The 60,948-nt window shown below is 41.3% G+C and overlaps 1 protein-coding gene across 3 annotated transcripts; it reads right to left on the bottom strand.

The window, feature by feature from the left end:
* Positions 1-12,834: 12,834 nt before the first annotated feature.
* On the bottom strand, positions 12,835-60,468 carry EPRS1 (glutamyl-prolyl-tRNA synthetase 1). Of its 3 annotated transcripts, XM_064164534.1 has the most exons (35): positions 60,369-60,468; positions 57,748-57,832; positions 52,546-52,645; positions 50,570-50,726; positions 49,467-49,606; positions 48,747-48,841; positions 47,028-47,154; positions 45,900-46,092; positions 44,983-45,154; positions 43,513-43,746; positions 42,062-42,146; positions 41,411-41,470; positions 41,100-41,120; positions 38,912-39,022; positions 37,298-37,434; positions 36,303-36,510; positions 35,753-35,865; positions 34,279-34,396; positions 33,805-34,176; positions 32,531-32,761; positions 31,617-31,865; positions 30,587-30,841; positions 29,884-30,149; positions 28,235-28,286; positions 27,352-27,561; positions 27,150-27,222; positions 26,357-26,436; positions 24,708-24,809; positions 23,335-23,490; positions 23,016-23,213; positions 21,747-21,920; positions 18,293-18,453; positions 17,294-17,372; positions 13,983-14,047; positions 12,835-13,223 (listed from the first exon to the last, which is right to left on the bottom strand). In XM_064164534.1, exons 1-35 carry the CDS (start codon positions 60,412-60,414, stop codon positions 13,073-13,075), a joined length of 5,076 nt encoding a protein of 1,691 aa, XP_064020604.1. In that variant the 5' UTR covers positions 60,415-60,468; the 3' UTR covers positions 12,835-13,072. The 3 variants fall into 3 exon arrangements, with proteins under 3 accessions (XP_064020604.1, XP_064020605.1, XP_064020607.1); XM_064164535.1 differs by lacking the exons at positions 32,531-32,761; positions 41,100-41,120; XM_064164537.1 differs by lacking the exons at positions 31,617-31,865; positions 32,531-32,761; positions 41,100-41,120.
* Positions 60,469-60,948: the final 480 nt, after the last annotated feature.

Genomic DNA, 60,948 nt, shown 5'->3' on the forward strand with positions numbered 1-60,948 from the left:
AACAGATGCATGAATGCTGATCTTGAGGAAATATTTTCATGCTTTTCAGGTTTGAAAAGCACAATCAGCCAGATGTTTGATGTTACAGGTCTTATACACAGGGTTCCCTCCTTCCCACTCATTAAAAAGGCCTCCAAGCCATCAAACTGGCATGGTGTGGTACCCTTTCAGCAATACACTTGAGAGAGAAACCTGTTCAGGCTGGGGAATCTACTTTTCTTCTCTTAAATGCAGGTGAATTAAGTTATCATTAAGTTCTTCACAATGTCAACCTGAAAAATAAAAATCCTCTGTTCTGGATCTCTGATCTCCAGCGCACTTTTGTCTCCTGCAGTATAGATTGTTTGGTCTGCTGAATCAGAGCATGCTACTACAAATACAATTGCTGTTCAACACCTGCAGGTTTCTGCTCACCAGGTGTCCACTGGAAAGGTCTATGGCATTAAAATGTGGGTCAAGCAGCCACTTATCCACTTATTTTGGTCCATAAATGCTCCCACTTCCCCTGGAGACAGCATGTTTGAAAAAAAGAGATGTGAAAATTGAGTTCAGAATACTATAGCAACAGAGGCTTCCTGAGTCACCCAGCCAGGCAGTGCCTCTTTCATTCACACATGTATGCCCCCAGATATCTCCTACTTACAAAAGCCAGGAAAAAGCATATACTTAACAGCAAGCCTCAGAATAAGCAGGCTTGTTCTGCATAAGGTTCAGGAGGAGCAAGAAGGCATGCTTTCCATCTGCATGCCCGCTAGCTTACATTCTACCTCTTATCTGAGAGGCAGGCTGCTGGTGCACAGTGAGATAAGGAGAACAGAGACCCAGCAGTGTTTCCAAGTAAAAAGCTCACACACGCTTGCTAAATTGCACTTACCAGCGTATAAATGCAAGCCCCTTGACTCCTAACACACAACATGCTTTATTGAATGAGTTGTGTAGTGTGCTGAGACCATGAAGGCTCTCATGAGAAGATTAGAGCTGCTTCTCATAGCCCCAGCCTCTTTATGGGTGGCTCAGTATCAGACAGGTTAAGTTGGGTGACGCTTCCAGTTCCTGCTTTGCCCCCCATCACTCTTTACAGATCACAAGACAACAGGACAAAGGTTTTCTCCATGTCAAATCTTTATTCATTTTCTCAAGATAAACAACAGAGAGTTACTATAATCAGACTGATATGGTTCTTCAGAAGCCATGAACAGTTTAAAACTGCATATAAATGAGTAGAGAAGACAATTACCCCAAGCTATACGAACAAGGGGAAGATGATGTCTGTGTGCAATAAAACAGGCTTCTGTATTTTTATGACTGACTGTAAAGGGCATGGCCACTATTAAAGCTGTCTGGTATTTATTGTAAGAGCCTGATTTTTTCCCCCCAGTTCAGCTGCTTATTATTTTGCCATTTTCTTCATTTTTGTGCCAAAACATTCTGCTTATGATACAAGACCTTAAAATCATCAGGAAACTCTGGCTAAAGCTGCTCTGCCATTTCCAACAGCAACAGTAAGAAAAGTGGTTTGTGAATGTTAGCTTCTGGTGAAGGTTTCTTAGGGAAGCTTTAATATTTCCATGCTTTAACAAGTATTCCCTGCATTTTAAATCAGAGCAATAACCAGTCTGTGCTGCCCTCCACTCAGCTACAGGTGGCCCAGCTGGCCTAAGTACCTCTGCATGGCAGTTCTTTTAAAGAGCACAGAAATATTTTGTACCTGTAAGAGCTGCTCTGGGCCAGCATCAAAAGAAAGATCAAGGGCATGTCCTGTTCATACTCTTGCTGACTTTTCATCTTAGTCCTAACACAGTGTAGGGTTACTACTGTTTGAACCAAGTGCAGAGATGGATGTAAAGACCAGAGAGACTTTTATTTAACCTAGTGGGAAGAGATGGATCCTTACAGCAAGCAAAGGGGAATTTGAAAACGAAAGAGAAGCAAAGAAGGATGACAGTAGATAAAGACTTAAGGAGTAAGACAAAGAGCAGCAAGAAATAGAAGAGGGGAAAGAGACAGAAGAGTAAGGGGTGAAGCAAAACAACCCAGTTGATGGATGGGTAGAGGAATGAAATTTGGTCTGCCTGGGTAAGCAAGGATGGCAACTTGGAAAAATACATTTATACCTGCTCAGCAAGAATGTGTGTATTAGGATGAGATCCTGAGGCATGGATTTTGCAATGAGATAAATGTATAGAAGCAGAACAAGAGAAAAGGATGGAGAGCTGGGTTGACACCTTTAAACACCATGCTCTGTATCTACTGGATCTCAGATCTGGCTAGCAGTACTTCTTGTAGGCACAGCTTGCTGTGCCTCTGCTGATAGCACCATCCAGGAACTCCCCAGCTAATTTTTCTGTTCTTGACAACCATGCAACAGAGAATCCAGATGAACCACCAACTATTGCAATCAGTTGTGGCACTAACACATGTAGAAACACATAGAAGATTTGCTTTGGAGGGTTGCTTTTGTTCCCACTGCCCTCAGCATGCACAATACATCACTGGGTGACCGAACCGCTCTCTGTTTTGTGCTTTGTGTTTTTTGAAGTGAGGCAAACAATCACAAGAGAGGGGAGGGCTGCCTAAACCCATCCTCTGCTTGGGGAACAGAGATTTGAAGGCAGCATTTCCACTTTCCCAGGAGGCGCAAAACCTACAGGGCTGCTCTACAAACCTTTACCCTCCAGCGAACCATCACCAATGTCAGGAGATTGCTCAGGTGTCACTGAGGGTATTGCCTACGAGCAGCTGGATTGCACCATCAGGATTCAAAGACCATAAAAATCCTCTTGGATTTCTGCTAGTGGTGCTGACACAAGACAATTTGCCTTGACTTCCATCTCCAGGAATGAGAATCTTTTCCTCATGCACAGGACCACAAGAGAGAAAGATGGAATCTCTCTTTGTGTGTGTCTTTCTACACATACATTAGAAAATATAAAGTCCAGAGGGACTTGGACAGGCTGCAGAGCTGGGCCCAAGGCCAACCTCGTGGCATTCACCAAGGCCAAGTGTAAGGTCCTGCAGCTGGGTCGGCGCAATCCCAAGCACAAATGCAGGCTGAGCGGCAAATGGCTGAGAGCAGCCCTGAGGAAAAGGACCTGGCAATGTGCATGTGCAGCCCAGACAGTAACCATGTCCTCGGCAAGAGAATCATAGCCAGCAGGGCAAGGGAGGGGATTCTGCTCCTTTACTCTGCTCTCCTCAGACCCCATCTGGAGTACTGTGTGCAGTTCTGGAGGCCCCAACACAAGAGGGACGTGGAACTGTAGGAGTGAGCGCAGAAGAGGCCACGAAGATGCTCAGAGGGCTGCAGCAGCTCTGCTATGAAGATAGGCTATGAGAGTTGGGGCTCCTCAGCCTGGAGAAGAGAAGGGTTTGAGGAGACCTTATAGTGGCCTTCCAGTATCTGAAGGGGACCTATACAAAAAGGCCAGAGATGGACTATTTACAAGGTCTTGTAATGCTAGGACGAGGAGTAATGGGTTTAAACTGGCAGAGGAGAGATTTAGACTAGATATTAGGAAGAAGTTCTTAACAGTGAGGGTGGTGAGACACTGGCACAGGTTGCCCAGGGAGGTTGTGGCTGCCCACTCCATGAAGGTGTTTAAGACCAGGTTGGATGAGGCCCTGAGCAACCTGTTCTAGTGGGAGGTGTCCCTGCCTATGGCAGGGGGTTGGAGCTGGATGCTCTTTGAGGTCCCTTCCAACCTAATTCTATGATTCTAATATAACTATACTTTTCAGGGTATAACTATTTGGGGAATAACATCTCTTTTTAAAGCAATATAATAAAATCCCCACTCAGGATGGTTGTAGGGAGAGTTAGAGGAAATAATGTGAAATTTTACCCAAGTGAGAATCATAAAATGAAATCCAGAAGAAAGGAACATTCCTTTTACTTTACAAAAGGGCATTCCCTTGCCTGTAGGCATTACCACAAGCAGAGAAGATTTACCATACCAGAAACAGAGAGGAAAACCAACAGATTTACACACTGTGTTTATGGAATGGTACAAAACAAATCATCCCTGGCCTAAGCGACTGAAATTTAGTTGAAAACAAAGCAGAGTTGCCAGGAATTTGGATGTGAGTCTATCAGGGGGAGAGGCATGTGGATGTTTGCGTGGTCCCAAAGAGCTGTTAGGAGCAGGATTCTGGAAATCTGGGAAGAGCAGCATTTACCTACAACTTGCCATTCACTGCAGTTAATTCCCTAGTTGCCTGACACTCTCTGCCTTTGGGTTTATATGTCAATGAGTTCCTTCTCCTTGACTTCACCCAGCAGCACAATTTTAGATGCAGTCTTCAAAGAAGCCATCAAAGCAGACTTTGGGAGGAGTTGCTGACAGTTCCTAATATAACCCCCCTTTAAATCCTCCTGTTAAATATGCACTGTTAGGTATGTGATTAGTCTAAGGGCAGCCCAAATTTCAAACAGCTGGGCAGCTCAAAAAACAGGCAGTAAAGTAAGCTGTGTATCTGGGCTTAGTGTTACACACCAGGAAAACAAAAGCTTCAGTACCCTCTGGAGACAGCTTGAATAATGAACAGAAATCTTTTCCTCATCAAAGCCTACAGAAAGCACATTCAATACTGAATTGTAAACCAACAAACTTGTACTTCCTAACCCCAAAGCTTTGTCCAGCCTTAAAGTCAGATGTAAGACTTACCTTACTTCACCTAAAGCAGTACAAACCTGCTTTATTTTAGAGAAGTTCTCTCAGTTTCCGCCCCAGGATGTCCAGTTAATGCTTAGCACATGTCTGGTTCCCATCCCAACTGAAATAGTTTTATTTTTAACAACTATGGGTTTTTTTATACACACACATATATATATTTATATACAGAGAGGGAAAAACAACTCACATGCATCTTATGTCAAACGAAGCCAGATAGTGCCTGCAGGAATAAAAACCTACTCCACGTCCCTCCTCCCAAGTGTACTAAGTTTAAATTTGCATGCTGAGAAAAGCTACACTAAAAGGTTAAAGCTCCTTGTGTGCAACAATCTCCAGCAAAAGATTAACCTAACAGAGTATCCCTGCTTCTCCCCTTCACACTCTCCCGAGCACAGGTTAACATCACCAAAGAATACCTCAGCTCTGTATTCACAGCTCTTTTGCCCAACATCTGAACATTCTCAAAACAGTTACCCCCCCAAATCAGGCAAAGCAGAGGCTCTCCTTTTGCCCCAAATCTATTCTTTTGTTTCGTACAAACTGTGAACACTTCTCCAAAGACAACCACCTCCTAGACAAAAATGACAGCAAAATTACTAAGGCATTGTGAGAGGGGATTGTGGATGATTGGTGTTTCAGGATTAGTTACTTCTTAACAAGCATCTCCTCAGGGTGTTAGAACACTTTGTCCCATGTTTAGCCAGCCAGTGGGTTAGGGAGAAAGGTTCTCTTGTAGACCACTGCATGCTTTAGAAAGTCAAAACATGATGCACTACTTGCTTAACATGTTACTTACTGAGAAGCAGATGTGTGACAGCTAGAAACTTATATGGGCTCAGGCATAAAGTCCATTACCCTTGCTAATAAAGGAACGAAGAAGACAACAGCATTCAACTCTCCCATCTAAGAGCAGCAGTAAACAGTCTCTAGAAAAATCATTAGGCAGAAGTGCAGAGGGCTTGGACTGTTGAGCAACTACGTTAGGTTGTTTACCTGTTTCAATGTCTTCTCGGGGTGCATGACAATAACAGCAGTCCAGGAAGATGACATAGTTGAACACATTGAAGAACAGACCGACAATCCCAACAATGAGGACAATCAGTGCTTTCTCAGTCTTCTGAGGATCGATAAATCTCTTGATCGCTTCAATGAAGATGCTAAACATCAGGGCGGCGGCAAAAACAGAGTTGCCAAAAGCTCCTAGCACATCTGCCCTGATGAAGCCAAAAGTGTTAGCTTTGTGCCGCCTGATGCGACTGAGCCTGACCCCAAACAAACCGATGATCATAGAGATGGAGTGAGAAAGAACAGCAAAGGCATCTGAGGCTAAGGCAAGAGAGTTGCCAATGTAGCCTACTGAGATCTCAGCAGCAAAAAGCAGGAGGCTCACCAGAGACATGAAGATGAGCCTGCTGCTCCTGCCCGAGTAGCGACCCATTTCCTAACAGAATCAATTTCTGCAGCTCTCTTCCCCTTACTCGGAGCAGGAGGGAGCTGTGCAAGGAGCAGCTCGCTGCCTGCGGTTCTGCCTGTCACCTGTCAGTGCTGCTCACATGTGGGAGTCACTTTTATAGGAAGCAGTAAAGCAATAAGTCAGTTTAAAGGGCAGCTCAGCAAGATTTGTCATGTGAAGGCAACCTGAAGGCTCCAGTCACTGTGGGAGTTCCACCCTCAGGAAGTTCTTTTTTTGTTGTTGTTGTTCTTTTTTCCTTTCCCCTCACAAAACTGAAGATAAACTAAAGAGAGACTGCTAGAGCACCACCACTGCCATTGCCTTAAAAGACTCAACGAGGAGAGCTTAAGAAGGTGAATCCAAAATTGTATGCAGCTAGAAGGGCAACTCTTTTGCACCAAACGCTCCTCAGACATCCATTTCAGACATTTCTGCTGCCAGTTACTTGTAGTACTGAGAAGACACTGCCACACACCTGTGTAGGAGGACATTTGAAATCCATGTTAGATAGGGATATGATTTTTAAGCACAGAGTAAACATGAACTGCCTGCAAGGTTTGTTGAACATGCTGCCCCAAGAGCAAGTTTCAAAGAGAACTGAATTTATCAGCAACCTTGGATTGTTTGGCCTTGAATTAATCGACTGATTTTAGCAACCTAAGGTTCTTAACTGCTTCTACTTTTATCATGTTTTAACACTGCACTGGAAAAGGCTTCCCAGAGAGGTTGTGGAGTCTCCTTCACCCAAGACTTTCAAAACCTGCCTGGATGTGCTCTTGTGTGGCCTGCTCTAGGTGATCCTGCTTTGACAAGGGAGTTGGACTAGATGATCTTTAGAGGTCTCTTCCAACCCCTAACATTGTGATCTGTGAAATGGAGCTAAGTTAGAAGCCATCATCTAAATCTGCAGCCAGTAAATACAGCTGAGCCTTAAGAATAAACACAAAGCACATCATTTATTTCCCATTCAGAAAACCCTGCCTATCCCTGCCAAAGAAATCCTGGCAAGGAAGACTTGGATATAAAGAAAGCATGACCAGAAGTCAAGGGGGAAATAAGAGCTGCAGAAGCCCCAGCTTGCACTTGGTGCCATTGCTGGAACAAAGAACCTGGAGCAGTAACTTTTATTTCGGTTGGGTTTTTGTCACTCGTTGCAGTACCTGTTGAACTCTTGAGTGTATGCTCACATGGAGAAGGAAACCTGGCTGGTAATAACGCACTAGGCAAGAGAGATGATAAGGGCAGGTGCCTTCCTTGAAAAGTTTATGATCCAGTCTTTGTTTGAGATGCCCATCTGTGTACATAAATGCACACAGCTAGTTACAAGGTAAAACGGAAGGGAATGATATGCAGTACAGCCACACAGAGAGATAAGATAATACTGATAATCTGAGCTGACCAACTGTCCCTGCTGACCTTAGACTTCCCAAGGTGAATGAACCTTAAACACTCAGGTGCCCACCCTCAGTATGCATTTAGTTTCTTTGTTCACAAGGTTTCAAACAGCCAAAATATTTATGTTTAAAGTCCAGTTTGTTAGAAGATTTGCCTGCCAGCAGAGGTAATCCTAAACATTCGGTCATTTGCCTACCTATACATTGCAGCTGCAACTCTTGTGGGCTCCCCTGGAGAAGAGGAGGCTCAGGGGTGATCTTATTACTGTCTACAATTACCTGAAGGGGCATTGTAGCCAGGTGGGGGGTGGCCTCTTCTCCCAGGCAACCAGCAATAGAACAAGGGGACACAGTCTCAAGTTGTGCCAGGGTAGGTCTAGGCTGGATATTAGGAAGAAGTTCTTCACAGAGAGAGTGATTGGCATTGGAATGGGCTGCCCAGGGAGGTGTTGGAGTCACCGTCCCTGGGGGTCTTCCCGAAAAGACTGGATGAGGCACTTAGTGCCATGGTCTAGTTGACTGGTCAGGGCTGGGTGCTAGGTTGGACTGGATGATCTTGGAGGTCTCTTCCAACCTGGTTGATTCTATGATTCTATGATTCCCCCTTTCCTTCCCCCTCCCATCTGCAAACATCACTAACACATTTTAATCAAAATGTTGAAATTGGTTACTTGCTCTTCATCCTCTCTCACCTGTGCTACCATTTCTATTCCAAGCATTCCTATGGTGTTTTCCTCCTTCATTTATTAAAATAACATTCAGCTACTTAATTATTTTATTCTCTGAGCTACGGAGCATGAAAAGTGAGAAGTTTTTTTACCCAAGCTGTTGTCTTCAATGGGAACAGATCAACATCAAACTTCAGAGCTCTCAGAAGTCCTGCCCTACGCAAGGTCTCCATTGCTAAAACAAGAGGTTGAGCTAAATGAAGCAGAGCCAAAATGTTCAAGTGTGCTCTCTTTCGTCAGTAAGGAGCAGCACCAGGTTAAAGCAGTTCCTCTACATCCCACCTTACTGTGCTCTTTAACCTGAATGTATCAGTATACAGCTAAGGCACACAAGGAGGTTTTCAGTTCTATTACAAGCAGAGAGCAGGACCATTTAATCACCTGTAGTGTATGCTAGTACACAATTAAGAGAAGTGTGGTCAGCACATCAGTGGAAGTTCTCCTCTCCCTCTACTCTGCCTTGGTGAGGCCTCATCTTGAAAACTGAAACCATTTCTGGGCTCCCCAGTTCATGAAGGACAAGGAACTACTGGAGAGAGTCCAGTAAAGAGCCACTAAGGTGATTAAGGAACTGGAACATCTACTTTATGAGGAAAGGCTGAGAGAACAGAGACTGTTTATCCCGGAGGAGACTGGAATTCATTAACGCTTATCGCTATCTAAAGGCTGAGTGTGAGGAAAACAAAGTCAGATTCTTCTCAGTGCTGCCTACAGACAGTAGAAGGGACAATGCAAACTATATGGAAACTCCTGTGTTTCAGTTTAACTTACAGAAAAAGTCTTCACTGTGAGGGTGGTAGAGCACTGGAACAGGCTGCACAGAAAGGTTGTGAAGCCTCCGGCTCAGAAGGCATTCAAACCTCACCTGGACATGTTCCCATATGATTTAATCTAGGTTACCCTGCTTTAGTAGGGAGGTTGGACTAGGTGATCTTTAGAACCCCCTTCTAACCCCTACCATTCTGTGGTTCTGATTCATATACTTACTTTCTAACAATCTACTACAGGCCTGAAAGTTTTCATGCCAGTATGAAAGTATGGACACTTCCATAATGCTTTACACATAGCCCAGATTTGGCTTCTGGTGAAAGGATACCTGCCACGGACAGGACAAGTCTCAGACGTTAGCCTCTCTGTGGAAGATCACCACAGGTGAGTCATCAACATTCCAGACACTTCATACTTGAAGATGATGAGGGAGAAACATGCTAGCTGAAAGAGGAAGGGGAGGGGGGGGAAAGGGAGTGGATGTCTGTGAAATCTCTGACACCAAACTCATTTATATAGGTCGAGAGCAACTAATTTCTAAGAATGGTGCTGTCAACATGCTTACTCATTAATCTGATCCAGTCAACTGGTTGGAGATTGGCTGTTTGTTCAAACTGATAAGGCTGCAGCAGCGTTAGAGACTGCGTTTAGCTTTGCCTTCCCTTTGTTCTGGGCTATGAACTGTCTTCCACACCTCATTTTCAAACCGTCAGCGCTGTAGAGTGTTTCAGTTGGAGCTGAAAGGGATCATCTTTTTTATTATCTAGTTTGCTGTTAAAAAAATCCTGGTCCACTCCTCTCTCTTATGCCCAAGAACACTGAGGCAGCTTCTCCCCTTGTCTCAGGAAGAGTGCTGCAGCAGGCAATACCTCTGAAGTAGTCTCAGCTATCCTTCATCTGTGGCTGAGGAAACATCACCCTCTCATTACTACTTATGCTGTTTCTCAAAGTGTAACTCCAGTCAGTGCCAGAGACAGCACATCAGGACAGGAACACCTTACGACCACTCATCTGCTGCATCAACTGAAAGCAAGATGATTGCAGGCACTGACATATCCTTACCCAAATCTTTTACTCACTACTTCACCAGAGAAGTTGCTTATATTCTCTCACTATATTTGGGTAGATGGATGCAAGCCAGATGATATAGGCTGGATGTTAGGAGGAAGATCTTCCCAGAGTGAGTGATTTGCCATTGGAATGGGCTATCCAGGGAGGTGGTGGAGTCACTGTCCCTGAAGGTGTTCAATAAAAGACTGGCTGAGGTACCTAGTGCCATGATCTAGTTGATTGGCTAAGGCTAGGTTGGACTGGATGATCTTGGAGCTCTCTTCCAACCTGGTTGATTCTATGATTTTAAGTTGCAAGCAAACCTTTCAGAACTAATCATCCTTCAAGGTATGAAACTGAAGCAAACCTTCCAGAAGTAATCATCACCTGAGGAATATTAGAGAATTTTCAATTGCTCAAGCATTCTGAGCAAGTTATCTGAAATATTTACTCATCTTCACACTATTCTATTTAAAAACCTGAGGTATCATCCCAAGGTGCCTTATCCTAAACCAGATAGGCCACTGCTTCAAATTGAGTATTAAACATTTTGGCTAGGAAGGCTGACCACAGGAATCTGGACAAAAGCAAACAACCTGCATGCTTTTGAAAAGCAGAAAAATAGTAAAGGGCTGGAAGTACCACTGCAAGTCTCTTGTGTGCTTAAGACTTTTAGCCCATGCTACATAAAAACAGGGTTTTGAAATCAGCCAGGCTGTGTAGTATTGTCCTAGGAAGAGTCTGAGGTCCAGCTTTTTATTTGACAGGTGTGTACTCAACTCTTTTCAGGGAAAGCAGTTTACATAGCCTTCAAACACAGAGGAGGAAAAAGTAACCTTAAGCACATGTTATTCAAAAGTTACTTGGTTCCAGAACTATCTACTTTTAAGTCAATCCTGTACTCAGAGTGGAAGTTTATTCTTACAAGCAATTTAATAACTCTGCACCATCCAGCTTTCTCTGCTAAAGTAACACAGAGTAAGGACAGGAAAGGCAGAAGGGTTTTGTGAAAACATGATACAGGTACAACTACAGCCTAAAATTTTCACCAGTGAAAATCACAGAAAATGAATTAGGTTGGAAGGGACTTTACAGCTCAACTTACCAATCTCCCCACCATGCCTCTCAACTAGACTTGGCTGTTCAAGGCCTCATCCAACTTGGCCTTGAACATGCCCAGGGAAGAGGCATCCACAACCTTCATGGGCATCCAGAGTTCCACCAGAGAAGCAGCTGCTGTGCAGAATCTTTTCTGATGATGATAAACACCAGCTGACCTACATAACTTGGAAAAAAAGGTTAAGAATTACAGAATCAGTCAGGTTGGAAAAGAGCTCCAAAATCATCCAGGCCAACCTAGAACCCAGCCCTGTCCAATCACCTAGACCATGGCACTAAGTGCCTCATCCACTGTTCTTTTCTTGAACACCTCCAGGGACAGTGACTCCACCACCTCCCCGGGCAGCCCATTCCAATGCCAATTACTCTCTTTGTGAAGCACTTACTCCTAACATCCAGCCTGTACCTCCCCTGACACAACTTGAGACTGTGTCCCCTTGTTCTGTTGTTGGTTGTCTGGCAGAAGAGACCAACCCCACATGGCTACAGCCTCCCTTCAGGCAGTTGTAGACAGCAATGAGGTCATCCCTGAGCCTCCTCTCCTCCAGGCTAAACAACCCCAGCTCCCTCAGCCTCTCCTCACAAGGCTGTGTTCCAGGCCTTTCACCAGCTTTGTTGCCCTTCTCTGGACACCTTCCAGCACCTCAACATCTCTCTTGCACTGAAGAACTTATTCCTCAGCTTAGAACCACTTCATTGCCTATGAAAAGCCCCTCCTCCAGCCTTCCTGTACGCCTCCTTCAAGTATTAGAGGGCAGCAATAAGGTTCTTCCCAGAGTCTTTTCTTCTCCAGGCTGAGAATGACTACAGATTGCCATTGCATTACTCATTACAGGATCACTGAAACAGCTATAAATACCAGTTTACAAGATAAGAAAAACAAGGCTTTGCAAGATATCTGCAAGAAACAGCATTCCCCTGCATCTTGCTAACAATGTGGCATTTAACCTAAAGAGGCTTTCAAGCCTGTTTTACCATGAGGTGAAAATACTCCTTGAAACACCTGGCTCCTCTCAAAAAGGGTAGCATTTACCATGCCTGCAAGCTAGCAGCAAGTCTGTACAAAAAACTTCGAAGGCACAATTAAAAGCAGATGTTTTATCTATGAGGCCCTATGAGGAGAGGCTGAGGGAGCTGGGATTGGTTAGTCTGGAGAAGAGGAGGCTCAGGGGTGACCTTATTGCTGTCTACAACTACCTGAAGGGTGGTTGTGGCCAGGGGGAGGTTGCTCTCTTCTCTCAGGTGGCCAGCACCAGAACGAGAGGACACAGCCTCAAGCTACACCAGGGGAAATTTAGGCTGGAGGTGAGGAGAAAGTTCTTCCCTGAGAGAGTCATTGGACACTGGAATGGGCTGCCCGGGGAGGTGGTGGAGTCGCCGTCCCTGGAGCTGTTCAAGGCAAGATTGGATGTGGCACTTGGTGCCATGGTCTAGCCTTGAGCTCTGTGGTAAAGGGTTGGACTTGATGATCTCTGAGGTCTCTTCCAACCTTGTTGGCCCACTGAACTGTGGGGTGTTTATGACATTCCCTCCAACCTTTCAAGTGTTTTCTCAATGTACAAGACAATGCATGCATGAAAATGGATAAAAGAGATGACCAAAGGGCACCCATCCTCCCCACTGAGTGGCACAGAAAAAAACAAAGCATATTACAGCTCACAATACAGGTTTATTAGTAGAGGTGTTTACAGAAAAGTCTGTGAATTACTCCTAGCCTAAGATTGCCAGCTGGGGGACAGGGAGAGGAAGGGACGTTTTGGTTTATGGCTTTGTGTGTTGGATTGTTTAAAAACTCGCAAAACTGATTAAATTTGGGGGCTACTTCAGTCTCATTAAAAAAAGTTGAATTCACAGATCAAGGAAAAAAAAGGAGCTTTCAACAGTGATTTAGTAACTACGACCAAATAAAGTGTAAAACTTGGCAGGGTTTTTGCCACAGACACATCTTGCCCCATGCTGTAGTTCACGGAGAGGCTGGAAAGGTATGCAGAGGCTTTTTGCTCCCATGGAGGGGGCACCAGGTTCAAGATCTTGATCCCTGAAATAAAAGCACATTCATAAATACTTTTGCTTAAAAATAAAGGTGTAATAAAGTATATTATAATAAAATCTCAAAAGCATGCTAAAGAGTCTGAAAGTTTCAGAATTAAGGCAGTAAATATATTCCATTACCCAGGACAGGTCAAATCGCAGAATGGCTTAGGTTAGAAGGGACTACTCCAACCTCTCTGCCTGGGGCAGGGATGCCTCTCAACTAGATTTGATTGCCCAAGGCCTCATCCAACCCAGCCTTGAACGCCTGTAGGGAGAGGGCATCCCCAACCTCTCTGGACAACCTATTCCAGAGTCTCACCACCCCTGTACTGAAGAACTTCTTCCTCAGCTTAAAACCATTCCCTCTTGGTCCTATCACTAGACACCCTTATGAAAATTCCCTCTCTGGTCTTCCTGTCGGCCCCCTTAAAGTACTGGAAGGCAGCTATAAGGTCCCCCTGGAGTCTTTCTCTTTTCCAGGTTGAACAACCCCAGCTCCCTCAGTCTATCCTCATAGCAGAGGTGTTCTAGCCCTTGGGCCATCTTTGTGGCCCTCCTCTGGACTTGCTCCAACAGCTGTATCCTTCTTATGATGAGGACACCAGAACTGGATGCATTATTTTGAGGTGGGGTCTTACAAGAACAGAGCAAAGGGGAAGAGGCAAAGGCGAACACTGTACACTAGTGTTATGCCCAGAAGCATCTTACATCCTTGTTTTATATTCAAAATACTTTCCTGCTCTCCAGTTCAGTTATATTTTACCTGGCAGTGGTCTTCTTGATCCAATCCTCGCAATCAACTTCCCCACAAAAAGGGATTTGTACAATCTGAAAGGGAAGGAGAGAAAAAAAACCAAACCAGTTACACATTAAAAAAAAAACAAATCACCTTTGTTTCTGGAGGATTCCCAAACCTTAAGACCACATAAAGACTTTAAGTGGGAAAAGTTATGATTGTTACTAGCAGATTTCAATGATAGTATCATGGAATGGCTTAGGTTGGAAAGAACCTTAAAGAACATCTATTCTAACCTCCCTGACATGGGCTGGGACACCACTCAGCTAGACTTGGTTGCTCCAGGCCTCATCCAGTCTGCTCACGAACACGTTCAGGGAGATGGCATCCACAACCTCTCTGGGCTCTTTCTCATTAGAATCACAGAAGCAACCAGGTTGGAAGAGACCTCCAAGATCATCCACTCCAACCTAGCACCCAGCCCTATGCAGTCATCTAGACCATGGCACTAAGTGCCTCATCCAGGCTTTGCTTGAAGACCTCCAGGGACTAAGTGCCTCCACCACCTCCCTGGGCAGCCCATTCCAATGCCAATCACTCTCTCTGACAACAACTTCCTCCTAACATCCAGCCTAGACCTCCCCCAACACAACTTGAGACTGTGTCCCCTTGTTCTGTTGCTGCTTGCCTGGCAGAAGAGACCAACCCCACCTGGCTACAACCTCCCTTCAGGTAGTTGTAGACAGCAATGAGGTCACCCCTGAGCCTCCTCTTCTGACTACACACCCCCAGCTCCCTCAGCCTCTCCTTAGAGGGCTGTGTTCCAGGCCTTTCACCAGCTTCGTCACCCTTCTCTGGACACTTTCCAGCACCTCAACATCTCTCTTGAATTGAGGGGCCCAGAACTGGACACAGCACTCAACGTGTGGCCTGACCAGTGGAGAAGAATAACTTCTCTTGTCCTACTGGCCACACTGTTCCTGATCCAGGCCAGGATGCCATTGGCTCTCTTAGCCACCTGGTCACACTGCTGGCTCATCTTTAGCCTACTATCTACCAGTAACCCCAGGTCCCCTTCTTCCTGGCTGCTCTCCATGAGCTCAGTCATCCCTCCACAGTACAGTATGGAAAAACCTGCATGGACCCAGAGGAGCTGGAGGTAAGGAGGAATTTCTTAAGCATGAGAGTGGTGAGAGTCTGGAATGGGTTGCCCAGAAAGGTGGTTGAGTCCCCATCCCTGGAGGTGTTTAAGGCCATGCTGCATGTGGCTCTGGGCAGCCTGATCTAGGGTAAGGTGTCCCTGCCCATGGCAGGGGGGTTGGAACTAGATGATCCTTGTGGCCCCTTCCAACCCTGACTGATTCTACAATTCTAAAACCAGCAATAGGAATGAAGCAGGACTATTCAAGTTACAAATTTCCCTCTTAAAACAGCAGTCAGTGTCATTTGGTGGCAGTAGAGAATACTTAGGCAGCAACACAATTTTGCCTGTACAACACAGAGAGTTAGAGAGGGAAACAGCCATAAACCGGCACACGCAATTCTTTCCATTTCAATTATAGTAAGCACAGATAACCTAAATACCAAATCAGTACCCAACTTGCAATGGAAACATATTTGTTCACATTTCCAAGCTTACCTACATTATAAACTAGATTAGAGTTGTAAACATAATGCAAATAGTTTAATTATCTTGGCCCTCTCTAGAATCTAGCTGTACACAACAGTGAATGTAGGACATTGCAGACCAGGTGTTTTACCCTCTTCATAGGCAGAGGGTATCTTTTGAAACCTCTGCATCAGGAGAAGGAAGGAGTTCTATAGTATTTCATCAAAATTAAAGGATAATAAATTATGTGCATGTACAAAGGATAATTCAATTAGCTTCATGTTGCATTCCTGCTCTCGGAATGAGATAGACTTCATTTCATTTTATCTTTACACACAAGTTTGCTGCATCTCATAAGGCTTTTTAAAGGCTCAAAGGAGGTCTTCCTTGATTGTTTGTCTTGAAGACAGTCAAGCATAGTTTCAGAGACCTTTTTTTCCTTCATATGTGGATGGCATATCTTGAAATCACAACACATGAGAGTAGCAGTTGTACATCTATGCAGAGCACAATTATTAGTTAAGCAAGGACTGAAGACTTTCATCACTTAACAATCTACCAGCAGCATAATCAGATCATTTAGAGACATTTGCATGAAAGAAATTATACTTTGCAGTCAGTAAAGAAAGACTGCACAGAATGCCTAAACCCTCTGTATCCTTAACTTTCTACGCTGCTAAATCAGTCCCTCCTCTGAAGTTCACACTTATTAATTTAAAACTTATTACAAATAGAATTTAAGTGCAAGAAATGTAAGAAAAAAGAGGGTAACTGGAGGTCAGCTGTAAGCTTAAAACCGTAAGTTAACAAAAACTTTATGAATTCCTTGCACTGGTGCACTTTGCATCAGAAACTTTGAGTACAATTAATTGCTACAGAAAAAAAACCCCAATAGATGTCTCTTTATAAAATACATAGCTTTGATGTTTGATGCTGAGGATTCTGCTACATGAAAACATGAATCTACTCAAACAATTTCACAAGCTGAAGTTTGTGACAGAATTTCAGGGTTAAGAACTTCCATCACTGGATCGCTGAAAAAGAAGCAGCAGCTCAGATTCTCTGCCAAAGTCTTAATCTCTCATCTAAACTTCAAATGCTTTACCAGGACTTTAATTTTTTCCTACTTCTCTAGAGCAGTAGACCACAAGTGCCCACATTAAGGGTTATCCTGACTATCAAGCCAAGAAGGTTTCTGACTTGCAGTAATTCCCAATGAACCCAATGCCTTCTACTGGGGTCATAAAGGTAAAATTCTTTGACGTAAATAGCATGTACTTTAAACTCTTACTTGGACCTTATTATGAGACTTGGCAGGTGTTATTCATTGTTTGCATTAGAATAATGGCAGTAAATTTATCTTAATATTTACATTAGTCTCCCTGAAAAGCATTTGATGTTACAATTTTAACACTCCAATGCAAATTTCCCAACTGCAACATTGTTAAGTCACGTCAGGACACCTCTGGCATAGAAATACATTTTTAACGGTGGCAGCTTGAAAGAGTATTTATTAAATGCAATACTTCAGCAAAAAAAGCAAGCAAAAAGTATCCCAGATTTAGGGAAAGCTAATTTATGTTTCTGCAGCTCTACAGGAGAGAAGAAAGTTCCATAAAAAACACAACAGAATTCACATGGAAGTTCTGGAAGATTTAGTCCCTGGGAATTAGTAAGGGCCACAAAGTATGTGAAGGCACTTGGAATAGAATGCAGTCAAGTTCCTTACCTTTCCTAAATCAAGCTCTTTTTGAAAGTCCTCCATAGTATTTGCCACCACCATATGACTTTTTAGGTCCTCAGAAGCTCTAAGAAAAGGAAAACCAAAATGGGTCAGGGCAGATTTATGCATATAACCTTACTGGTGAAACAAACTGAGTTTTCAAAAGGCAGTCAGAACAAAAAGTTACGAGGGGAGCTAGATGCATATTGGAATCTGCCTTCTAGCACTTCTGCCCTGAAAGACATAAAGGTTTAACTGCCACTGAAGTGTTCTCCACGTTGCTGTACATATCACCAAGCTACTTCAAACTACTGTGCACATCAGTTCCAGCTGTAAATAGAAACAGTTAGGTACTACAGGTGTGTATTTTATTTCTGAGATTTTCTTCCTAAATCTGAAGAGCAAAGTGCTTTAAAAACTAGGTAAAAATACTCTGCTTGCAAGCAACTTTCATCACCACAGAATAAAGGAGAACTCATTTGCCCTGGTGTTGGGTCACTCTGTTCTTCCTCAGTGTACGTTCAAAGAGCAATCTGCAGTGACAGACATGCAAGGCATTTTGTTCCAGAAGCATTTGATTGCTTATGAGAAGACAATCCTATGGAAGTCAAGACAATGTAGGGCCTTAAAATACACTTCTGAACTTCAAATACTGATGCTTCTTGGACAGCTTTGTGTCTCTCAAAATTCCCTACCCCAATGGATCTTTCAGGAATGAATCCCAGGCATTGTTATCCCATGTTTATTAATATTTCACATGAATTTACATGGAAGTAGGTTTTCAAACAAGTTCAGAACCTTTAACATCCTTTTTCATGAGCAGAATAGACAAATTCTCTCACTGTATGTGTAGCAGTTTCAGAGACAGAAAAACAAAACACCACAAACAGAAAAATGAGCCTAACCTGTCTTTCTCCATAGATAAACCAATAATGAGAGAAATCCTTCTGAGAGGTAAAGCACATCTGTGATTAGCACAACCATTTACTGTACCTCTCAATTTACCTGTTGTAAAGGTTAGCCTGGATCTCCTCCAAAATCTGCTTCAGTCTATCTTCTGCTTCATGTTCAGAAAAGGTTAGCTTCTGTCCTGTGTCTCTTCTAACAGCTACAAACTGCTGGCTCTTCATGTCTCGTGGTCCCACCTCAACCCTGACTGGAACACCCTTCATCAAAAGGAGTTAAAGGTTAGGATAAGTCATTATCAGAAGAGTCCTTTCATTCTTGCTCCTTTTTTCTTCCCTGCTCCATCCCCAGCCCCTGCACTTTGGTCTTAATATGGAATCACTTCACAGATTTAAGTTTCTTCAAAGAAAATCAGCATGTGTTCCACTGCTTTTACATGTTCCTTTCTTTCCCATCTACACTCTCTTCACTTGTTCATTCTGCCTTGCTGTAAACTTAGTTCAGGAGATTGGAGACTGCATCTGTGCCAACATGCAAGTAACAGCAAGACAGTTAAAGCACAACTGAAACTACACTAAGACAATTAACCCAGGATTGTGCAAATCAGACTTTTAAAGTCTGAATGATTAAGACTTCTATAGTCAGTTTAATGTCCTCCTTTAATTCTGTTTTCACAAAACTCTTTCAACTGTATGAAGAGCAAACAGTGAATGTTGTTAAATATAGCCTTAATATCAACACAATTGCCTAGAATATCTGACCACAAACAGCTGCTTTATTTATGTAAAGCTTTTATGCTTCATAAACCTTGGTGATAACAGCCATGCAATTTCTCATCTCCCATATACCATCAGACAAACAGTTTTGAATGTATTAGTCAGTTAAGACTCCACTGAGTGTAACTTATTTTCCCTACATCCTGCTAACATATGTCTCACACTATAGCACATAATTTTATGAGAAATGAAGTAAGTGCAAATACATTTTGGTGGGAGGCTTTGGGTTTTGTTGTTTGTCTGGGCTTTTTTTCAGTAAAGGGAAATCTAATCAGCAAGCTAAAGCACTAAAAGCAGTGTTCAACAGGTGAACAGGAAAACCAAAGACATTCACACAAGCTTGCTAAATATTTTGGGCTCTGCAGTCTCTGCAAGCTCGTATCAATCAAATGAGTGTATCCTCCCTCCTTTATTTGTGCTAAAAAGATGAATAACATAGTAAAATCTTCCTGAAGTGTGAAATAACTGCTCCTACTGCAAACCTACATAAACAGCTATTCAAAACTATTATTAACAAGTAATCTGAACTGAACATACTGTTTTATGACACATAGAAAAAAACATCACCACAATTAAAACTTGGCAGAACATATCTAGCTTTTCTAATTGCAACACTACTTTGCAGTGGAACAAGGATGACAAAAGCTCATGTAGGATGACCTTCTAAGAATGAGGCTAATGCCAGGCATTATAAAACAAGTACTTGGACATAAGAAATCTGCTAAGCTGAAAAATACATAAGGCAAACTACTTTCTAGCTCGTTCTTGCACTTGTTACTGCAGTACTCTTGTATTCTTTACCCTGTGAAATTCTTTATCACTACTCAATAAAACAAGTGCACTTTGCCTGCAATTAGCCTGAGATGCAGTTCACCTCTTATGTTGGACACATCAGTAGATTTTATGACAAACATCATGTCTGCCTCCTTGATGAGCTTATTTTAAGTCTCCCAACATGAATTAATAATAAGAGATTTACATGTCTTTTCATTAAAAAAAAAAGCATTACATAAAGGGAAGACAATTTGCACAGAATGGGAGCTTTCAACAGCTCAGCTTCTATCATCTTACACTGAAGATTAATATATTGAGCTATTTTAAAATCCAGAACAAAAATATGTTCCCATAACATCCCTCAATGCATTGCTCAATTTCTGATAACCATTGTTTTGTTCTGCTCACTATTTTTGTTTTAATCTTGTAGTTGATGAAGCAGAAATGTTCCTCTCAACTATGGTATGAGTGGAACATGGTAATTTTGAAACAACAAAAAAGGGCTCATTTCTTTGTTTACACTGTACAGATTTACAGAATCACAGAATCAACTAGGTTGGAAGAGACCTCCAAGATCATCCATGCCAACCTAGCACCCAGCCCTAGCCAATCAAGCAGACCATGGCACAAAGTGCCTCATCCAGGCTTTGCTTGAACACCTCCAGGGATGGCGACTCCACCACCTCCCTGGGCAGCCCATTCCAATGCCAATCACTCTCTCTGACAACAACTTCCTCCTAACATCCAGCCTAGACCTCCCCCAACACAACTTGAGACTGTGTCCCCTTGTTCTATTGCTGGTTGTCTGGGAGAAGAGACCAACCCCCACCTGGCTACTACCTCCCTTCAGGTAGTTGTAGACAGCAATGAGGTCATCCCTGAGACTCCTCTTCTCCAGGCTGCACACCCCCAGCTGCCTAAGCCTCACCTCGTAAGGTTTGTGTTCCAGGCCCCTCACCAGCTTTGGTGCCCTTCTCTGGACACCTTCCAGCACCTCAACGTCTCTCTTGAATTGAGGGGCCCAGAACTGGACACAGCACTCAAGGTGTGGCCTGAGCAGTGCTGAGTACAGGGGCAGAATAACCTCCCTTGTCCTGCTGGCCGCACTGCTCCTGATACAGGCCAGGATGCCATTGGCTCTCTTGGCCACCTGGGCACATTGCTGGCTCATCTTCAGCTACTATCTACCAGTATCCCCAGGTCCCTTTCTTCCTGGCTGCTCTCAGCCACTCTGTCTGCAGCCTGTAGCACTGCTGGGGGTTGTTGTGGCCCCAACTTACCTTCTGTTCCACAATGTGCAGAAAAGGCACTGTTGTGAGCCTGGAGACCGTGAAGCATTAGTACAAATAATTTTAAAACATGCAAGTTGCTTGCACTACTAATTTAATTTTCTAGGCATACAAAGTGTAGACTCAGAAGTTCAAAAACAGTAGTGACACAAACCCTAGAAAACAGAGCAGCTCTCAGAACACATCTTTAATTCACAGACTGCACTGAGTTGGAAGAGATTCTCAAAGGACATCTTGTCTAACCCCTCTGCAGTCAAGCAGAAACACCTCCAGCTAGACCAGGCTGCCCAAGTCTGATCCTGAATGTGTCCAGAGATGCGCCCTGAGCAACCTGTTCCATTATTTCACCACTCCCATTGTGAAGAACTTCCTAATGTCCAACCTAAATCTATCCTGCTCCAGTTTAAAACCCTTGCCCCCCATCCTATTGCTGCAAGCCCTTCTAAACAGTCCTTCCCCAGCCTTTCTGTAGGGCCCCTTCAGATGCTGAAATGTAGCTACAAGGTCTCCACAGACCCTTCTCCTCTCCAGGCTGAACATATTCAATTCTTTCAGCCTAATAAAACTGTTCACTGATTAGAGAATCAGTCATAGAATCATCTAGTTTCAGGCAGAAATTCTTTTAGAGAAATACAGAATACAAGGCACACATTAAAGTACCATGACCCCTCTCCCTCCCACAAGATTTAAAACACCTCTTGGAAGTAAATGTACCTTAAGTTCCCAGTGGTTGAACTTCCAACCAGGTGAATAGTTGTCTCTTAAATCGGCTCGTACACGGATACTGACACCAAGCAGCCTGTTCCGATATTCGTTACACTTCTTCAACAAACCCTCTTTGTCTTCTTCAGAAAGAGAAGTTGTGATACCACAGGGAATAATTACAACCTGCAATACCACATAACACACACTTTAGGCTGTAAAATACCAGTTAACCCCTAGTGAAAAACAACATTACGGCCTTATATCCCAGTGATTTCGTTCATGTTTGTCAAAAGGAAAGGATACATTTCTCTTTTCATAGATTCATAGACTGGTTTAAAGATGATGGGGCAGGGACACAGTATCACCAAGGTTGGAAGAGACCTCACAGATCATCAAGTCCAACCCTTTACCACAGAGCTCAAGGCCAGACCATGGCACCAAGTGCCACGTCCAGTCCTGCCTTGAACAGCTCCAGGGACGGCGACTCCACCACCTCCCCGGGCAGCCCATTCCAGTGTCCAATGACTCTCTCAGGGAAGAACTTTCTCCTCACCTCAAGCCTAAATTTCCCCTGGTGTAGCTTGAGGCTGTGTCCTCTTGTTCTGGTGCTGGCCACCTGAGAGAAGAGATTAACCTCCTCCTGGCCACAACCTCCCCTCAGGTAGTTGTAGACAGCAATAAGGTCACCCCTGAGCCTCCTCTTCTCCAGGCTAACCAATCCCAGCTCCCTCAGCCTCTCCTCGTAGGGCTGTGCTCAAGGCCTCTCCCCAGCCTCGTCGCCCTTCTCTGGACACGCTCAAGCATCTCAATGTCCCTCCTAAACTGGGGGGCCCAGAACTGAACACAGCACTCAAGGTGTGGTCTAACCAGTGCAGAGTACAGGGGCAGAATCCAACCTGGCCCTGAGCACCTACAAGGAAGGGGCATCCCAAACTTGCCCAGGTAACCTGCTCCAGTGTCTCACCACCCTAGCTGTAAAGAATTTGTTTTCTAATATCCAGATTAAATCTACCTTCCTCAACCTTAAATTCATTCCCTTCAGTCTTATCACTATGAAAAAGTCCCTTCCTGGCTTTCTTGTAGGTCCCTTTCACGTACTTTTGGTACTTTTCATCCAAATGACGTTGATAAAACTGTTTTAAATGGGTTAAGCTTTACAGAACTCACTCTGTAATTAGATGGCTCCTATATTAAATCTTCCAAGTGTCCAACATGGAACACTCATGATTTCAAGAGAGGAAAGGAATAGAAATGGTAGCTTTAGGCATTTTTACACACCTGAACACAGGCTACTCGAGGTGGGAGCACCAGTCCCATGTTATCTCCATGAATCATTGTCATGACACCAATAGTTCGCGTTGTAAGGCCCCAGGAATTCTGATAAGCAAACTGTTTTTCTCCTGGTTTCTTGGGATCTTCAAATACAATTTCAAACATCTTTGAGAAATTCTGCCCTAAATGATGTGATGTTGCTCCCTGAAATAGTTGCAGAGAGAAAATTCTGCTCAATGGAAAGTTAAATGTATCAGGCATGAGTTTAAGGCTTTCATCTTACTGTTTTCACTGATAACAAACAACTCTCCTAATAGATAAATACCTGGATAGCTCTTCCACTGGCAGATATAAATGCCTCTACAGTGGTTGTATAATCACCCCCAGCAAATTTCTCCTTCTCAGTCTTCCTTCCTTTCACAACAGGTATCGCTAGGAGATCTTCGTACACTTGGGCATAGAGATCAAGTATCTGTAACACCTGCAATAAATGTGCTGTCTTCAGAATTACAAAGTATTTTGTATTTGCTAAATCAAGAAATATTTTTATGCACCAGAGTTTGAAAAGGGTAACACTTTCTCAAGACTGTGCTTAAAAAGAAAAGGATTTCTTCGACTGCTTTAAACATTGGCTATTATTTTCTGTGAAGCAAATGGCAACAACCATGACAGAGAACAAGAAGAGTTACTGCAGAAAACCCAGTGCAATGCTTAAACTGACTTCTAGTTTCCACCTAAAAGTCTGAATATCTTCCAGGTAAAGAAAAATATGTCCTGGTACTCAAATGAAACACCTGCCTTGTGCACAAAGTAAGTGTTACTATTTCTAGCAGTTACCATGTGAATATATTGTTGAATCATAGAATCAACTAGGTTGGAAGAGACCTCCAAGATCATCCAGTCCAACCTATCCCCAGCACCATCCAGTCAACTAGACCATGGCACCGATTGCCTCAACCAGGCTTTTCTTGAACACCTCCAGGGATGCTGACTCCACCACCTCCCTGGGCAGGCCATTCCAATGGCAATCACTCTCTCTGCCAACAACTTCCTCCTAACATCCAGCCTATACTTCCCCTGGCGCAACTTCAGACTGTCTCCCCTTGTTCTGTTGCTGGTTGCCTGGCAAAAGAGACCAACCCCCACCTGGCTACAGCCTCCCTTCAGGTAGTTGTAGACAGTAATGAGGTCTGCCCTGAGCCTCCTCTTCTGCAGGCTGCACACCCCCAGCTCCCTCAGCCTCTCCTCACAGGGTTTGTGTTCCAGGTCCCTCACCAGCTTTGTTGCCCTTCTCTGGACACGTTCCAGCATCTCAACATCTCTCTTGAATTGAGGAGCCCAGAACTGGACACAGCACTCAAGGGGTGGCCTGACCAGTGCTGAGTACAGGGGCAGAATAACCTCCCTTGTCCCTTGAAATTTTTAGGGAAACAGAATTTTAAAGGAAAATACTTTTTAAGGAAAGCATTCTCTATATACTACACTTTTCAAACTCCCTGTACTGTTTGGAGAGACTTAAAGCCTCAGACATGGGTTACATCTGAGGAAAAAGTTTCTGGTACACTTGGCATTTTCGTGTGGGATTCTCACAGAAATGGAGACAGATTTCTATGAGGCCCTAGGGAAAAAAAAAGATCAGTTTATGTTGTACATAGAGTCAGGTAACTTTCTGAAAGCAAAAGTGCATTCACTTTTTACCTCCTCTGCTGCTTCTTCATATGTTGCAAATGCAGTGTGACCTTCTTGCCACAGGAACTCACGAGTGCGAAGGAAAGGCTGAGGATGTTTGAACTCCCAGCGCTGGAGAGGGGGAACAAAGAATATTAACACCATCTGAAGTGTCAAATTGTTGTTAAAAATAATCTTTAGAAATATTAGAAAATTCTGAATAAAGAGAAAAAGTCAACTATTCACAGATTGCTACTTAATAGAATCAACAATATATGTCCATAAAGTGTTTTACTAAAAACAGTGAGAAAAACAAATCACAGAAACCACATTCATGCTTTTGCTGTGAAGTATGTGCTGTGATTCACAGCTTGCATTGGGTTGGAAGGGACCCTCAAAGGTCATCTTGTCCAACCCATCTGCAGTGAACAGGGAGACCTCCAATTAGAGGTGAGAGGCCTTGAGCACAGCCCTACGAGGAGAGGCTGAGGGAGCTGGGATTGGTTAGCCTAGAGAAGAGGAGGCTCAGGGGAGACCTTATTGCTGTCTACAACTACCTGAGGGGTGGTTGTGGCCAGGAGGAGGTTGCTCTCTTCTCTCAGGTGGCCAGCACCAGAATGAGAGGACACAGCCTCAAGCTACACCAGGGGAAATTTAGGCTGGAGGTGAGGAGAAAGTTCTTCCCTGAGAGAGTCATTGGACACTGGAATGGGCTGCTCGGGGAGGTGGTGGAGTCGCCGTCCCTGGAGCTGTTCAAGGCAGGATTGGACGTGGCACTTGGTGCCATGGTCTGGCCTTGAGCTCTGTGGTAAAGGGTTGGACTTGATGATCTGTGAGGTCTCTTCCAACCTTGGTGATACTGTGTGATACTGTGATAGATCTGGCTGAACATGTCCCTGCTCACTGCAGAGAGGTTGGACAAGATGACCTTTGAGGGTCCTTTCCAACTCAGTACCATACATTACCAACACATGTTCATGAAGTGTGTTTTACTAAAAATGGTAGGAAAACAAGTGACACAAACAACATTGATACTTCTGCTGTGAAACATGTGCTGTGATCAGTGACATCATGATGTTAGTTTGAGCCTAGCTAGAATGTTTTGGTGAGAAGAATTAGATTACAGGCTATGAAAAGAAAACAATGGTGATGGCTACTGCACTCACAGGCTTGCTGAGATGGATAAGAACAAAAACACAAACATAGATAGGGGAGATAGTGTCTGGGCTTTGTAGGCTGCACTTCTCTCTAACCTAACCTGCCATCTGTGTGATTAATCCACCTGCTTCCTAACCCCCCTGGCAGACCCTCAAAACTATCTTAAACATAAGGCAAGATCTTGGGTAAGGTTGAGGAGTGGGAGGAAGGTGGAAGGGTGATTGAGAGCCCCTCCTGGGGACTCAGGTTTCTGGGAGGGCTGCTGTGTTGTTGTATTACCTTTTAAATTGTCTATTTCTGTCTGCAACTGTATATACTGTAAATCTCTGCTTGTATCTTGTGCTAAGCTGTAAATATAAGCTTCATTCCATTTCCAGAGCCACTGAGTCTAGTCTGGGTGATTTCCAAACTGTGGGGGGGGGGGGGGGCGGGGAACACCAAACCATCACATTCACAGAGATTATTTGTGCTGCACTGCACTTAGGATCCAAGAGTTACTCAGAAATGGTGTACAGACATACCACAACATTGCACCACTGATTAAGCTTGATAGGAAGATCTCTGTGTGACTGCACCCACTTTGCATAGACAGGATACATGACTGTAAAAAGAAAGCAGCTTTGGGTCTCTGCACAATACACCCAGTTTATGCCAAACCTACATTCTCTGCTGTGAGAACTATGTACTTATTAATGCTTCTAAAAACACAGGTTTTGTCTTCACATATAGTATTTGCACTGAAAGGAGTACTTTCACTTCATCCCATGTCTCTGCAAAATAGCTAGCCTGATGCTGGTCAAAGTACAATCCAAAGCTTATTATCTAACAACACTAATGTTTGAGTCACTTGCTTAAGAGTATGTAAAGGTTCACAAACAGAAATTCATTGCCGTCAAGATTTCAGGATGCTGTACCATACCTGATTCAATTAAAAAGTTATCCAGCCTTAAAGGTCTATAAAAAAATGTTTAATTTAACTCAGAGGAAATTTCAGTAAGATATTTTCATAGCTGTAGTCAAAGTACAGCTGTGTGATGAAGAAATTTTCTTCTAAACAACATGAACAATCAAAGAGTTTTTATTTTCAGTTGATGCAAGTCAGTCTTCAGGATATTGCTGGAAGAAGTTGTTTTCTACAAGAGTCCATCTAATGGAATATATAGTGTTCTGATATTTGCTATAAGCAGCAGGAAATGGTGACAAAGTGTTCTGGAAAAAACAGGTTTCCACTTATCAGAAGGGATTCTTGTCTGTCATCTCCACTGCACCACTAACTCATTCCTTTACAGCCCAATTGGATGAAATGAGACCTACCTGTTTCACTTGTGGGGCGTATAGCAATCGGTTCAGCCAGATCTGTTTTCCCAGATTTTGTGACCCAAGCAACCTAAAGGAAGGAGAAAAACACAAAAAGCCCAACAAAACAAGGTTGAAAAGACCTCACTTTCATACTCAGCTCCAGAGTAAGTGGCTCAGTTTTCTTGCACTCAAATTAGAACAAAACGTTGAAGTGTACCTCAGGAGCAAAGTCAGCAATATGACTCTTCTCTTTCTCTAGGGCAGCCTGAGACACAAACATGGGGAAGTAACAGTTTTCCACTCCAAGTTTCTTGATTTCTGCATCGAAGAAGTCCTTGATGGCTTCCCAAATAGCATATGCCCAAGGGCGAAGAACATAACAGCCACTCACATCGTAGTATTCAATCATCTCAGATTTTGTGATCACCTTTCAAAAGATTATTGAGATACCTAAGCTTCAATTTCACTCATGGAGAATCTTTAGTCATTCAAGCATGTGGCATGCAACTCAAAAAACAGTTTCTTATTTATAGATTCATAGAATCATTGAATGGTGAAAAGGACTTAAAAGACCATCTATTTCCAGTGCCCCTGCCATGGGCAGGGAAACCTTCCAGTAGACCAGGTTGCTTAGGGCCTCATCCAACCTGGCCTTGAACAACTTCGTGGAGTGGACATCCACAACCTCCCTGGGCAATCTGTTCCAGTGTTTTATCACCTTCACTGTGAAGAATCTTTTCCAATATCCAATCTAAATCTATCCTCTTCTAGTTTAATTCTGTTCTTCCTTTTCCTTTTCCAAGCTCTTGTAAAAAGTCCCACCCCAACTTGCTCATAGGTTCCCTTCTGTACTGGAAGGCTGTTATAAGGATCCTGTGGAGCCTTCTGTTCTCCAGGTTGAACAGTCCAAACTCTCACATGATAGCAGCATCACAAAAAGAAAAGAGCAAGTACTTTGTTTTGTGTGGTAAAGGGTTGGACTTGATGATCTGTGAGGTCTCTTCCAACCTTGGTGATACTGTGATACTGTGTGATACTGTGATATAAATCCAAAGGAGATTTTGATTTATAGGAGAGTATATTTTTTAATTCAAACTTACCTGAGAGAACCAGTCTGCAAGATTTTCTTCTTTTTTAGCTTCTAGACCCAGCCTACAGGAGGATAAAAGAACCAAATTGGTGCCATACAGCTTTAGCATTGAAATTTATCTTAACCATTTATTTTTAGTTATTTTTTTTCTTGGGGGGGGGGGGGAAGGAAGGGAGAAGAGGGAGAAAAAGGGGTGTGTGAGATAGAGTATTTTAATTCCTAAGGGTAACTCTCCCCACATTTTTTTTCTGATAGTTCAGTACATATTGTTAGTATTTCCTTACTTCAATTAATGAAAGTATTTCATAAACCCAGCTTCATTTCTTTTCTGGTCTTTGAAAACTTGTAATTCTCACCATGGTTCCATCAAAGAATCTCACAACAATGTATTAATAAAATCCAGAAGTAACCTAAGATTAACCAGACCTGTGTCTAAGTTGGCTTATTCTCCTATGATTAACCAGACCTATGTTTAAATTGGGTTATTCTCCTAAACTTAACCAGACCTGTGTCTAAGTTGGCTTATTCTCCTAAGATTGACCAGACCTGTGTCTAAGTTGGCTTATTCTCCCAAGATTGACCAGACCTGTGTCTAAGTTGGCTTATTCTCCCAAGATTGACCAGACCTGTGTCTAAGTTGGCTTATTCTCCCAAGATTGACCAGACCTGTGTCTAAGTTGGCTTATTCTCCCAAGATTGACCAGACCTGTGTCTAAATTGTCTTATTCTCCCAAGATTGACCAGACCTGTGTCTAAGTTGGCTTATTCTCCCAAGATTGACCAGACCTGTGTCTAAGTTGGCTTATTCTCCCAAGATTGACCAGACCTGTGTCTAAGTTGGCTTATTCTCCCAAGATTAACCAGACCTGTGTCTAAATTGTCTTATTCTCCCAAGATTAACCAGACCTGTGTCTAAATTGGCTTATTCTGCTAAGATTAACCAGACCTGTGTCTAAGTGGGCTTACTCTCCTAAGATTAACCAGACCTGTGTCTAAGTTGGCTTATTCTCCTAAAATTAACCAGACCTGTGTCTAAATTAGCTTATTCTCCAAAGTTTAACCAGACCTGTGTCTAAATTGGCTTATTCTTGATTTTATAAGTTTGTTATGTAGTCAGTGGCTACAATTTCAGGAAGCAAATTCAACTTGAATTCACTATCCTCATGATGGATGTCACATTGGTCAAGACAAAACAAAGATAGCCAGTATAACTACCAGGTTCTAAAGAAGATTCACATGACAGTAGACAAAAGTCAAGTTTGGGGTTTTTTTTTAATGTCTACAGAGAGGTTTAAAGGCTGAAAAGCAGTTTTCTCTGGAATAACTTCTATACAAAACTATCCCTGTCTCTAGAAAGAGGGGATACCTCTATGTTAGGGGATGCCTAGCAATTATCAGTTGAGAGCTACCCCCATCAACAACAGCAGTGCCTTCCTCTGGGTTGGGCTATACATTTCTCAGGGTACTCACAATAAATATTTTGGAAACCCTGGTACAATGAAACAAGCTTTTGGCTTGATCCTAAATATACAAATGAACACAGGTGTTTTTGCAGAAGTCCAACCCTCCAAGTGAAATGAGCAGGCTCTAAAACTCTCAATCTGAATAAAGGTAAACAGTTGAGGTTTCTAGCAAACAGATTACAGATCACATCTTCACCTGGTTTGTTTCTTAGGGCCTTGACCCTCTCCTGATCCACTTGAGGAGAGCTCATTACCACTCTGTCCTTGCAAAGATTCTTTCTTTGGGCCATCATTTTGCTTCTGCTGTTTACTCTGCTTTTCAGACTTGTTGTCTTTCTCTTTCTTCTTCTTGTCTTTCTCATCAGCACCACTAGCAGAAACTGGCTTATATTCAACTCCTGCAACAGACTTATACTGGGCCTTCAACTGAAGAAGTTCTTTTACAGCTGCATCTATCTTTTCCTAGGAAAAAAAAACAGAAAAAGTTAAATGTATATAGAAATGACAGGAATAATTTGGCTTTAGAAAAATAAAGTATCTACACATGGCATTGTGGACACCCACACAGTGGTGGGGGATAAAAAACACTACTGTGTACAGTTCTGGAGCCCCCAACACAAGGACATCAAGCTGTGAGAGCGAGTCCAGAGAAGGGCCACAAAGATGGTCAAAGGGCTGCAGCAGCTCTGCTATGAGGACAGGCTATGAGAGTTGGGGGCTCTTCAGCCTGGAGAAGAGAAGGCTTCAATGAGACCTTACAGTGACTTTCCAGTGTCTTTCAGCACATTAAGTACATTTCAGATGTCAGAATTCAAATGTTGCCTATTCTAAATGTACATTTCTAATTCCCACAGATTGTTAAATTCATATATTACATTTTTATACTACAGTGCTTTTACCTTTTCTGCTTTTTCTGACTTCAGTCTCCTAACTTCATCTCCTTGAAGAGCCACTTTGCTAAACAGAGCTTTAGCTTCAGGTGTATCTGGGCCACTAGGTACTGTGTTTGATGCTGGAGGCAAAGCACCTTGAGCTGCTGGTGGTTGTCCTGGCTTGTAGTCCTGCCCAGTCTTTTCCTTGTAGTCCTGCCCAGTCTTTTCCTTGTAGTCAGCTTTTAGAGAAAGAAGGAGCTTTACTGCTTCATCTATTTCATTCTATATGGAGGAAAAATAGCAAGATACACTAGTAAGAATTGAAGAGAGAACTTACAAGCAGCATTGATCTTCAGGCTAAGAAAATAAAATTTCCACCCAACCAGTGCTTCATCATCAGGGAGGGACTCATGTAACAGCCATTCCCCAAGCTACAAGAGTATGTTTGAGAGCTGTCACATTGTCCCAGAACGTTCCCCTAACCCATTTGGCTACCTCTACCTGTTCATAGCTGCAGCAGATCCTGCACTGATAAAAAAAGAGTCAGTTTCAGAAAAGAGTTCTTAAAAAACATAATCCCAAAAACCAACTCAACAGCAAAATGAGGTCTGCAAGGTAGAAATATAGGCAGGGGTTAAAAAAGCAGCTGCTGAAAACAGGAGGTTCATCTCCTGTTATTTTCTACAACTACAGCTGAATTTGTCAAGTTTTGAGAAGTCCTGCTGTTGTTGTGGCACACTAGATACTTTTACCTTCACTTGTCCCAAATACAGCAAGAAAAGGTTGGTTCTGCAGGGCTGACATCTACCAGGATTGTGCCTATTCGTCTCGATGTTAAGTTTGACTTTCTACACCAGCTGGTTTTAGAATTTACATCTCAAAGTCAAGAAAGCATCCAGCATCAGAGTTCCCTTGCGGGCTATTATCAGACCATGAGAGTTTGATGGCTCAGCTATGACCCAGACAAAAGGGAGTTTGATAAATTGCTTGGTGAAAGATTTCCCCCCAGTGGCAAAATGTGGTAAGAATTACAACTGCTTACTCTCTACTATTATACCTTGGAGGCTTTCTCTGCTTTGAGTCTGCGTACCACTTCCCCTTGTTCAGCTACATTATCATAAAGTGCTTTGCCATCCACTAAGCTACAGGGTGCCAAGTTGTTGCAGCATTCGGAAGATGGAAGCATAGCAGAAAATGCGCAAGCAGGAGCTGAAGGTGGATTTCCAGGCTTGTACTCTTGACCTGTCTTTTGTTTATATTCTGCCTTTAGATTTAAAAGAATTTTCACAGCCTCATCTATTTGTTCCTGAAGCAAGAGAAGAAAAACAGCAGTTGCAGATAAAGAGAAATAACAGAGATGCAACACAATAGCTAAGATAGCATAATCTTTACTAGAATGGCACTAACACAGCTGTGGCAATAAAACATCTAGAGTTAACTTGTTAGTGCAACTTTTCATGAAGTTCTTTGGTAAAGATTTTTAACAGGAATACCTACAAGTTGCACAAAGGACTGAATCAGGTAGTACATGTAAGGGATGATTTCCTTTCATTTGGGCAGCATAGTTCCCTCTAAATCTGTGACTCTGTACACTGCAGAATGGCAGCAAACACTCAGAATATAAATAAAGGCTCCCTGGCTGCTATCAAACCACTACCAAATTTATTATTGCCATTCTAGCTTTCAAGTTATAGCCCTTTTTTTTAAAGTTACTGCTTATATTCCACTTCATTTATGTTGTATCACTGAAAAACAAGAACTTATTTATTTCTATCCCACGTTTTTCAATGCCCTATCACAGGACTCACGAAATTAGCCACATCACCAACTTAAGTGAACTGGGGAAAGGACTTCATGAAATTGGAAAGTATTTGCTGCTTTTTTTTCCCTCAAGTTCCACAAAACCTTTAGTTAGCTTTGAGTCTGCAGTGAAAATATTGTTCTGCTCAGAAGCATTCACTGAAAATACACCTTTGAAGCTTTCTCCGATTTCAGTCTGCGGACCACTTCGCCTTGTTCAGCTACTTTGCTGTATAGAGATTTGCTGTCTACTGGACATGGGGATGGAAGAACAGAAACAGGAGAAGGCTGAGAAGGCACAAGGACAACAGGTGGGCTTCCAGGTTTGTACTCCTGGCCTGTCTGTTGTTTATATTCTGCCTTTAGGGCTAAAAGGACTTCCACAGCAGCGCCTATCTTATCCTGAAAGAGAGGAAAGGGCAGGAAAAGAGGAACAAAGATAGAAGTAAGATTCTCAAGAGTGTCTTAAATATTTACATGTAAAGCCCTGAAGCTTATGCACACCTATTCCATTTCCTTAACTATTTAGTAGAACTGTTCAAAGAAGCTTTCTCTGTTAGTTTCCAGCTTTAACAAAGGTAACTCCTGTTGAGTTACAATTACAACCTTAACAGCCCTAGGTAAAATTATAACAATTAATTAGTTTAGATCTTCACACGACCATAAAGTCTAAAAGAATCATAGAATCAACCAGGTTGGAAGAGACAGTATTTCACAGTATCATCAGGGTTGGAAGAGACCTCACAGATCATCAAGTCCAACCCTTCACAACAGAGCTCAAGGCTAGACCATGGCACCAAGATCAGCCAGTCCAACCTAGCACCCAGCCCTAGCCAGTCAACCAGACCATGGCACTTAGTGCCTCATCCACTACTATGAACAATATTTAACCAAAGTGTACTATTTCTTATCATTTCTTGCTCTGCAATAGAAAGAATGGAAAGAACACAGTTACTAGTAGCTATGTTTTCTGTGCTCAGTTAGAGACAGGAAGGTGCCTCCAAAATATCTGTAGTATTTGGATCTTTCTTTCTTCCCTGCTGTTTTTGGAGTGTTATTTTGATTTGGTTTTAAGCTCTAAATAGCAACAAGGCAATTCTACAAAGTCATATAATTGACCACATTTAGTTACATAAAGAAATACTGGAGGCTATTTTAATCCCAAATAGCAGATCTGGAAACTTAATCACTTTGGAGTGAATCCTGTCTACATCTCAGAAGAGCAGTCTAAGAAACACAAGAATTTACTTGCATCTTTACAAATATTAACACAAACTTCATCATACAAATCTAAAAAGATAAAGTATTTGAAAACACAAGTCTTGACAGAACAAGAGCCCAGTCTAAATGATCATCACTATGACAACATAGATCTGTAAGCATCCCATCCACCTACAGAAAAAAAGGCTATGCAAATCCAAACAACAGGATAATGAATCAGCCACCTTAGCTGCTTTCTCAGCTTTCAGTTTCCGGACCACTTCTCCTTGCTCTGCTACTTTATCATACAGAGCTTTGCTGTCCAGGGTACCAGATGTCTGAAGCTTTGAAGACTGTTCAGTTACAGATACTGGAGGATTTCCAGGTTTATACTCCTGGCCTGTCTTCTCTTTGTACTCTGCTTTCAAGGCCAGCAACTGTTTCACAGCCTTATCAATATCTTCCTTTGGTGCCTTCTTAGTTTTCAAGTCTCGGACTATGTCGCCCTGTGCAGACACCTTGTTGTAAATGACCAGGTGACCTTCAGATGAAGTACAAGTCCGAGTTGAGGTATCACTAACCAGTGGAGCAGATTTTCCTTTCACAGATGAATTTGCCTTAAATAAAAAAAAAGGCAAGTATTTGGCATGATAATCTTGTACAGGAATAAATGTGCAATAACACATTTTATGGCACTTCTTTCCAAAACACAAATTTACCTCTTTCTTTGCTGTTTCAGCTTTGGTCTTCTCTTTTGACCCAGATGTTGGCATTTCCTTAGTATGCCCATCAGGGATGTAAATCAAAATGCATGGGGCATCTTTACAGCTGTAAGGACTATATAACAGGATTTACAGTAAAGACAACAGTAAAGGAAGTACAAGATACATATCAAGTGTTTATCCAAAAAAACATAAAACTCTTTTTGAAGAAGACACTCTTGTACAACAAAAGTTGTTTACTTTTGTACTCAATTGTAGTGACTCAAATTTACATAACTGAAGATCTGCATTGATTTCTGACAGGTACAAGTTTTCTTTATGTTCATAGAATCAAACAGGTTGGAAGAGAACTCCAACATTATCCAGTCCAACCTAGCACTCAGCCCTAGCCGATCAACTAGACCATGGCACTAAGTGCCCCATCCAGGCTCTTCTTGAACACCTCCAGGGATGGCGACTCCACCACCTTGCTGGGCAGCCCATTCCAATGCCAATCACTCTCTCTGCCAACAACTTCCTCCTAACATCCAGCCTATACCTCCCCTGGCACAGCTTGAGCCTCTTTCCCCTTTTTCTGCTGCTGGTTGCCTGAGAGAACCCCCACCTGGCTACAGCCTCCTTTCAGGTAGTTGTAGACAGCAATGAGCTCTGCCTTGAGCCTCCTCTTCCCCAGGCTGCACACCCCCAGCTCCCTCAGCCTCTCCACACAGGGCTGTGTTCCAGGCCTCTCACCAGATTTGGCGCCCTCCTCTGGACACATTCCGCTATCTCAGCACCTCTCTTGAACTGTTATAGTATTATGCTGATATGCAGTGTAATTTAGATGCTTGGTAACTTGCTACCAGACTGTAACTATTAAGTAGTATGTAAGACAGTTGTAGAAACATTGGGCAAATGTCTGTTTTATTCTGTAACATTGTTTCTTTATGTATATACCTAGAACCACAAGGAAATAACGATCTCTTCACTGAATCCAGGTTAGCTGTGTCAAAAAGCACATAGAACAGGTTGGGTTAGAAGGGACCTTAAAGACCATCTAGTTCAAATCCCCCATCATGGGCAGGGACACCCTTCCACTAGATCAGGTTGTTCAAGGCCTCATTCAATCCGGCCTCGAACACCTTCATGGCGTGGGCATCCACAACGTCCCTGGGTAACCTGCTCCAATGTTTCACCACCCTCACTGTAAAGAATTTCTTTCTAATATCCAGTCTAAATCTACCCTTTTCTAGATTAAATCCATTCTCTCTCATCCTATCACAACAAGCCCTTGTAAAAAGTGTACTTGGCTTAAACAGTTTGAAGAGATAGGAACATTATAAGCCCAAAAGCTATGCCAGTCCACAAAAAGGTCATGGTAAAAGGGGAAGTGTTTTCAGGTAACATTACTCTTGCCAATACCATGTGAAAACATAGAACAGAGGAAGCTATTGCCAATTCCATGAAGCCAGACCATTCTTAGGCAGCTTACCTCACTGGCTCATAGGGCTGATCACATATATAAAATCCTCTCCTCTGAAGCTGGATGATGTCCCCTTTCTTTAAGTCCCTAAGGCACGGATCACCTAACATCAATTCTTCTTGCTGCAAGTGTTAAAAGAAATCAGTCTAAATGCAGCAGAGCACAAGAACCAGTATGAAACACAGTACAGCTGTAGAAGGACAGTGGTGATTCTCTTATTTGTAAACTGTTGAAATGTTAGTTAATTCCAACAGCAGCAGAACAAGTACTAGCATGAAGATGGCAGGTCATAAAAACGTATCAAGACAAAAACTCAAACTATTGGTCCCAGATGTGTCAAAGCCAGGTAATGTCTGAGAAAAAAAATCAGTCAAGTTCCAGTTTTGAAATTATGAGAGATTAAGTAAAAAATACAAAAATTAGATACATCAGCACATTATTAACTTGTTTGACAAATGAAATCTTCAAAATAAAAGAACAAAGGAACTAGAAATAGTGATGGCAAACCCTCTCAAAGGCAAACATTAAGCACTGTAAAGGGGACAAAAAGATAACTTACCTTACTATTTTGGTTGATATATTGCTTGAAATCTTCATCTTTTCCTAGAACTGGCTTAGTGATCAGATGCTCATAATTAACACAGACAGTTGGGATGAGTGGTGCATGTGGAGTTTCTGCTAACCAAGTGATCTTAGTTGTTTTTTTGAAGTCCTTGTTGTCTAAGTTCAACTTAGCATCAATGGACACAATTTTTCCACTTGCATTTCTGCAAGAAAACACAAATGACAAGACAAAGGCCTAAATGGTTAGTTCTCATTTTATACTGCAGGTTGTCAATAGATTCTTGAAAAAAAATCAAGTGTCCAAAGTGCAGTTTTGAAAGGTGACAGATATAAAAAATGAAAGATTGTATTCACTGCTCTTGAATTTCCCCTTTGATTTCTTAAATATCAACAGAAGGTAAAGAACATGGGAAAAAAAAAACACTCATGTTTTTATATTCTCTATCCCAGCTCATCCCATTCTGCCCTGTCTCAACACAACCACTCCAAAAATACCATGATGACATTAACGGTCTCCTTCACCACAACAGTCCTGTGACTGAAGCTGTGATAGCTTTAGTTTTTCAGTGTGCAAAAGCAGTATCCATTACAGAATGAAAGCTGAAAAAACCAATCCAGGTGGCTTTTTTATTATTATTTTTGGTTGGTTAGTTGGGTATTTTTTCTTTCAGTTGATTGGTTGGTTTGTTGTCTGAAAAAGCTGTTTCATAGTGGAAGTATTACCAGAGAAACATGGAGAAGAGTGGATGAGAGGGACATGTAGTATCAAGATTGACTGCTAATTTCAGACCTGAATCTAGAATTAAACATAGTCTATACTAAAATGCAGTTCTGTGGCACGTTTCAAAGTAGATGTCTATACACAAAAATCATAGAACATAAATGGACAACCATTAGTATTTTACAGTTACAAGCAACATATTAAAAGGGAAAAAAATCAAGGCAAAGTTAAAAATCAAAAACTTACTTATCTCCAAGCAAGCATGTTACCTGTTTAACTTGGTGATGACAACGTTGCCCCAGTTTATGAAAGTAACCACCTCTCCCTCTGTCAGGGTCTCTGCATCTGCACCCTCGATCAGGATTCTGGAGCCATACCACACAGGTTTCAACCCAACATCAGCATTCTGTGAAAAAGGATTTTCATTTCAAAGGAGAGACTGGTTTTATATGAGCTGATTAAAATTAATGCAGTACCAATACACTGCTTAATTTAGAAGATACATGAAGACAGAAGATGGACAGAATCAGTAGCACAAAGGTACTGATAAAAAAGTAGTAGTTTTCTACACGAAGTAGTACTATTCCATAACTCTCTTTTCTCATTCACAAGTGCTGCACACATTCCTCTGAGACTACACCCAAAAAGATCTTCTGTCAAATACTACCTCAGACACAGGTGACAGCATATCTTGTTTCATTAAGGCTCATGTACCTTTAATGTTCTACAGGCACAAAAAAAAAGTAAGTTTTTTTCAAGTTTCTACTTTGCTATGCAAATTCCTTCAAAAATAATTTCAAAACTCTCAGCTTTGTCTTTTTTTTATGAAAATAAAGATGGAGCTTCTTTTAAAAATAAGGCAGACAGCTGGGAGTTCAGACTTTTCAACTGATTAGGACTTTGAGATTTGCTCCTTCTGGTCAGTATTTGTTTCATCATACAGTAGAGGCAACACTTTTAGTATCAGTATTTTAATATGCTGGCTTACATCTGACCAAACTTCAGACTTTATGACTCCGAGAGTCACAATTGACTCCAAACCCGTTTGTTCATCTGCCAGATTATGACAGCAAACTGGACATCCACCTCTCAATTACAAGAAATGATTACAGAAACACTCACAGCAACAAAATAAAAGTGAAGCAAATCCTCACCAATATTCACTTCATAGAGTTTAGTGTGGCATTTGAGGGATGATTTCAGTGAAGCTTAATTACAGTTTGAAACATTTGCCTTTTGCATATGGCATCTTCCCTAACTATAGTGCCAGAAGTGATTTGTATCAGTAACACTATGTTAAGGGATATTATTTACTGGATACTAACAGCGTATCAAATTAGCAAGTTCTTAACACTTGATAATTACTATTTGCCATCTGAATTTAGAAGTCATTAAAAAAGTTCAGAGACTGGTAGAATTAACATGTTAATATCACTTCTCTAACTGTAACTGTATAGCCTATTTTAATAACATCTCTTGCAGTCCCCACCTTCTGGATAAACAGTACCTACTACATTATACCCATAAAGCTCAAATAAAATGTTCTATTTGATCTCATCTGTGAAAGTTAGTATCAAAAAACAGTTAAAACAGTCTGTCACTGTGTACTTGTAGCACATCACCTCTATTAAAAACTTCCAGAGGCTTTTTAATGCATTGTCTATATGCATTCTACTTATTTACAACAGCAGTTTCACTCCTCCTCTTCACAAAGCAAACATGCTCAGTGGTTGCTCAGTTTGCAGACAACTCTGTGAAACAAACCCACAGCTTGGTTTTATCCCATGCTGTCCGAGCAAGCCCCTTGCTGGCTGCTCCAAGTCAAGGTACTTTGAACCTCACTGATCTACAACACAAGAATGTGAAGAGAGTAAAGTGAGAACCTTTGGATGTTTAGCCACTTCCTTCATCTCCTCTTGAGCTTCAGGTATATTTACTGGGACCACTGCATCTTTCAGTAGTGCAGTGTACCGAGGTGCTACTGGATCTATAACCTACAGAAAACAAATGAGGTAGAGCATGAATACATGACATTGACATAGAAGTAAGAGGTTGCATAAAATAACCACCACCAGAAAGGAATATTAACTGGTATTCTTTATGTTACTGCATTTTTCTGTGTTTCCTTTATGTTACTTTAATCCAAAGCTATAGAAGAAGCAAGTGACAAAGCAGTGATAAAATAACTCACAATTTCCCACCTTTACTGTAATACTTTGAGTATTTCAGCTATGGATTTCCACTTTAAGTATTTCAGCTATGGATTGTGTACTACTGACAGTGGACATAATTTGAGCAAATACCTCATGGGGAAGACAGCAAAATGTACTTCAATATAGTTTTACTATACACATAGACTATTAATCTGGACCAGTTTATTTGTGGATAGCTGAATTTAAAGCAATAATTTAGCAGTGCAGTTTGCTCTTTTTCCAGCAGCACCTGATCCCACACTTATTTGCCATGTCAGTACTCCATCAGAATCAGGGTTAGTCTTGGCTACAGAAGCACCAATGAAGTCTGCAATTTTGATACAGAGGCATTAGATACTATAATAAGGCAACACTGTAACACTGACTCCATCAGGATTACTACAAGGTGAGTTTAGCAAGGAAAAGGTTCAACTAAAGTATCTTTCTGTATTTTCATTGCACATTTTCAAACTCAGCTGATACTTTTTTTTTTTTTAACAGCATTTTCCAAACCTGAAATATTGTCAGAGGTACTTAAAAAACGTATTTTAAGTTAAAGAGTCTATGTCCAAAAGGAGTATCAGAGATCTAGTGGTTAAACTGGAAACTAACACAAAGGAAAACAGCTGCTTTTATTAACATAAAGTGAAGGGTTTTATCTCCTTAGTTTATTTCTGTTCATGCAAAAAAATAAACAGCAGTCTTAGAGGAAAAAAAAAATTATCCATTTATCCTCTAATTACTTGACACTAGCAAGTAAGGTGATATGATGATATACTATCAAGTCACACATTTGTAGGTTTGGTCACTGAAGTCAGGCTTCTAAATGTGGACAGTTTAAAAAAGGACTTGTGTAGGTATCCCAAAATACAGGTGTATCATGTGATTTAATATAAGATCTTTTATGAGTGAATTTTACACCAGGCTTTTTATTTTAGTCATTAAAATTCACAATCCTTTCTCAGATCAGTGGCATGAGTAGCACCTGTCCTGTCACTAGCATGCTTATAGGGTAATACACAAATTAAGAGCTCTCACACTGAGGAAGCCTTTGAGCTCAGAACTACCTGCATGCAACCAATTGGGCTTGTTCATATTGCAGGTTGCAAGCTAACTGCACAGATGCATGTAAATAAAACTGGCTAATAACGTGGTGCTGTCTGACGAGTTGAGTCAGAGATCTAAGAAAATCAATTCAAAAAATAAGCCCTAACAATTCACTGTGGATTTTTGCCCCAAGCATAATTCTTTGGAATAAATGTATTTATGCAGCAACAGAAAGAACCAATTCATAAACCTTTGTGTATGTAGCAAACCAAATGCAAAATATATGAGGAAAAAAAAATTAAATATATACATGCCAGACAAGCAAAAACTACTTAAAATGAACAGATCTGAGTACTACTATCTAAGCAAAACCAAGCAGGAATCCCAATGCAAAATAACAGGTGTTTCCACAATCACACAAAATATGCAATCAGCATTGTAACAATTCGCCTTATTATAGTGTCCAAGCATTTGCTGCCAAAAAGCAACTAACCATGTCAAGATGCAATATTCCTTATGTGACATTGAGTCAGAAACATCAGCAGTGCTGGCTGTACCTATATAGTCAGTGCATGAGTTCTTTTGCCACAGAAAGGAAAAGCGGCCAACATATATCAAATTGAGTAATATCTGTGCTGATATTAATAAGCCAGACCAGAAACTGGTAGCCTTTTAAAAAACTAGGAATAATGCATGTTCAGTGGGTTTGTAGAGCTCCTGTTATATAAGCAAATATGAGTGTGCTATGAAGCTGCAAAAAATATGAAGCTTATGCTATGTATGCTTACAGCACTGTAAGCTATATGCTAAGGTAAAAAGCATTAAGTAATACCTTCTTACAGATAGCTCGCAGCTTGAAAGCAGAAAAATGAAATGCAGTTTTCATATCAGATTTACAGCAAATATCATTATCTTTCCCCATACTACTAAGTAAGGCAAGTCAGTATTGTAGGAGAATCAAGAAGATTAGTGCTAGTTCAGGTTAGAAAGAAGGGGTCATTCCATTTTCCTGAAAGTATGCCAAATGATGCAATATATTGCAACTGCTACTTGTTGTCATAAGCTCTCCAATGAATGCTGGACTGTCTACACATCCCAGAAAAAGCTTATCAAGAGCAGCATCAAATTTGACTAAGTGCCTACCTTTTTGTTAAAGGACCAAATTTTATCCCACTCCATATTCACAACAGATCGAGAGGAGCCCTAGGAGGGGGAAGAAAAAAACCATCAGGCAGATATGTATATAAATATTCCAGCTATTAGACTCACTAAAATCAAAGTTCTTTAAAGACTATAAACCCTCTGTCGTTTGCACTCATCAAAACAGTTTGGAAAGGCATCTTGAGCTTTGCAATATAAACACTATGAACATTTTTTAGGGTAAGAAAACTGTTACTTCTTTTTGCCAGGACCTGCCCAATGTCAATATTGTTGAAGCAGTACATATGAAGGCAGCACATCTTCACAGAAGAGACCTCATGGTGACAAGAACTTTAATTCAAACTTCACAAAAACTTCACAGAATCAAGCAGGTTGGAAGAGACCTCCAAGATCATCCAGCCCAACCTAGCACCCAGCCCTGTCCATTCAATTAGACCATGGCACTAAGTGCCTCATCCAGGCTTTTTTTGAACACCTCCAGGGATGGCGACTCCACCACCTCCCTGGGCAGCCCATTCCAATGCCAATCACTCTCTCTGCCAACAACTTCCTCCTAACATCCAGCCTAGACCTTCCTCAGCACAACTTGTCCCTGTTAAATGAGATTCAACAAAATCTGAAGAGAACACTCACCTGAGCAGCAATAAACTGTTTCAGCCCTTCAACTGTCATGCCTCTTCTTAGGACACCACGCACAGTGGGAAATCTTGGGTCATCCCTAGTAGAAGACAATGTATCATCAGTGCCACATGCTAGGTCCTACCTATTAGTTACTCTAACAAAAAGCCACATTTGAAGGGCACAGCTTCAGTGTATTTTGCTTGTATGAATTAAGAGCTAGATAAGAACACCTGAGAAGACTGAGCTCTTAAACAAAACATGATGCAGGTTTTCTTCTACTTCAGCCCAGGGACATCTCGTGGTAAAGTGGCTCTTTTCCAACATCTATTCAACCTTGTTCCTCAAAAACTGGCAAGGCAAAAGTTATGTCCATATCACTTTACTTTAATGGCATCTGTATAATAAAACCTTAAACAACATGAATGGATTCTTTCTTGCTCAAGAGAAACTAGAAAGAGTTGAATGACAATGACAGTGCCCTCTCCCAATAACCTGTGATGGAATTCCATGAATTTATGATCTTATGCAAGAACCAAAAAGGTCTAATCTGAAATGTGAAACATGTGTCAGTGGGAACACCGATCAAACCTTGCTGAGGACTTAACAGGGAAACTTACAGAGAAAGAAGTCATCCTAAGACCAATTACACTTCTGTTCAAAAAACCACAACAACCAAAACCCCAGAATTTTGTCTCCAGCAGATTGGCTCCATGCTAAATATAAAAAAGAAGCACACACTCGGCACACCTAAGCAAGATAACCAGGAGCCTAGGATCTTGTGTAAAATGATACTCCCTCACAGGCTGAGCAGAAAATCACTTAAAACCAGTTCTGGAAAAACAAGCAGTTGTCTATCTTGGCATTAGTCATGGATTTCATCAGTCTCCTCTAGTACGAAGAGAGGACTCATGCTAGATTGTGTGCTCCCACAGCTACCATTGTGGCAATGAACATAGGAAGCTCTCTAGACTTCAAACTGCTTGCAGAAGTGTAAACCCAGGGCTCAGCCTTTCTAGGAAAACACTTCAGGTACTTGGCCACCAAGCACTATTTATAGAAATCTAATTAACCTGAAAAACAAAGGCAACAGAAGGTGGGTTGAAGGGGTGGCAGACAGGAGAGAAAGAGGCCAGATTTCATGAGATGGCTAGGACCAGAATCAAGCTCCCTTCTGGCACTGCTCAGAAATGTGTTTGATGACTCAGAGTGCAAAATGTGCAAGAGACAGAGTCCAAAAATAAGCCACCTCATGTTTATTACAGGGTATATGTACACACAGAGTTACCATAGAGTAATAAACAGACGCATTATACATACAGAAGCCACTGTAATTAACCTGTTCTTAAATACTGATAAACATTTATTCATGCTGCTTTGCTATCTAAGTACAGTCCAAAACAGAATGGGTACATCAGTCATATGTACCTGAAGGAACAAGGCTTAACCACAAGCATGCAACATACCATCCATCCACGAGCCCTTCGTTGACAAACCACGTAAGCTTTCTCTTAGAGAGCACAGTGTTGTTGAGGTTTAGCCTGCTGTACTCCCATATATAAGGCTTCCTTATGCCCAGTGCCTCAATGATCCAGTAGAACTGTTCATCTCTGTCATGGTATTCAGTTGTTCTCAGTGCATGTGTGACACCTTCAATACTGTCAACAATGGGGCAGGCAAAGTCGTATGTGGGATAAACCCTAAGAATAAAAAGCCTTCCATTAGCAGGGTAGATAAACAAAACTCTTTGCTCACATAGGAACATCTAAACTAAGCATCGTTTATATTTAGTATTATAAATATTAATAATCACAGAGTTGTTTCAGTTGGAAAAAAAACAACTATCAACCTAAGACCACCATGGCCACTAAACCTTGTCCCAGAGTGCCATATCCACATATTTCTTCAACTCTCCCTGGGCACTCTATTCCAATGCCTGACCAACTTCTCAGTAAATTTTTTCCTATATATCTAATCTAAACCTACCCTGGTACAATTTCAGGCCTCTTCCTCTCCCTGATCCCCACTTCACTACAACTTCCATTCAGGTAGTTGTAGAAAACAATGAGTTGGAGTTGTTGTCTACTGATGTCACCCTGAAAACGTTCAGATGAAGATTAAAACAGCACATACACAACGAACTGTCCATAAAAAGATCCAAAGGATGACACAAAACCAGTGAAAATTTTCAATAAATTAATTGATCACAGACTTAATATTCAAAACTAAAAAAAAATTGAAATCCTACATTGCTACTGTTCCTTTTATACATATCAAATGCTGGGGATTTCCCTTAAACATCAAAAAGAATCACTAGTTAACTGAATAATGTGTAACACTTTCGTATTTAAGAACAACACCCTACCCACAAACACAGTTTTACTGTTATACACACAGTAAATCAAGGTTTCCAACAAGTGAGTGGTATAGCTGCAAATAGAGGTTTCAAACAAGCACTGAACCATAGCCTTGAACTATTGGGTAAGCTTAATTCAATGCATAATGTAGTAATTTTGCTTTCTCCTCCAAGACAGTAGCTGCTGTGAAAATGGAAGCAGCTACTCAAGAAAGCAGAGCAATGATGTTTCGCAGCAACATGAAACTGTAGCAAGGTGAAGCTACCATGGTTCTGATTCAGCTGCAAGAGCTAAAACAAACAGCTTTGCTGTTGAAGATAGAGACATTAAGTCTTACCTCATATTTGACTCTAAGCTCTTTGAGTCCATTCATATTTTGACATAAAATTTATTTACAGACCAAAACTGAAAATATCCACACCTGACTTACAGGTTTTAAAAACCACTGAACTAATTTCAGAGAGACTCACTGCATATTTTAGCTGAAAAAAAAAAAAAGTGCCAGCAGATTCCAAGTATTAGAAGTTTAGTAAAGAATGGTAAATGCCCTGAAAAGAGAAAAAAAAAAAAATCACATACTTGTAGGTACTTCCAGTACGTGGGTGAGGCTGGTTTTTACAACGATAAAGAGTTGGATCCCTCATACATCCATTGTTACTACTCATATCTATTTTTGCTCGTAGACAACAAGTTTGTCCATATTCTGTTCCTTTTTTCATTTCTTCCCACATTTGCAGGTTCTTATTAACACCTAGGAATAATAAAAATCAATACATCTCCAAGGTACTATGAAGTTGATACAGAACTCTATTTTATTACGGCAGTAATAATGCAATGTCACTTTTCTCTTTATAGATAAGGTCCTTGTAGATAGGCAATTAGCCACCTCACCCATCCTTGTTGTGCTAGTTTGAAGCAAGCTAGAATGTTTTGGTACAAGAACTAGATAATGGGCAGTGAAATGAAAACAATTGATGTCAACTTCTCTCACAGTCTCGCTGAGAACTCTGGGAAGAAGAAAGACTTTTTCTCCATTTTGTTTCTCACTCTTGCTTTTGCCTTAGACCTGGTCACATCTCATTAACCCTGCTCCTACTAACCTTGCTCCCTAACCTCTTGGCTGCACCTCTCTTCTTCCTGAGAACTGGGGTAAGGTTGAGAGGGCCGGGGGGAGGTGTTGGGGTGGTTTGAGAGCCCCTCCTGGGGACTCAGGTTTCTGGGAGGGGAGTTGTGCTTCTGTATTGTTTATCCTTTGTATATTTCTGTATATAATTGTATATAACTGTATATATTGTAAATAGCTGCTTGTAAATTCTGCTAGCTGTAAATAAATTGCTTCATCTATATTCCCAGGGTCCGTTTGAGTTAGCTGGGGCAAATACAAAGTGTGGGAGGGGCGGGGTAACCCCCAAACCATCACACTTGTTAATAAGAACCAAGTTTTGCTGCCAAAGGAAAAAGATAAGAAAGCAAGATGGAAGCTTAAAATATCTTACCATTATTTCTGTGTTTAGATTCCACTCTTTGCTCACGTTCTGCCTTCATTTGTTCCGCAGGAGTGTCGTCCACATATGCTTTCCCTTCTTGAATAAGCTTCTCAGCATATTTCATAATTGTTTCAAAGTGATCTGAGGTATATGTAAATTGATCTGGTTTGATGTGCAGCATAGCAACATCTTCAAGAATAACCTGTAAAGTGTGAAATTGTATACTGTAATATTCAGGAAAGCTAGTTTTCTTCAACCTCTAACCTCTTCATGTCAGATGTGGTGTTTTTAATGCTCCACCGTGCAGGAAGAATAAGCCATAAGGATAATATGATATCCACAAGAGAAGCAGGCACTTAGCATTCATTCATAGGCTGTAATTATGTGAGATTGGACTTAACTTCAAGAAAGAGTTAGGTGAGAAAAGGACATGAAAGCTGAAAAGAAATTACCTGTTATGGACAAAGTAGCATTTACACAATGAAAGTAACTGTGTAATGCAAGCATTTGCATAACTACATGCTGCAAAATAAATACTAGAGAAAGGGAAGAAATAAGCTATCAGTAAAAGCTTTTTAAAGAAAAGATAATGAAAACTTCTTCCAAGCATAAGTATTAAGTGTAAGACTGATATAATAAAAATCCAATGCAAAAGAGCTGTGCAAGAGCAGATCTACATCTCATTTACCTTTCAATTAGAATCACAGAATCAGTCAGGGCTGGAAGGGACCACAAGGATCATCTAGTTCCAACCCCCCTGCCATGGGCAGGGACACCCCTACCCTAGGTCAGGCTGGCCACAGCCTCATCCAGCCTGGCCTTAAACACCTCTAGGGATGGGGTCTCAACCACCTCTCTGGGCAACCCAATGCAGGCCCTCACCACCCTCATGCTTAAGAAATTCCTCCTTACCTCCAGTCTGAATCTCCCCACCTCCAGCTTTACTCCATTCCTCCTAATCCTGTCACTCCCTGATAGCCTAAAAAGTCACTCCCCAGCTTTTTTGTTGGCCCCCTTCAGACCCTGAAAGGCCACAAGAAGGTCACCTGGGGGCCTCCTCTTCTCCAGACTGAACAGCCCCAAATCTTTCAGTCTGTAGCTACACAGTGACTGAGTTTCCCTGCTCTCTTATCTTACCTTTTCAAAGTCTTCTTTCTCTTTTTCTGGATTTGTGTCATCAAACCTCATAATAAGTTTTCCTTTAAAGTTAACTTGGTAGTGTTGATTCAGCAGGGCAGCTTTGGCATGACCAATATGCAGATACCTAAAAAGGAAAGAAAAAAATAAATCTATGTACACTATCAATACCTCAGCTAGAGGTTGTTTATTGGTTTTTTTTGGTTGCTTGGTTTTGTTTTGGGGGTTGGTGGGGTTTTTTTGTTTGTTCTTTGGTGTGTTTGCTTATAATGAAGGAAGGAGAAAATGAAAATGCTTAAGTTTAATAAGCAAAACCAACACAGGTTATTAGTTGAAATGCTAAGCATTTATAGCAGTAGATTATGTTTTTTTTCAATCATCTAGCAGTTAACTGTTAAAAATACCTAAAAATGTAAATTAAGAGTGTCAAGGCTGGGGCGGATGATGCCTTGAGCAACTTGGACTAGTAGGTGTCCCTGCCCACAGCAGAAAGATGGCACTAGATGATCTATAAGGTCCCTTCTAACCCAAACCATTCTATGAATCTGTGAAACTCCAGTTTCTTACACTAACTTCAAACCAACTTTCAATGATACTCAGTAGCAGCTACCAGATAATCTGAACCTATCCCATTCAGAGGAGTGAAATTTCCTGAAATCATGGTTGCTGCATATTTTTACTGTAAGCTAAAAAATAATTTAAAAACTAAATATAAAAAAAATTAAAAATCCACAAAATTAAAATAAATCCCCACACAAAATTTAAAAATAGGGTCTCTAAAGAACAATGTTTTCAGCAAAACATCACAATTCAGACACAAAAAGCTACCAAAGTAAGACAAGAGCAGTGCATGTGATACACATACATGCACATAATTTATAACTAATATCTGAGCACCTGTTTATACTGGACTAAGAGTAAAAAAACACTACTACAATAGCCACATGATGCTGAACAATCAGTTTAAGGAAGAAACACTATCATGGACATTTTACAGGTCATCAGGCAAGCCAAGAAACAGAAAATTAAATCTGGCTGAAAACTGTATTTATTAAACTGGTTCATCACACCTCCATTTTGTGATCTTTGAGTTCGTGTTTTGAGACTACATGAGCCTGGACTCCTGGGCCAAATGCCTCCATTACATATGTGTGTCAAGTATCCTGAAGGGAGGCTGTCTCATACATCTTTCCCTTCTCAAATCTAAGCTTCCTTGAGAAGCACTGCAAGTCCTATTATCATAGAATCAGCCAGGCTGGAAGAGAACTCCAAGATCATCCAGTCCAATCTATCCCCCAGTCCTATCCAGTCAACTAGACCATAGCATTAAGTGCCTCATGTAGTCTTTTCTTGAACACCTCCAGGGATGGTGCCTCCACCACCTCCCTGGGCAGCCCATTCCAATGGGAAATCACTCTCTCTGTGAAGAATTTCCTCCTAACATCCAACCTGTACACATTCCAGCTCTCATCAGTGCACTCACCTCCATTACCCGTGTAAATGGCATCCTTCTGCTCCTCTTCATCCCATTGCTACACAGCACTGTGTCGCCTGCTGGCAACTAATTTCCTTATTCCAAGCTTTAAATATCCTTTTGGCTTAAAAGGCCTGCCTACTAAGCTGATTAGCATCCTCACCAAAGCTGCACACCCCCCACCTTTTTCTCTTTTGATTAAAAAAAAACAAATAGAACCTTCCTAAAGTATTTTTTTTTCTTACCCGCTTGCTTCAGGAGGAAACCTTACAATGACCTTTCCCATCTCTGCACCAGGAAGCTCAACAAACTTCCCAACATCCACTTTCTTTTCTGTTGCCTTAAAAATTAACAGAGACATCATTACAGATTGCATTAGCTGTATAATCAGATATGAAACTCTAGATAACAGCTCCTGCACTAAGGTTTCTTTCCAAAAGAGATTAGTTCTAGATACTGGATCCCACACTCATCTCTTCACAACTTTCATATTACTTGCAATACAAAACAAGATTAATTCTGGAGTTTTAAGTTATTCTGTCTTTAAATTTGATTCAGAACTTAAGTGTCTCACCATATTATTTAATTTATTCCATAGAAGAAAACAGTTGATAGCCAAGTTTTTTATGCCTTAGTCTTCTTAATCTGAATACAATCAACAAGTTCAATCAACCAAAGACTGCAATCTCTGCACATCTATCAGGATCTCAAGATTTTCTGTAGAAAAAGCAGACAGCACTTCTCTTTGGACAAAGTGACTAAGAGGTGCCATTTCTACATGACTCCATTTCAGCACTGGACTACACCACTCATGCCTTTCTAAATACGACAGTGACAACTTTAGAGTTTATTGTACAACTGAATACTTTCAATTGTCTAACTTTAAAGAAAGTAAGAAGAAATTGCCTTATAGGGTATTTGAACAAATAAAGCTACTCTCTTCACATGATTGAAGTAAATCTTACCATTTTAACTTTTGGTGCTCCAGAAGGCCACCTGGCTCCTACTGACTGAAAAGCAGGCTGCACCTCAAGAAAGCTGTACCATCGCTTTGCATGCACAGGAGCATTGTTTTGTTCCAACTGTTCTTGCCATATGTTATTATCTGTTAGAAAACAAGTTTTCATGATATTAAATTTTAGAAATGGAACAATTACCAACAGCATTTTTTAGGACTAAAAAAACATTCTTATTTTGAAAAATCTACTTAACTATTCTCTCTTCTGAAAAAAACATTAAGTCATGGGAACACAAGTAATACAAAAGCAAATGAAGTAAACTTTCTCCAAACCCAAAATATACTGCATTCTTTCTTGCATTCAACAAAGCAAAAGGTTGGGGGACCAGGGAATATACTGGGTTTTCTTTTGTTGTTGTAGTTTCTCTTCATGTCACTTCCCTTTAAAGTTAATAATAACAATTTATTTTTCAAGATAGAAATATAGGATACCCCATTAGCGTGCTTACATTTCATGTTTCTAACTTTTGACTAGAGTGAAGCACGTGTCAACACCATCTTCTACTTTTCAGAAGCTATATTCCCACAATCAAATTTTCAAAGAACACAAGTTCACTAAAAAGATTCTGATGGAGAATGGGAAAGAAAAATATGAAAGAAATACATTTCCTTCAGATCAGAGGGCTGGAGCAGCTCTGCTATGAGGACAGGCTACGAGAGTTGGGGCTCTTCAGCCTGGAGGAAAGAAGACTTTGAGAAGACCTCATAGTGGCCTTCCAGCATCTGAAGGGGACCTAAAGGAAGGCTGTGGAGGGACTATTGACAAGGTCTTGTAATGACAGGACATAGGGTAATGGATTTAAACTGATAGAGGGGAGATGCGAACTAGATGTTAGGAAGAAGTTCTTTCCAGTAAGGGTGGTGAGACACTGGCACAGGTTGCCCAGGGAGGTTGTGGCTGCCCACTCCATGAAGGTGTTTAAGACCAGGTTGGATGGGGCCCTGAGCAACCTGTTGTAGTTGGAGGTGTCCCTGCCAATGGCAGGAGGCTGGAACTGGATGATCTTTGAGGTCCCTTCCAACCTAAACCATTCTGTGATATACTAATACCTTTTAGTACAGCCCAGACACACAAGTCTGCGAGACTCAGGGCGTCTCCCACCAAGTACGTCCTTAGAGACAGGCAGTGGTTGAGCTCTTGGACTGCTGAAAGAAACTGGCTGGCTGTAGATAACTTTGTAGCACTGAACTCCAGCCAATGGTCAATCTAATTTTGAGGGACAAAAGATAGTCAAAGTTACTAAAGGAATGAGAAAGAAGCTTGTTAAAAAAGCTAAGTAATACACAATCCATTTAATAGCTGAGCATAAAACACTAACTGGAACATCAGCATTAAGTATATTGGACAGTAATCATAATATGTTTAAAGACTGTTTAAAAGAAACTGAAATATTCACCCAGAACTATACTAAATTATTGATTTCTTCCTGTGGGATGTATTCCAATCCATGAAAATACCAACTTTACTTAAGCTGTTCCCACCACTAAAAATAACCAGCAGTTCTTAGTTGTATTAACCATAATCATCATTCTTCAACTCTTTAGGTAACACATTTGTGACCTAACTGATGTTCCTGGTACTGCTTCTGGGTATGTCTAACACCTTTCCCTTAGTCCCTATGTACTGTGTTCCATCTCCTTTTAGCTTTAAGTAAATCAAATCCCTCTCCCATTTCACTTCCCTCCCTCCTCCCACAAAACAGTCTTCTTCCATAAAGAGAAATGTATCTTGGTACATACACAACAAAGAAAAATTAGGAATCACTCCCTTGGTTAATGTAGCCCCATCTATAAATTGAATCCCTAAATCCTGCCAGAGACTAAATGTCTATTCTAGTTCTCTGTCCCTATTTCATGTGCAAGTGTTCTGTAAACTGCATTGGGATTCCTTCCAATGTTTTGAGTCAACGTGGCAGGCACAGATGTAATTACACTACCATAAAATACAGCTCAGTCACTTGCAGTTACTGTCAAAAATATTTGCACCACAAATGCAGCTGTCACTGCACCTCTCAAAGGACAATTTCATTTTTTGAAAGGTATAAAAGTGGTAAGAAATATTTTATCAGAAATACCAGTCTTTAAACTGTGATTGCAGAGGTCTTGGGGCTAAAAAAAACACAAGGGGTTTGGCCAGAAAATTTAAATAGCTACAAGCCCTACAGTTTTTAAATACATTACAACTAATATGCTAAGACAACACTTCTTATGAAACTGGCTCTATGGCCTGAAGAGTGACTACTGCTAGCTTCAAGTCATTGTATAAAAGAGATGAGTTGATTCCTTTGGTCCCTCTTCAAACTTCAGAGGGATTAATTTCAATTTATTTGTTAATTTCCACTACAGATTTCAAATTCAGCCTATGATTATTCTGAGCTAGACTGAGGAAGCAGTTGCTCTCATTTTATACTCTATCCACAGTTCCTAATATCCTTTTGTTCTCCACATAAGCAGAGAAGAGCAAAAAAGGTCTCCCCTTGGCACAAAAATTCTGGTGCCCTCACAGCACCACTAGCAAAACGTTACAGAGTACAGGACTTGGCACAAGATCCATCCATGTAGCAACATGCCACCATGCTGCACTGAATGAAATCAGGGTTGGCTTTTGTCCACCACATACAGCAAAAAATAATTCTGTATTTCAATGCAATAAAACTTTCCTTGGTATTGCTGAAGTGTTACAAGGTTGATGACAATAGAGCTGAGGAAAGTGAAGATGGAAAATTGCAGGTAACACCTCCCAATTTGAATTATCTTGTCTGAGTGAATCCTCATGCTAGGAGTTGCTGTTTGAAGGGTGGGAGAAACCAACCCACTCAAAGCTCAGGTTTAGGACTTTTCTTTATGAGTTTAAGAAAAGTTAGCTGGAATCTCACTCTAACAATAAAATTCAGAACAACAAACTCAAGTTAAAAAAATAAACACCACCACCCAAACCTCAACACCAAAACAAAACCCAAACATTTCGATCAGAGGTAAAAAGAGAGAATAAGAAAATAAAAAAGAGAGGCACAATTCCTTCTCACCTCAGTGTGTTCCAACAGATTCAAACCATACAATCCAGCAGAACCAGCAACTCTAGCCAGGTAACGAGCTATTGAATTCACATCAGTAAAGGAAACATGCCTTAAGAAAAACAAAAACAGGAAAGATAAAGGTAAATTAAATTTCTGCCTCTGGTTTCATTTTCATTGTACACCTGGAGCTGAAACTTTTATAGCAAACACTAAATCATTTCTGAGCAAAGAAGCAGGCACCAGATCACTAGATTTAACTTATTTTTTGTTTAATTAGTAAAATAATTTATCAGTCCTTGTATTTCCATCACAAATATGCTTCTAAACCCCAAACCATTTTTAGATAGAGAAGAACTACAATAAAATTTCATTTATTCTTTCAAAGAATAAAACTCTCTCTCCTCATCTGATGGAATGTGCAAGTACAGCTTGAGCTACATATTTTCCAGAATATGAAGAGCTAAATTAACATTTGGGCTTTTTTCATACAAGAAGTTTGACTCTAAAGAGAATTCCTAAAGAATCCAGAGAGTAATCAAGAGGTCTCCACCATGGTCTTAATGCTAACATCAGAGGAAAAAAAACCTGCTCATTTGTTACTCACTTTACTCAATCCACACTTTCACAGAGACTATCCCTGTTGAACAAACTTGGCTACCCACATGTTTTTTAACCCAGTCTTCATTAGATAAAAGACTAATTAAAATTTGGGGTTTTTTCCCCCTATTCTTCTGTTGAAATTTTTCCACAGATCAGGAGGCAAAAGACTCTCCAAAGAGCATACTTCTTTCTAGGTTTTAAATAGCTTTTCTACCTTACACACAGTATCACAAAAAGCTGCAGACTGCCAGAAACCTAACTTTAAATTCACTTGGAGTAAATTGGTACATTTTTATGAACATTAAATAAAGCCTCACAGGAATCATGCAACACAAGCATCAGTTCTCCAGATAATATTGATTTCCACAGTCACACGTAAGTATAGATGACAAAATTTGAGCTCAAATCACTTCTAAATAAGCATTGACACCAACAAAAGGGAGATCCTAAGTTTCACTCAATTTAACAGACTGAATGCCACACTTCAATTTCTCCCAACAAGGTTTAATTTGTCATTACTCTGTACTTCCTGTTACACCTACTGTGTCCTCTATAAAATAAAAGGGATTTTGGCAGCCCTCAAAAAAAAAAATCAATCAAAGTTTGGAATAAGACATAATTTTCTGAAGAAGTTGTAAAAGAAGATAAACTGTCTACAACTACCTGAAGGGGCATTGTAGCCAGGTGGGGGGTGGCCTCTTCTCCCAGGTAACCAGCAATAAAAAAAGGGGACACAGTCTCAAGTTGTGCCAGGGTAGGTATAGGCTGGATGTTAGGAAGAAGTTCTTCACAGAGAGAGTGATTGGCATTGGAATGGGCTGCCCAGGGAGGTGGTAGAGGCACCGTCCCTGGGGGTCTTCAAGAAAAGCCTGGCTGAGGCACTTAGTGCCATGGTCTAGTTGATTGGATAGGGCAGGGTGATAGGTTGGACTGGATGATCTTGGAGGTCTCTTCCAACCTGGTTGATTCTATGATTCTATGATAAGACTTCTTGATATATTAACTATTAAACCAAATCTCATATTTAGTACAAATGGATCAGTCTGTCTCATCGTGTGAACTGCACTAAAACCTAAAGAACGTAGTTTATCTCTATTTTTTCCTGCTTCTACCTTTTCAAGCTGCATAAATTTAACTAAAACCAAAAGCCAGTGGGGAGCTAAACACCCACAAAAATACAGAGTATGTTATATCATAATTTCACATTGCTATAAGATTTTAAAGAATCTTTTTCGCAAGTGAGAACAAAAAAAGTATAATAAATCTGCATCTACAGAAAGTCTGTGAAATGTGGTTTTATTGTTTTCACGAGTTCATACTAAACCAAATACCTTTGAATACTTGAGCAAAAGTGAATAAACATATGAAATTTGAACATGTTACTGAGTGAAACCTTACTTGTGTTAAAAAGTTGCTTGTTTTCATGGGAGGAAAAAGAAACAACATCTACTCCTACTCACACATAGTGCTAATTGGCCTTCTCTCTTTGAAATATCTACAAAACATTAAATTAAGGTTGGTCTTTGCAGCTAGGCCTGCCAGCTCCAGAGGTAAAGAAGGAAGAATGAACAGGGACAATAGGAAAGATGGAATCATGAAATTGTTTTGGTTGGCAAAAGCCTCTAAAATCATCAAGTCGAACCATCGACCTAACACCATGGCCATTAAACCACATCCTAAAGTGCCATATCCATACATTTCTTGAACACTTCCAGAACAGTGACTGCACCACCTCCCTGGGCAGCCTATTCCAATGCCTGACCAATCTTTCAGTAAAGAAATTTTTCCTAACATCCAACCTAAACTTACCCTAGCGCAATTTCAGGCTATTTACTCTCATCCTTTCACCCGAAACTAAGGAGAGAAGACTGACCCCACCTCACTACAAACTCTCTTCAGGCAGTAGTAGAAAGCAATGAGGTCTGCTCTAAGCCTGCTCTTCAACAGACTAAATAATCCACACCTCTCAAAAGAGATCTGAAATACCACACTATATAAAACAGGGCAAACATTCTAGAAACAGAAAACAACATAGAAGAAAGAAAAAAAAATCAAAACACACAATCTCCAATTGTAATAAATAATTATTTGAATTCAAGTGTAAAAAGTCTGGGAGAATGGTATAGTGCAGAGGTCAGATACATCTGAAGCATGTGTGTACTCACAACTCAAACCAGGGAAACTGCACTGCAGTTTGCTATCTGATAAGATGCAGATGTACTAAAACATTCCATAAAGCCATCAGCATCTAGCAGAGTGGTTTGTTTAGGAGCTCTATACTACACGAAGTTTTGAAGCCAAAGCTTCAAATGTAGCCTTTAAAATTCATCATATCAAACTTGCAATAAACTTCTCAGCAAGCTAGCTGACAGCTAAGCCTCAGCTAGTTAGCTAAAGAGATTGTCATGAGATTTTAACTGTGCTTCAAATGATAACCTAGAAAAATAGCAAATGAAATGTTCTCTCTTGTTCAAGTCATTAGAACAAATGGTTTCCTGAACAAAAAAAAATTAAATATCCCAAGTGCATTCCATGTCATGCCAAAACAAGATAGCTGCAGCAGAATTGATGCCATGAAATCCATTTACCAAAAGCATTAGCTGAGATATGAGGTTCAGCTGATGCTTCTTTGAGTTACAGATACACTTTTAAGAGACTTTAAAATAGAGAATCAATTTTTAAAATTATTGTACAACCAAGCAAGAGAAAATTGATGCAATATCAAGGTTTGGAATAACTTCTTAAACATAATAGAACACCAGGGATGAGAAGATGTTAACACACAAAAAAATTCCATCTGATGGAGTCATGATTTTAGCTATTATCTACATTGGCCAAAGTGCAGAACTGCTTTTGCTTTACATTTCTGACCATTTCCATTACAGCTAAAGTCACAGAATTATTTTGGTTGGAAAAGACCTCTAAGAAAGATCATACAGTCCATTATTAAACTCTACCAAGTTTTATGCTAAACCCATAGCCTTTAGCACCACAGCAATGATGTAAAGGGATAGTAATATAAAATCATTTCATAAAATATTATTTCAAAGCAGATTATTCCAAGATGACCCTTATTTATCACAGCAGTGTATATTTGCATGTGTACCTTTTGGTATAAAATATATACACACTGCCTAAGATGCGAAAGAAAAACGAAACCAGAATCTGACCAAGGCTTCAGGGGAAAACTCTTTCATGCAACTAAAAATATCCAATTAGCTCTCCATTATGCAACCCACATGTTCATAACACACTGAAAATTATCAATGCTATACCAGTTAAGACCCAATACAATCCATCACATTTCTTTTGCTTCACTTCAAAAGTCGTAATTTCATTGCCAACACTAGGCATAGCAAAAGACAGAATGTAAAAGTCACAGATTACAGTAAGGAAAGAACTCATATCAGAGTTCAAGTCTAACATTTTACACAGAAAGCAATATTTGCAACCTGTGAAACAATCATATGGACTGAAAATTGTGCATCACCCTGTGCTTTAGTTTTGCAGAAGTATGTACACAGTGACAAGCTCTTTCCCTAAGTTCAGAAGACAGTGGAAAAGCACAGTCTGTGTTAATTTATATGAAGCAAGTCGGGGTCTCTGCAATACAACATAAAAATATGATGTTGTTGTTATAACCATTCTACAGACATACAGGAATATCAACACATGATGCCTTGGTGGCTTTAACAGCATCTCCTACTGAAAGAACTCAGAAAATGTGTTTGTCAGCAAGTCCATGAACAAGTCCATATTCTTTCAAAAAACAATCAGTATTCAAAAACTACATTTATAATCACTAATCCTAAAATCATAATAGTGTTATTATACTTTCAGTCTTAAGGACTGCAATATTTATGGGGCAAAATGTGCTGATATTAGAACATCAGACATTTCCACTGACACATCAGTGGTATCTGGATATCTCCTCTTGATATAATCAGGTATCTTACATGATATGAAGTCAAAGATGACTTTCCAAAACAGCATCAGTCCTGCATTTCTAACAGGCATATGATCCTGCTCAGATATAAAATCTCCCTTCATGCCCCAAACTTGAAAATACTTATAACCATGGCAGAGTATTTTCAGAAGGACAGACAATAGATTTCTACAAAAATTTCCAGACTCTGTCTACAGGATGCAGATGGATGAGCAACTCTGGACAGCATGGCATAATAATTAGCACTTTTCTGAGGTAACATCATGCCTGATACGCATGAGGCCAAAATTATACCATACATACCTTTAAAATTCATTCCATCACATTTGTAGAAGTCCAAGGAATCATGTATATCAATCTTCCCTAATATAAAATAGCCTTGCATCATGGAACCTCATAAAAGCAAATGCCTAAGCAATAAAGTGACTAGCAAAGCACTCTTAGACCTATGTGCATGCAAATAAGAGCTCTTCACATAAAGATCAAGTTTAGAATAGATTGTAGATATTTTCTTTGTGCTGCAAAGGAGACATCAGTAATGCAGTGACAAATAAAATTGTATTCTTCTCCTCCTCCTACCTGAAAAGGTTACTCTCAATGTTACAACCACGTGATTTTTAAAACTGCTGACCCAAAGCTAGAAGCAGAGATGCAAAGTCACTTACTCGGACACACGAAGGATGGTTTCTTTGCCTTCTTCCACTGAAATTTCAAGATCATTCTTCACATGCTCCACTGTCAGAAGAGCTCCTTTAAAAAAAAAAACAAAAACACAAGAAAAAGACACTGAATCTTCCTCCAATACAGCTGTCTTTCACGGCAACAACAAACCAGTTACATTCCTTTTCAAATAGGACCAGGAAACTCGACTGGCTCCTTCAAGTAAGATTGCCCAGGGAAGAAATCAATGTTCAGACTCATAGGCAAGAAGCTTCTTATTCTTGGCAATGCTTACAGTTTCAAATTGATCATGTCCAGCATACAGTCACCTGGAGTGAGCTCAGCAAGTGCCCAAAGCAATACATCTTACTTCTTAAAAGTATTCTAATAATTAGTCCTGTTCTCTAATAAACAGAGAATATAATTAAATTGCTTCTGATTATTGAACAGTATAGTAACATAGTCCATTCTACTCCTGACATATGCAGCAAAGGAGATCAATTAGTGAATATACCAGTATTTTCTGACCAAGGATGAGACTAACTTCATCTTGATTTAATGTTTATGAAACGATTAATCATTTAATGATTAGCTGCCAGAAAACTCTATCCATGCAGAAGTGCAGGAAGCTTATACAGGATTTTCAAAGTAGATCACTAGTGACAGTAAGGGACAGCCTCTAGAAATAAAAGAATCATTTTAGGCTACATCATCAACAAAAAGATAGCTCTGCCCATATTCAAAGCAGCTTGATGCAAACCTGCTCTGATCTTGATGCTTTAGAGCACAACTGAGTAGCTCAAACAAAGCACTGAGCTAAATTTGCTGTATTTATGGATTGGCTCTGGTCCAGAGCTGAGCCTAAGTAGAGAAGCTTGTGCTCTTTTGCTCTGCCCAGAAGCACGTACAAAGGCAGCCAGCTTTTGCACAGGCAAGCATTACTTAAATAAGACTAGTCAAAGGACTACACTCTAGATCTTGAAAGGCATCTAACCTGTTACAAACTTCCTAGTGGGTCATGTACTTTATCTTGCCTTAAAAAAAAAGCAGACTACCCAAGGCAGGGTAAGTTGTAAGCTATTAATACACTGGCCTAAATACAAATCACTGGAGCTATGAATTCCCTAGCTCTCACCTCTGCTCAGCTGCAAATCTTCCTGTAGCATTAAGCTTTTATTAACAGTAAGTCAAAGCTCTTCTTATCACTCACTTATGCATCTGTGAAAGTCAGGATGACATCCCTTATGCAGTATGCTTTTAAGACACGTACATACTTTAATCATGCACGGAAATGCTTTGAAAATTACAAGTATGATGTACACTAAGCTATGTAATTAATACTAATTGCATTAAAAGCTACTACACGCAGCCATAATACAAAGTAGGAATGAACGGGATGAGTGTACTTGTCTCGATACAAATGTTTACCAAGCATTTCATTTGCAATAGGTAATGTTTCTGACATCATTAGACATATTTCCAAATTAAATCTCTATTGCCAACTCACCAGTTACCAAAAACAGAGAATCCTCCAGAGCCCCCAAACCCACATCAATCATAGCTCTTAGTGCATCCTGTCTTTTTTCAGAAAACCAGTATAAATAAGTGTCAGGGGAAATGTTATTTGAAACTTGTGTTTTATTCTACCTTAAATTATTAGTCATGCAAGTTCTACCCAACCCCGAAATGCATTTAGGAACAACAGCTTGAAAAAGAAATCAATAAACTAAGATGAAAAATGGGCAGAAAAGACATTTTTAATGGTTGCAACAAATTGGTATGGGTTATCTACAAAAAGGCTGAAAGTGTAATGAAAGAGGTTCTCACGTCTTTAAAGGCAAAATAACATCGAAGGATGCGACAATTGAAAAAGCAAGATTTTGCAGTGCAACTTTGAACCGGCTGCCCAGATGAGCTGAATGCCAGCAGCAGAACAGCACTGACAGCGATAGATAGTAGCACTTGGGCAGAGGCAATAAACAAGCAATCCGAGTTAACGGCTGCCTACAAAACTTATCCTCAACGTGCAAAGCCTTTCAAGGGGTTTACCTAGGACTCAGTGTCTTTAGCTTAAGTTAAGCGAAGTGCCGGCAGCTGCCAGCGCTGCCCAAAGAGCTGCCCCGGAAAGCAATGTGCTGCAGACTAGGCGCTCCGAGAGCCAGAAAGGAGCGGCGGAGCACTCCCTGCAGAGCCCGGCCAGGCTCCCGGAGCGGCGCCTCCTCGAGAACCTCCAGCAGGACCTCGCACGGGCAGGTCCCTGCCAGCGACGTGGCCCCTTCAGCACCGGGCTGTCTGCCAGGAACCAGACCGGCCGCCCCCCTTCAGTGACAGTGGATTCTCCTCGCATCCAGGGAACACGCCGGCTGCCTCATTCGGCTGTACCAAGGCCGCGGCGGACACACTGCCCTGGCCTACAGTAGGGCAGGCCCGCGACGAAAAGGACGGACGCAGGCCTCCCCTCACGCCTCGCCCGGCCGCACACGCGGGGACAAGCGCATGATGCAACACAGCGGCTCCGCGCACAGCTAGGCAGGCAGGCGGGCGGCCGACGAGGGGACGGCGTCCCGCTGGTCCTCCTGAGGGGAGCGAGGACGATGGGGTGGAGCAAGACCCGTTCCACACTTACCAAGAGGGGGGCTGCCTGCGTTGACAGTGAGGCTTAAAGCCGCCATACCGCCGGCGCCGCGCCGGAACCGAAGGAAAGGGCGGGGCGGGACGCGCGGCGGCGCCAGCTGGGCACGGGCTGGCTCGGCAGGGACCGCCCCGAGGCCCGCCCGCCGCCGCCGCGGGGCGGTGCTGGGCGCGTCAGTTCCGGCGGGAGAAGCTCCTCAGGCGAAGCGGGGCAGCGTCGGGGCTGGTCGGGTCGCTGCTTTGTAGCCCGCCAGGAGGTTGGAGCTGGGTGGGAGAAGTATGGTTTGCGGGATTGTCTCGGCCGGTGGGGCAGCCGCCTGCTCTAGATAGAGGCTGCTCCGCCTCTAAGGGATCGGTGCTTCTCACAGCCGCTCCCGCGGTTAGGTACAGCCTTCCTGAGAGCTTTGAGGGAGATAACTATATAAACTCCTGAGCTGGACATCTCTCCGGCAGCAGCCGCTCGGAGAGCTTCAGTCTCTTTTCTATGCTTCTCTACATATTGAGAGTGGCAGAGCATCGATCTAGGTTGCCCAGAGAAGTTGTGGAGCCTGCCACTTGCGTGTACGCGATCCTGT

The sequence above is a fragment of the Pogoniulus pusillus genome, chromosome 25, assembly GCF_015220805.1.
Source record: "Pogoniulus pusillus isolate bPogPus1 chromosome 25, bPogPus1.pri, whole genome shotgun sequence".
Taxonomy (NCBI): Eukaryota; Metazoa; Chordata; class Aves; order Piciformes; family Lybiidae; genus Pogoniulus; species Pogoniulus pusillus.

Bases quoted from the DNA above. Each gene is read 5' to 3' on its own strand.
- EPRS1 (XM_064164534.1), bottom strand. From the start codon at position 60,414: ATGGCGGCTTTAAGCCTCACTGTCAACGCAGGCAGCCCCCCTCTTG. The intron at 50,727-52,545 runs GTGAGAAGGAAT...CCTCAAAATTAG, and splicing joins ATCTGTTGGAACACACTGAG to ATTGACCATTGGCTGGAGTT. The intron at 30,842-31,616 runs GTATAATAGTAG...TCCTCCATATAG, and splicing joins AAGCAGAGAAAGCCTCCAAG to AATGAAATAGATGAAGCAGT.